Source organism: Vidua macroura, chromosome 2 (assembly GCF_024509145.1).
Source record: "Vidua macroura isolate BioBank_ID:100142 chromosome 2, ASM2450914v1, whole genome shotgun sequence".
NCBI lineage: Eukaryota > Metazoa > Chordata > Aves > Passeriformes > Viduidae > Vidua > Vidua macroura.
In genome coordinates, this window is record NC_071572.1 from 90,088,277 (window position 1) to 90,153,989 (window position 65,713).

General features: G+C 41.9%; 1 protein-coding gene across 4 annotated transcripts; it reads right to left on the reverse strand.

Annotated features, from left to right (window-relative positions):
* Nucleotides 1-259: 259 nt before the first annotated feature.
* On the reverse strand, nt 260-49,289 carry LATS2 (large tumor suppressor kinase 2). 4 transcript variants are annotated; one of them, XM_053970937.1, is made up of 9 exons: nt 48,964-49,289; nt 44,253-44,698; nt 12,247-12,379; nt 8,812-10,349; nt 5,508-6,090; nt 4,709-4,891; nt 3,416-3,522; nt 2,248-2,698; nt 260-2,135 (listed from the first exon to the last, which is right to left on the reverse strand). In XM_053970937.1, the coding sequence occupies exons 2-9, from the start codon at nt 44,589-44,591 to the stop codon at nt 2,050-2,052; spliced, it is 3,420 nt and encodes a 1,139-aa protein (XP_053826912.1). In that variant the 5' UTR covers nt 44,592-44,698; nt 48,964-49,289; the 3' UTR covers nt 260-2,049. The 4 variants fall into 4 exon arrangements, with proteins under 4 accessions (XP_053826912.1, XP_053826911.1, XP_053826914.1 ...); XM_053970936.1 differs by having other exon boundaries at nt 44,253-44,828; XM_053970939.1 differs by lacking the exon at nt 44,253-44,698.
* Between the last annotated feature and the right edge of the window lie 16,424 nt (nt 49,290-65,713).

The window sequence follows — 65,713 nt, forward strand, 5'->3', positions numbered from 1 at the left end:
TACAAAAAGAAACCCACTAAAACTTCTGCCTTAAAGGAGGATTCAATAACACATAACACATTGTAGATTTTGATTCAGATTTTTAATAAATTCTGCCAGTAGAAGCTTTCAAAGGCAATGATATATCAATAAATAACAGTTAAATTGAGTTCCTGAGAAAGAACCTACCACATGAAAGAATGTCAGATAGATGTAAATAACAAAAAAATGGCATTACTATATAAAAAAGCAGTAATACTGAATCTTACATGAACTGTCACAACACAAGCACTGCATACCTCAGAACATTCCTTTCATACAAATGTAAACAAATACACAATCATTTTTGTTTAGTTTAGGCTGATGAATTCATATGTTGTTGCTTAGATATCTAAACAATGGATAGGATAGGATATGCTAAAACATTAAGTAATAATATGTGGAATAATATATGGAAAAAATAATGAAGCTCCAGATTTAAAAATAAAATAAAGCAAAACACATTAAAGGAGTGTTTTCATCAAATGTTATTAGGTCAATCACTTTAAATAGGACTGTTACACTAATCTGAATTATGGATTCTTGTGTGTGTTTACTTATTTAGTTATATATAATATATATGCAAATATGTATGGCTTAATTATCTTTAGTATTCTGATATCATCTTGAATAATTCTCACTTATACATACAAGAAAAATGCATATTTTAACATAGTTAAAAACTGATATTTCAAAGTATGCCTATAATTTGACAGAAATGAAGGCCTATTGTGCTCCATCACAGCAACATTTTTACCTCTAGACAACGGGACAGAATGACCTACCAACAATGCCAACATTTTCCAACGTCAGTGCCTAAAACACTAGGATCCTAAATGGATACACATGTGGGGTCTGATGTCTGGAAAGCCATGTACCTCCAGGTTCCATAGGTGTCCGTGGAGCTGCAGGCACCCAGTCTCAGCCTCACGGCACCCAGGGCCTTGGCTCATTACAGGAGCCCCGCGCTGGGAGACGCTCTGGTCTGGATGCTGTGCTGCCTCTGCCAGCTGGAGCCACAGCCTCTGTGCTGCTCCCTGCCTGAGCCACAGCCTCTGTGCTGCTCCCTGCCTGAGCCAGCCCCATCCAGGCTCTCCCCACAAATCTGCTCCGTTGTAATGTTCTGGCTGCTGATCCTCGGTGGGGAAACGTGTGTGCCCGTGACATGTGCTTGCTAAAACCATCTATTGCATCAGACCTCAACATCACTACTCAGGTATAACCTTTGCAATCTGTTTTACAAAATTAATATTGGATACAATCATAAGAGGAAACCATCCACACAATACATTATCAACACACGGTTTAAAATGGTCTAATTTTAGACCCTTAGAAAAATGAATCCACAGGACCTGCCTGTGAATGGCAAGAAAAGGCCATTTCAAATAGAAAACCAATGCTCATGCAACATTCTTCACACACTAGACAATGAAATCACACCCAAGTTGCCACTTGCTCACACTTTCTATTACACTCCAATAAGCAGAAGGAAATAAAGCAGCTTTAAGGTTATGTCACAATTTTGAAATGTGGAAAATACATATAATAAACAAAAATCACGGTGTGAATACAATGGCATCAGTAAATTTAGAAAATTAGAGAGCAGTTTTCTTTTTTTCATTTTTCTTCTTTTTTTTCTTTCTTACATTATTGCACAGAGACCTTTCATCACATGTTCTTCAGCTTTATGCATCTTCCTAAATATGAAGTAAGTGCTATGGATAAAATAAAATGTAGAAAAGAAGAACAGCAGCATGATTTGTCAAAGTTAATCCCTATAATTTAGTAGGAAAAAAACCCCTGCTATAAACAAAATATAAGTGCTCTTTATTCATTTAAAAAACAACACTGACAGTTGCAGAAGTCTGTAAGTGTTAATCTGAGTAGGGGGGATGCTGACCTCAAATAAAAATAGGCCAGAAATGACAGACTGCTGGCCTTGCAGATTTTGGTGAAGACCAGGATTTCAAGTGTAATTATCATCAAAGTTATTTACAGTAGAACTGACCTGAACTTTCAAGAGTGCCATCTTTAGGATCTGGCCCTGCAAGCTTCTTTTACTCCCCAGGATGTCTCCAGCCTCAGCTGAAGGTACACAAGTGCTGCAGGATCAGCTCCTAAAGGATCAGTTAAAGGCCCTATTGGATTTGAGATTAGTCTTATCTGGAGTACTCTATACAATAATTTACACATATACAGGCTGACAAGCTCCAGTATGATCTACCACACCTTTGTCTTCTACATCAGACTTCTCAGACTGGCAAACTTCCATTCCAGAAGGTTTGGGATACCTGAACGGATACCCGTTGTCATCAAAGAATCTTCGGAAAGTAAACTCATAAAAAGCATGTTCTGTGTGTTTGCTGTTGGAAGAGGCTAGTGGATCCCAGGTCCTGGTGCTGTCACCACTAGCATCACTCCAAGGACTTTCTTCTTCAACTGGATCAAAATTTGAAGTGTCCATTGGATGGCTGATCTTTGGAACATAGGGAGCTGGCTGCCTACGGATATCGGCAGAGAAGTCCATAGAGTGAAAGAAAGAATGGGCTTTAATATCATCTGCTCCATTTCTTCCAAGCCTGTCCTCAGCAGCACAGCAGAGCTTTGTGATCAGATCAGTTGCCTCAGGGCTCAGCTTGATCTGTGAGGGAATGTGCAGTGTGCTTTCCCAATTTATCACCTGTAGGTAACAAAGGTATTAAGGAACTTCTGATCTGGAAACAGAACTCTCCCAATGGCCAACATGAACTGTACAGGAGTGCATACGTAACGAGTCATCTCACAGTCTGCACAGTTCACAGCTTCAAGAACCCAATTACCAGATTGCATTTCCTGTTAGTAATTACTCTAATGAACCAGAAAAACATTGTTGGCTAGCAGAAAAAAGGGACAATTCCATTTTTAAAAAAGGCAAATTCCTTCCCGAATGCTCCCATAATCAGATTTGAGAAGAGACTCAGTTTACACAAAGGAATTCCTTCTCTTTGTGTCCAAAATGTAAACTAGGAAAAGTGGTCACAAGACAGATCCTTCTAAAAAAGAACCATCATTGCTCAACTTTGAAACACTTATATTGCCAACCACAATTGTCACTGGCATATGAGGTACTAATAGGCACCCTAAGGAATTAAATGGATGAACTTGTGTTTGAGAAATCACAATTCTGGTGAGAAGACTCATAAAACGAATATCCATCTCTACAGCTGGAGAAGTCAGTTCTAGCCTGATATTCAACATCTTCATCTACTGGCAAAGGATCTGTGCTTGCACAGAACTATTTAAAATCAGGCCTTTTTAACCATTACTCCTTTCTTTAGCAAAAAAAAACCGGGAGTAGGTCGGGGAAGGGACGGGTTAAAATTTTGCTACCACAGACTGGAACTTTGCTTCAACTTACCTTCAGCTGGGTTTCTGTGGGTGTAGGAGCCAGGAAAGGAGGCTGTCCCACTAACATCTCAAAGAGGATCACACCAACACTCCACCAGTCACAGAGCTGAGTGTATCCTGAAAGCCAAGTCAAAAGGTTGACCTCCACTAGCCAAGGAGAATGTGTATAGAGCTACTTGCAATTAAGTATTAAAACATACAGCACAAACTTCTGCCTTTTCTCAGACAAAAGGTTTGTGATTTCTTCTTGCTGACCTACTTCTACTGCTGTTTACTTCTAGTAAAGATCTAATCCTATTGTCCTTGAACCTTCCTGAATAAATTCTCAACGAAAGTGAGTCATGAAACTATCATTAAGAAGAATGAAGAAGGGTTTTTTTTATGCCCAGTCCCACAGCTATGCAGCACAAACTGAACCTCAAGTAACAAAAATGTTTACCAACTGATGTCCACCTTAGGTTCAGTGGAGGTGACTCCACGACTTTGAAAAGCTGCTGAAAGACACAGCCTGGCTCTACAGACAGAAGAAAGCCACAGACGACTCTCTGAGCAAGTTACAAGCAAAGGAACAACTTTAATCACTTAATTGCTGTGACAAGACCAATAAGATGTATGTTTAAGATCTGAAATTTAAACACTGATTTCAATGGAATTTGTGTAATCAAATGATGTAGGATCCAATGTGAAATCTCTGTTAGAGAAGATCAGGCAAGAGTTATCTTGCAGACAACTCTCAACACCTAATCTCCTTGCTACAGTGACCATATCAGTTCTGCATGGATAGTCAACAAGTACTGTACAAATTCCCCAAGCTAACCTTTTGAATGTAGGGTGTCCAGAGCAAATTGTGAAAAGCTTTCTGTTGAGTTCCACAGGTTCTGGCTGGGAATATGGAGGACATATTTCCACAAGTTTACATCATCCATGCTGAAAGGGCCCATCTGAATCAGTGATCCAGAACTGTCAGCTGGCTACTCACTGATCTGTGTGAACTTGATAGAGGTCAGAGTTGTACTCCATAAGTCCAGATAATCTGCTTTATACTTGAAAAATATCACTCTTAAAATCATCCAACACATTTATTAGCAGCCTCACTCAAAGGCCTCAGAGTGTGGACATTACCCACACAAAGTATGGCCACCCTCAGTGTCAGTGAAGTGATGCTAAATACTGCAGCATGAGGAGTTCTCCTTAATCTGAGCTAAGTGTTTGTGGCCTTCAGAATGACAATCTTCCAAAGCAGCAAGCTTTTTCAAGGAAAAAGAAAAAAAGTGAAACAGGAGAAAAATACAGGTTTACCTACCTTTACGAAGCAGGACTTCAGGAGCAATGTAATTAGGGGTTCCAACTAACGAGTGGGCCAGACATCTCTGGTGCTGCTTCTTAGCTCTTTGTTCCAATGTCTTCAGCCGATCTCCACATCGACAGTTGGACACATCATCCCAAAGATCACTGGGCTCCATGCTGTCTTGTCTGATATGGCTCCCTTTCAAATGGGAGAGAAAGTTCACATTCATGGTCATAAAACTCGACACACAAAGAGAGAAGTATTTACTCAGGTCCAGAGCCATCTCCTACTCTCACTGAAGAACAGTGTTTTAACTTTAAACCCAAGGTATTTTTATGCCCTCCCATTCACAATAGGTTTTCCATACAAAATGTCCAACAAAATGTGTCTCAGCATAAGGAAGTATAGTTCCATATGGGGGACACGGAACTATGGAGTATACTTAAGTTAGCTACACCAAGTGTTTATGACCTCTTTGCCAACAGACACCAGAACTCAACAGCACATACATATGTATGTGGACTACTCCAAATCTGCGATTAAATCATTTCACCACCAAAAGAGACTCTCCAAACAAGTATAAACTGAAAAATTACTCCTGCTGCGGTGGACAGCCACATTACTGGCAGGGTTTTGAACAGTATTGGAAACAAAAGGACTGGAAACAAGCTAATTGAGTGAGTTAGAGACAGACACGTTATATTGCCATTGACTGTTTGTCCAGTCTCCTGATTTCATGTTTCTGCCAAAAAGTAGGTGCTTGTTTCAAAACAAATAACACAATGCCATCCTAGAAAAAGGGTGAAAATATTACCTTTCTGATAGTATTTTGAATTGTGAGTCCACCTGAATCCAGTACACAGTCCAAAGTCAGTTAGTTTGATATGCCCATCGAGGTCTATCAAAATGTTGTCAGGCTTGATGTCTCGATGAATAAATCCCATTTTGTGCACACTCTCTATGGCCAAAGTGAGCTCTGCAATATAAAATCTAGCCAGACGCTCTGGGAAGACCTCCATCCGAATCAGCAGGCTCATCATATCCCCACCAGGGATGTAGTCCATCACAAAGTACAAATTGTCTTTATCTTGGAAGGAGTAATAGAGTTTAACCACCCACTCATTGTCTGCTTCAGCAAGTATGTCCCTCTCTGCTTTGACGTGAGCCACCTGATTCCGGTTCAGCACATCTTTCTTTCGCAGAGTCTTCATGGCATACAGGGCATGGGTGTCCACTTTGCAGGCCAGGCATACTTCTCCAAATGCACCAATACCCAGAGTCTTGATTTTCACAAACATAGATTTGTCCATTTTGGCCCTTTTAAGTCTGTTGTAATTGGACTCCTTCTGGTAGAGAATTTTTCTCATTTGTTCTTGTTCTGCTTCACAGAGGCCTGCCTTTACAAAGGAAAGCAAACCACAAGAGCTAGTACCGTAATATTCATAGCAAGAGAAAAATAAATGAGCATTCCTAAAACACATTTCTCAGAAAAATTAACCAAGAACCAGAAAAGATATATTCATGAGGGATATACTCTCTTGTCTGTCTGTTGAGGTATTTCTGAAAAAAGGGCAAGCTCACTGTGCCCAAATTTCTCGTCTGAATTTGCAATACCTGAGATTGCTATGCCTGTCTCTTTTGGCTGAACAAGAAGACATGGGGCAATATTGTCAGAGAGAGAATACAACGTAACAAACCTGACCATGGGATTTGGTTTACACCTTTCAAATGTGCACTCTGCCACTGCACTCCACTACGTGTATGTGCACTTAAACCCAGCTTAATTTAAAATGAAACTTAAACCTATGTGCAGCAGTTCACTTTGTTCATGAATGGTTCCTCAGGGCAACTCAGATTAACAGCTCCTACCTTGGGTGCTGTTTGTTTGGTTTTATGTTGTAATTAAAAAGCTGGTTTTGACCTACACATTTCCAAGTGCCTGGGAACCTTCTTTAGAAATTGTGTTTCTTCCTCTGTCATAAACATCCTCCACTCTCAAGGTTTTTAGATCTCCTGAGCATCTGTTCTATAAACTTCTCTTTTTCCCCTCACAAAATATGTACATAAAATACTCAGGTCTGGTCTCCCCTCAGCCACTGCATCCCAGACCCTGGTGCTATTTCCCTCCTAAATGTATTCTTTTCCCTCTGCACCCAAGCTGTAGAACAGCTGGCTTGTCCACCTCCTGTCTCCAGAGAGCCTCCCAGTAACTGCAAGTAACATTTCACAGGGCTGTGGGGAGAAGCCTCCTGGAAAAGAGAGAAGCAGCAGGATGCAACCAGGACTTTCCCCATCTTCCAAGACAGAGCCTGCAGAGTACCATCTCTGCCAACCTCAGTGTCTGGCCCTCTGTTGAGAGCCACTGGTGGCCTCCAACAGCAGAAATCCCTAAGCTAACCCCCAGGCTTCTCTGATAACTCACTTCCTGCAGCATGCTCTTTTCTTTCTGCACATCCCAGTTCCAAAATCCTGAATTAATTGGCATCAACTGAACTACTTTTGATCAGTGCCTGGTGAGAAGGGGCCATTGGGAGGGTAGAGGGGGCTGAACCTGACTGATTAGCAGGCTAGAAACCCAAGGATACATCCACAGGGCTGCTGCTTAGGCTGATTTAATTTCACATCTGTCGTCTAGGTATCTAAAGATGAATGTGGGCAGCCAGACTATGCAATGAGATCCCCACAGTATAAAAATTAAATCTGTATGAATAAAGGATAGGGTAAGTCTACAGAAACTTGCAGAACAGGTAGGATGAAGTTTCAGACTGAAGGAAACAGCCAAATCAAAACAAGGTATGCTGTTTTTGAAATGAAAGATAACTACATCCATCCATAATAAAGGGAATATTTACTTTTTAGAGTAATATAATGAGTGTGGCTCTGTTCTTGCTAATTCTAGAATAATGCAATATTAAAATAGACAAAATCTGTATTTTCAGTCAGTGATAAGGTTTCTAGGGGAAGGAGTTGTTTTTGTTTATACTTTAACTATCTCTGAATGAGGTAAAGCCAAAGAGTCAGAAGAGAAGAACTAGCACAATTAGATGCTGTTATACCTCTCTAGAAATCATTCCCTATCTCAGTCTCAGGAAAATACTCACAAAACTCAAGCAACACAATACAACCTGTACTTGTAGTGAGGACAAACTATTAACTGTCAGTAAAATGCTAATGTTTCAAGAGATTTTCCAAGAATATTCTCTTAATTCTAACTTCAGTAAACAAATGCCTGAGTTTTCTGGTGCAATGTAAGCATCAAATCAATTGAGTCTGGAAACTGACTGTGCTAGGGAAGAATGGGTAGTTAATTATTACCCATTATGCATTAATAACAGCTTTCCTTAGAGCTCATCCTTTAATGCAAAAGTAAACTAGTCATATTCCAGTCATGCCTGGGAAGAAAAAAACATCCTCTTCCACAAACAAAAATTAAAAACGCAACTGCCAGACCAACCATCAGAGCTTGGCAGCTTTCTTTTAAGCACCACTATCGGCTTGGATTTGAGAGCTACAGTTAGGCATGAAGGAAGTTCTATCACTATGCTAAAATGCATCTCCCAGAGACCTGCCTCTAGCTAGAACAAGTTCTGGCAACAGTCCCAAAATCAGTTCAAGCTGGTCCAGTATGGTTACTTGCATGACATTATTACTCACATGTGTTCAACAGACAAACTTTCAGTCAAGTATTACATAGTCATCTGAAAATATGGCACAGTGACTGCCAAGCTGAACCACAGCTTTGGTGAATGGGCAGCAATCATGGGACAGCGAGGAGGAACTAGAGCAAAGACTTTTACAAGAGCTGACAAAGTATTGCCAGAATCATCTCAGCCTCAAGCCTGCATTCTAAGTTCTTATCTATAATATGGGGGGGGGGTGGTTTGCCTCATTTTACTTTTCTGGTATGAAGAAATATCATTTTACAACTCAGATTTTTCAAACAGCCTCCCAGGCCTGCATCCACACTTCTAAGGGGATACAGTCTGCTATAGGGAGGTGTCTGATACCTACTACTTCAGTGGATTCTGCCTTTACATTTTTTTTTTTTTTTTACAAATTAAAAATAGCAATAATCAATTTGACCCTATTAGATTTTATTATAACAAAACAAGAATTACTTTTGCCATTTCTTGCTCCAGTTGTAACCTTCTGTTAATTTTCTGCTGGTAGGTCTTTATGACGTTCTCTACATGTTGCTCCATGTAGAACTTGAAGGCAAAAGGTGAGTAGCTCTTTATTCGGGATTCTCGCTTTTCCTCATCTTTGCCATTTTTTCGCACAGGCACCGGAGACGTCTGAATCTGTTTTTTATCTTTGCTTGGTTTTTCAGCTTTAGTGTTCTTGCTGCTTTTATCATTTCGCTCACTGCTCTCTTCAGCCTTGTTGCTTGTTGAACTGGGGACCACACGCAGAGTCTGCTCCACGCCCTTGCACAAGCAGTTGATATCAAACTGCTCAGAGGTGCCAGGAAGTAACAAATGCTTGGGATAGGGTGGGGGTGGACACCTCAGTTCCTGGTTACCATAATCCACATCGAGCTGGTAGGCATTAGCTGCTCCAGGTGGTGGCACATGCTGCTCCATGATCTCCAAGCCATCCACAGCCGGTGCCTGTGCAGGCAACCATGCAGGGTGGGAAGGTCCCACTGCAGTCTGAGGCTCTGGTCTCATCACCCGCATGCTCTTCACTGGCTGGAGGATATGAGCAGATGTGACTGCCGTGATTGTGTTTGGAGACGTAATGGAAGGATCCGGTTTTACTGGAGGAACCTGTCTCATAGACACTGTTACTTGTGGCTGTTGCTGGTGGTTGTTGAAGGAGTTTGTTCTGCTTGGTACGGTGGCATCAGGTCTGAAGGATACATGTTGCCGTGGAGATGTTTCCATTCCTGGGTTTTGTACAGAATCTCTGCGTGATGGTGTTGCTGCCTGCCACTGCTGAACTTGAGGATTGTTCATGTCATAGAGGTCCATGTTTAGGCTATTTCTAGATGGAGTCAATAGATTTTGTGGTGGACTGTCTGAAAAATCATTAGCAAAGGCTGGACCTCTGGATATAACATGCATTTGATGAGAAGAAGGACTTGTCTGTTTGTGATGAGAATGTGAGATATACAGGCTTGCTGGTGCCTGCTGAAATGCATGACCAGTATTGTTCTGAACAACTGCCCCTTTATTTGGGAGATTGGCATATCCCCCCTCCTGCTGCATCTTGTTTTGGAAGGATGGACTCCGCTGAACACCATATCCCATAGGTTCCCCCTGCACCATCATGTGCTGCCTGCTGTAATGTTGGCTGTTGCAGCCATGGGACGCCTGCAGCTGCAAGGCCTGACTGCTGTGATTAGCCACTGGATAATTAATCACAGAAGACTCCATATTTGCAGGGTATGCTTTCTGCTGATGGCTTGTTGGTGTGCTGTGAGTGCCTACCCCAGAGGGTCGCTGTACAGGAGCAGTCATAGCTGAAGACTGAGAAGTAGAGATTAAATAGTCCATGTATGGCCTTGGAACCTCAGTAAGCATATTTGCACCTTCTGCTCCAAAGCCTGTCCCTTCATAGGCTGCATTACTGATCTGATGGTAGGACGGAAAAGATTCATTTGATCCTTCAAAGCTTGGCCTGCGGGTTACGTTATTTGGCACAATACCCTTTCCTTTATAAAAAGAATACAGAAGAACATTAGGGAACAATTCAGGTGAACCAATTACTTTGTATTACTCATGCATCTATACATACATACACACACACACACACATGCACACTGCTTAGGGAGTATGTGTTTTAAGAACACCTTTCAAAATCTAAATTAAACACTCTGAACATTTAAAGTTATAGGTGCCAAGTATTCCTACTGATAACGAGCTACTGGCTCACAATAATGTTCGTGCCAGGAATCATCCAGGAGTCCTATCAAATAATGAAAATAGAAGCACAAATTCCCTAACTATGAACTCATCAGACTACTTTACAGCCTGTTTCCTAAAGCTGGACCAGTATTAGCAGTTATTGCTCTCAGACAGGAGGAAGCTACAGAGCAGAGTGTTAAGTACAACGGAAGGAAAAAAGCTCCTGGAAGGACTTTCTATAAAACTTGCTATAAACTACTAGGCCATCACATAGTCCATCTTCTGCACGGTGAGCCACCTGCTCACACTTGTTTTCTGTTTACACCTCTCTCTTCCATCATTCTCAAAAATCCCTCTTTCCTTCTGCTTCATTTAAACAAAGGCATCATACAGTTTTTCCTGTATTCCTTCCAATGTGTTGGACACAGAGTACCCCCTCATATTACTCATCTTCCATCTGTTAGGGAGGAAAATCTTTCAGGGTCTCAACATATTAATCTTAGCTTGAAGAATGTGCAAAGACAAGAAAGCAGCATTCCTATAGTGGAAGTGTTAACGGCACTTTTCATCAGTTCTTTGATCTGAGGACAAATTGCAGGTGTATAAAGCACTGGCTGTGCTAAAAAGACAAGGGGAGACTCTGTGCTGTTGTTATGTTTTTGTTCCCCTTCTGCTCCTTTAGCTCTCACAAATCACAGGACTTGGCCCATTTATGCCAAAACCATTTCCTTTTAAAATCCTAACTTCACAAAGCCTGTAAGAATAGCCATACTGAACTAACAGGCTTGAACAGTGCGCTACAAGCTTTTTGCAGTACAGCATGCCCCAGCTGGGCCAGATGTAGCACACCTGAGCACAGCTGCTGACTCCTCACCTTGACACACAAGCCCTGCTGCCTTCGGACACACAGGGACATGCACGGTATTAAAACAGGTTTCTGCACACTGAGGGTGTGCACTACACTAAATGACACCCTCAAAAAGAATGCAATGTTTTGAAATGGAATCAGGTTGGAGAAATAATCAGAGATCTTTAAAGTGAAATCTGTAATTGGCAGCTCTTTCTCCTGTAATAGCACAAGGCCAGAATTACTGAGGCTGTTCTTAAAACACCCCTGACAGCTCATCTGCTGGGACACAGTGAGATGCACTGATGATGTTGTAGCAATCCAAAGCATCCTAAGTGGCTGCTCTGGTCTGGACACGGGAGGCAGCCATAAGACCCATTTGTCATCTCTGTCAGCAGGATTCATGCTGAGCCTTGGGTGCAAGCTGACTTTGCTTTCCCTTATCAGAGGCCAAAAGAAAGTAGCAGCAATAACTGTGTTTCTTTGGGACACATAATTCAGCTGTGCAAATAATCTTGATGTCAAGAGAGGTATGATGTCCGCCTCCTAGATTTATATACGTTCTGGTCCAATGGGGGAATATTTGGATTTGAACAAGAGATTTCTGTTTAAGAAGGTGGACTATGAATGTGTACACAGACAACTCTTTGGAAGCAGGTGGCCTTGCAAAGCCAGGATCACTTCACTGTCTCCTACAAGACTGCTGTGGAACACTGTTGTCCAACACTTCTCCCCAGCGATGACCCTACTTTAAAAACAAGCTTATTGCAAGAAAGAAGAACACAATTAAAAAAAAAAAAAAAAACAAAACCAAAAAAAACCAAACAAACAAAACCAGAAAACAAAAACATGCTCACCTGGTGAGGTTTGCTTAATTACACGTACTATCTGTTCATTTCTAGGATCCAAGTAGCTCATCTTACTGATGTACTCCAGCGCTGCCTCAATACTTCTGCTCCCTGTCTGCTTCAGTGCTCGGACAGCCATCTCCTGTACAAAACAAACCAGAATTGAATCACATTGTGACAAAACCCAAGCATTGGACTGCAAGCTGAAAAGCAGTACGTGTTCTTACATTAGTAGGAGCATTTCAAACACCAGATCACAGCTGCCTGATGCCAAATGGACTCGTATTTTGAAAGCATTTCCATGCCTCACACAAAAAATCATAAGAAAATAACAAAACACAACAATCTACCCAGATTCCAGCAATTAAACAAGTCTCAAATTAAAATGTGTACTTCAAGAGCCCTTAAAACAATCTTTGAATGAGGGATGGAAAAGCCAGCATAGTTTCACATTGGATGAAATGAAATGAAAATTTAGCTGTTAGTATTTGAGACCATGTCTCTTAATCACACCTGAACACAGTAAAAACTTTATCCTTTCACAAATACCACGAAGAAGCTAATTAGGCAGGAGTTGATGTCTGCTCACTAGAGTTCATAGTGAAGAAAAACTGCTCTTTTCAGTACAGCTGGGACATCATCCACTATTTGCTTGGAAAACAACTGGGCATCCCGAACTGAAAGCTACACAGTCAGTCTTTTTAACTGTATTTTATTAACAACCACGGTTAGCAACCCCTGCTCTACTCTACAACTCCTAGCAGTTTGTTTATACTTTTACTTATAGCTCAGGTATATTAAACACCTTTCAATGACTCAAGCACCGCATGGCTGGAAAGCAAAATTCACAAATCCTCATGAGGCTGCACGGTCTTTTCTGAAATGATGGAGAAACTGAAATCCAGAGTTTTAATGTTGAGTTTCATTCACAGAACTTCACCCATCAAAAAGTTGGATACCTACTCAAAAGTAGGTGCTGAGCACCTTTCTGTGATCACCTCCAAAAGGCAATTCATAAAACAGATATAAGAGGAGATAAACCTTGGTGACACGTGATTAGAGAACTAACTTGAACTAAACTCCCAGCTCTTAGATGGCTGAAGCTGAATTAAATGAATGCCCCCACCAAGGATTTGTCTGCAAATGTCAGTATCCTATTCTCTTGCCACTTTACCGCTATTTTTAGGGGAATTCTGTCATCACAACCTGCCCACTGAGCGCTGAATCAGAGGGAGGTCGTGCCTCCCTGGCTTGGCTGCCCGGTCGCAGATGTGGCAGCTGGGTTGGCACTGGTGAACGGCTCTCCCACGGGTCAGTTCTGGGCACTGGCTGGCAGTCGGGAACTCCAGTTGGAGCGAAGGTCAGCTTTGCTGCACTATACACGTCAAATGCCTGCTAATTGTTTACTTAGCAAGGGAGGCCTATCTCAGATGACACCAATTCACACTTAGCACAGAGCCACATGCTGGCACTTGGCATCTTGTTTTGCTTATCTCAGACCCCTCCTACTCTCCCCAAAATGGCAGCAGTTTCTTCATTACTCAGAGGTCCTGCTTGTGGAATAGCTATAGCAAGCTGAATATTCTTCATACAATTTATGACTCATAATTCATAGAAAGGCAATAGTTGGTTTCAAATTTCCTATAGCTGAAACACTTCACTGGCATCAACATATTACCAAGGTCAATTTTAAACCAACAGAAAAATATTATGTATGAAGGAAAGAATTTCCCACAATGTTTTTTCCTTTCTTTTTTTCTTCTTGTGGATACATTTCTAAAGTATTAGCAAATTCACATCCTAGTGCTCACCATTCTCATCATCCAGGGACTCTGGCCTTTACAGCCCTGCTCCACACGGCTGCTAACATACTCTGTCCCATTTACAGCAGCTGGATCTAGCCTTAGGTCACAAGTCTTAGTTTCCTAAATTAAATGTTCTCTATAAGCACATTTGAGCTGGTTTGGATGTTGGGTAACAATAGTATTAATAATTAATAAAACAGCCCACAAGGTCCATTTCTCCCTCTGATCTGTCCTGGCTGCATATAATTCCAAGGGGTTAAAATAGGAGAAATGTTATCACCAGCATATTGATATAATCTCTGAAAGCATACTGTAAATTTCTCCTCTTTTGCCATTGCCTGTGTCTGAAAAGCAAGAGTAAAAACAACACTCATCTTCCTGAAGCTGCATGTTCTACCTTCAGCACAGTTTAGGGGACTCATATTTAAACTGCAGTGGGAATAATATGAGGGAACAGGCACAATACATTCCACTGAGCACAGCTAGATAACCTAAGAGGCCAGCAAGAGCTTGGGACCAGCAGGTGTGGCAGTGGCAACCTCACCCTTGCAAGCCCCCAGTGCAACAGCAGCTCTGTGCTCCAGTTCCCCACTTCTCATCTTTCACTAGGTCAGCTCCCACCCTCCAAAGGGTTTTTCCTCATTACACACCCTGTTTGCTCAGCATTTACATTACTGTTGGAAAAAATGAAGTAAGCTTTTTTGTGGTTCAAAAGAACACCTGTGATTTTCCTGTACAGCATCCCATAGCTCGGGCCCTTTACCTTGTAACTCTCATGAGACACCAATATCCCGAGTTTCTGATACTTATGCAGAAAAATCTCACATCATCTACAAACAAACGGAGAGTAACCAAAACAAAACAAAACAAAACACCAAAAAAAACCCCCCAAAAAACCAAACCAAACCAAAACAAACAAACAAACAAACAAAAACCCACCAAAAACCCACATACAAAAGGAAAAAGATTTTCCTCAGAGGCAGATCACAGATAATCACAATTCTCCACCCAGGAGACAAATCCCTCTGGGGGCATGTGATACTCAAGGACAGTGAAGGGGCAGTGTTGCAGCTGGCATTTATCCTCCTCTGCATCATTCTTCCTATTGCCACTGTCCATACCCACAGCTCTCTTCTCTCTGGCAGTCACCTGAAAGAGCTCCATTACCTCCAGCACCTTTTCCTTAGGGACAGAAGATATGCTGATGTGTGGCTGAGGATCACAGAGAGTGTGCTCTGCCTGAGGTGGCTGCTGGCTCCTGAGGCACGGTGGCCTTCTCCTTTCTATGTGCAATACAGTGATGAGCTCTGCCGAGCAAGGGAGCATGGCTGGCATGAGGCACCAAAGGGCTGGTCTCCAGGAGCCTGCTGAAGGGGAAGTTGGCTCCCTGCAGGCAGCTGGGGCTGGGGCCTGGGCTGCATTTGCCAGAAATAAATATAAGGACTGTTTTGAAGTTGAGGAAGAAGGGCAGAAGATGGATTAAACAATTACACTCGTTGGAGAGCAAATGCTTAAATGAGATGGAGGGTGTTTGTGAGAAGCAGCAGAATGGCTCAAAAAGGAGGGAAATCGATGCCAAAATCTTGCAAATCAATACACAGACAGTAGAAGGGCTGAGGAAATGAGGACAGACACTGGGCAAGGATAAAAGTGCCCAGCTACAGTGACACGGATGGAGCTGTCTTGATTTTACACCACTCTTACCTTTGTAAGTAAGATTTTACACACACTCACCTTCGTAAGTACCCTTTAGAAAGAGAAGGGGAAAAAAAGGAACCAGAAATGAGCCTGAGGAAAAAAAGCCACTTGCAACTGCAGCCAACTCCAAAACACTCAAGTAGGCACAGGATCAAATCCATCTTCCACTGAGGTCAACAAAGATTTCCATTAACTGCAAGGTACACTGCACTGGGCCCTCTGCTTCAGATTGTTTCCTTTTCACGAGGCCAAGCGCTGTCAGCCGCAGTACGGGTTGAGAAACTTGGCTGCTGGCTGTGCTCTGCTGCCCCACAGCAGCTGCCAGGCCCACGGAGAAACACCAGCCACTGGCAGTGTGCACAGAAACCACAAGAGAACAGAGCGCTCCCAGCCCCAACTCATTCTCTGTATTCCCTTTGGAGGATTCAAACATCTCTCTGTGCAGGGCTTTTATGCACCTTTTTGCTTCCAGACATCACTAACTATTGATGAAAAAATCAACCAGAAAAAGTAAAGGCAAAGAGCTACAGGGGGAAAAATGCACATTTACAATTAACTCTAACAAAGCTGTAATTAATTTAACAGTTGCAATATTAAAATGAGATTTCAGTGGTCAGCTATGGTTGTGGACAGATCTAATGGAAAACCAAAGTCAGGCCATGAACCACAAAATGGACTAAGGAAACTGCAGTATCCCAAATTTGTGGACCCAAATAAAAAATCGGGAGGGTGGAGTTTCCCAGCTAATTCCTACAGTGGGCTACCTAAACCTGACTGTTGCGTGGTCCACATGCTCTGTTATTTCCCCAGTCTTGCACTGGTAGATGGCAGCCTTCCAACAGATTTCAAGATTTTGCTAGAAGGAAGGCCACCTATGAGCTCTGATGCTCAATAGGAGAAATCTTTGTTTGATGGTAAACAGATATTTGGATGTGTGCACATAAAGACTTCATCTTACTCTGTGCTCTGCAGACAGTGTGAAAGGCTTTCCCCATTTTACCCTCCTGCCTGGCTGCACTCCACCAGCATTGGCAGAGGTTTGCGTTCTTGCTGTACTACAGGGTTGTCCAGCAACATTTTTCATTCAGAAAGCTCCTCGTTGCCAAGATGTATTTATCATCCAAGTGAAGATTGCACAAGGTTACAATAAGTAAGACTTTTTCCCAAGAACATTGTGTCTGAAGGAGACAATAGGTCCTCCAAAATTTGGCAAGGGTAATTAATTGCTAACAACAACAAAATTAATTACTTGCTTTCCATTCACCAAGAAGGACGGGTGACAGATGCAGGAAACAGATACAGGTTCCCTGCAAAAAGGGAAAGAAATAAAGCTCATGCCAAAAGAGATGATCCAGCATTGATTACAAGCCTTTCTGCGATAGCCCCCCATTGTAGGATTTTTCATTCATGACTTTAAACATGCAAAACCCAAGCAGTTCAGGAAACAATGTGTAAAATGTACTCTACCAGAACTGCTGCAGCCCCACAGAACAGAGAAACCTATTTTGCAATATTCTCTCTCTGTAATTATTCTCTAGCTGGACACTTCATCCAATTTTGTACTCTACTTTTGTTTTGCCTGTTTTCAGGTTGCTAACATCAGGGGCTAAATTTTGCACATAAATTCCCATGCCTACCATAACCTTGATTAAAATATTCTAGCTACATAATTAAGATATTATCCTGAGTATCAGATATTATCCTGAGTATCATTAGTGCTTTTCAGTTTTAGTGCATCAGAAAAGCAGGAGGAAATCAGCAGAGGCAGAAACCTACTGAGTGCTGAAGCAACACTTAGTCCATTCTGAAACCATGTGACCCATTCAGAAACTAATGGACATCGACCCCGTGATTAGTTAAGGTTGTTTTCTGCCCCCACTGCTCCTGTTACAAACTCCTCCAAAGCCATCCGGCTTAGGCTGTAATAAACCTCCCTCCCAGCCTAAATTATTCAGGGTCAGTTTACTGCCTCTGATTTTAGTTTTGATTGTCTTTTGACAGCAGTTCAGCTGTTACGTACACAGCGAGCCCCCTTCATCCTAAGGGATTCTCACAGCTTGGCCTCCAGGGCTGAATTTGTTTTCTTCTGTTAAACAGGAATTTTGTTTCCTTTACTGGTGTAGTAGCCTGTGTCTGTATCAAGAAAGATCAGAGAGGGACATGATTTTGATAAGAGGTGCACACACCATTCTTGATGACGTGCCAACAGTGGTGGAAAAGTCGTCCTTGTGGTAAAGTCACTTGGGGCTTTAATCCTGGCTTTTAGCCCTTGCTTACAGCATTTCTACCTTTTGTGCTCCTGAATTATTTTTAATTCTGCTAGCACTCCAGCTCTGAAGGTCACTCATTCTTTTGGCTGGATGCTTTAGCTCTGCTTTGCACTGACTATGCATTCCCACCTCACGTTGTCAGAGTGCTTCCTTCCTTCTTTTTTTTCCCTCATACCAGGCTTACCAGGGGTTAAAGTATGCAGAGGAGACACACTGTAGTACATAAAACTGGGCAGACAGAAAAAGAATATAGACACATGACAAAATGTACAACTCAGTAAATTAAATCACATCAACATAGGAAAAAAATACATGACTGTAAATATGGAATAGGGAATTGGAGGTAAGGAACAACGAACAACTTTACCAGACAGTTTTTATATAAATTTTCAAGGGATATTTGCAGAACTAACACAGAGTATGTGCAAACGACAGACGGAGGATTTTGTAAATGATACAGTGCTCTGGTAAATGCCCTATCAGAAGAAAAACAAATAAAAATAAATCTAATGTGGCAGTCATTGCTATGCCACTGCTCATTCTGTTTGCCTTCCAACACTTTTAGTCTTTATTTAGCCAGTCACCTACAGAAGATCGGTATATTTACTACTCTGTTTGTACAGCATCCAGTACAATGGGGTCCTGTTATTGCTGTGTTTATGGTAGGAGGATAACTTACTATTAAAGTAAGGTAATTAAATCCAGGCCAAAATATGCAACTTTGAGTACTAGGCAAAAAGATGTTGGAGGGTTGAAGTGTCAATTCTACTGGGTCCCAGCACAGAAACCCTTGTATCACGACCATCACAAACCAACTCTGAAATAAATTACCTTAATCCTCAAAGCCACAGAATACGACACATTCCACAGAATCAATACAGCTGCAAAAGACCTCCAAGATCATTGAGTCCAACTTTTGACCGAACATCACCATGTCAACTAGACCCAGGGATGGTGACTCCACCACCTCCCTGGGCAGTCCACTCCAATGCTTAATCACCCTTTCTGCAAATAAATTCTTCCTGATGTCCAACTATATTCATTCCATGGCTCTATTTGCTATTGCTGTGGAAAGAATCAGACAAAATAAAACAAAAGTAACTAGATCATCTGGTTACTTTTTTTTCACTTACAAAACCCTTCTTTTGGTGATCAAGGATTAGGATTTAAAACAACTCTGGATGGTTAAAAATCAAACAAATAAACCAGAGAAGTGATACCAATATTTGAAATCTATCACTTTGGTTTTTGTATTTTATTTGCCTTAGAGTGAATACAAAGTTCTCTCACAAGTATCACAGAAAAGACTTTTCTACTTTTCAGTTTTTTTCCCAGCTGCTTCTCCTGAAGTTGATGAATAATCCAAGCTATTTAAATTCTTCCAAGACAAGAAAAAAGTGCTATATAGATTTAACAGCAGGGTACTTATAAAGAACAGCTACCATAACACCTTCATCGTCTTATAAAGGATATGAGTGAAAAAAAACAGAGTTGAGAACAGCAACTGGAAATATGACATAACTTCTTGTCAGATGTCTCAAAAGGTCCAGTTACATCAAAACACTTTTTAACAATATGCAACTTATACTACCTAGCAGCATAGAACGCCTTTTATTTTTCTTTACTGGTATTTGTTTGTTCTTTTAACTAAGCCTGTATACTCCACTCCCCCACCACAGCTCATTGAAAGACACACTGTGTTTGGCCATGGGCATTTCATGGGAGACACCTCCCCCCATTTTACACTATAGTCCTTGCGTTCCACAAGTTGTTCAAATATGGCTCTTCCCCTGAGAAGGAGAGATATGAACTTCAGGCTATAAGCCAATCCATGGTCCCAAAGTTAAGACATTTGGAAATAAACCAAGCACGGCTGCTCAACATATTTCCAAACAAATGCCTGTAAAATGAAGGAAGTATTTATAAAAAGGCATCTCCAGATAAAGACCACATATGTAAACACTTCAAGAAGCTCTGATGAACTATTCAAGAGATGCAATCTGTTTAAAGAGAAAACACACGTGCACTGCTATGTCCATTTTCAAATCCAATCAGAAAACTTCATCAAGCAACTCCTGTTGATGTCCCAGAGAGTGTGTGTATGTACTGACACACATACAGGTATTACATAATGTCTACACATCTGTGTAGATTATTTCCTTTAAAATTATCTAATTTCAAGTGAGCCCCCTAAAAGTAATATGTTAAAATAAAGAAGACTTTTATTTGTGTTACAAGTCAGATAAAACAAGTAATTTAATTATATTTGCATATACGTTTATTGTACTGTTTCTGGAAGCACATCAGGCACTCTGGAAAAGATGTGGAAAGGGGGAGGCTAAAGGAAGCTGGAAGAGGTCCTGCTCCAGGCAACAAAGCTGCACTCTGCACAAAGCTCAAGTGCCATGAAAGAACAAACAGGCAAGGAAAGACAGACCACAACATTAAGAACAGTAATAGAGTGAATGAAAATAACTAAGAGCCCCCACGAATACCACTCTTCTTCCTTTCTTTTAAGTAGTCTGGGAAGGAAAAACAGACTTGAGCTGCTCTCTTCCAGCCAGGACACAGGCATGAGAGGAAGGGGAGCAGGGTGTAGAGAGCTTTATCACAGAGGCAACGTAATAGACCTGAGGAACAGTGACAAATAACCTGTTCTCCTTGTCCACACCAGCCTTGGAAAAAGCACATTTGTGTCTGAAAAGCTGATGGCACAAGCCTTATTTCCCCAGATATTTGGTGAAGGGAGTGATACTGTAAACATCTAAGATGCGTGGTGATTTGCTGCCTACCTCAAAGGCTCTAATGCCCTTTTCTGAAGGCACCTGCTTGCTCCCCCAGCTTGTCAAAGAGCACACACTCCTGATTTAACAATCATACTTGGCCAACAGGAATAGGCAATAGTAGTAGTTCCCTGAGTACAGAAAATTCCCCTTCTGGAAAACACACTGCTTCAGATCCCACATCAGTAGAGAGTTGTAAGGACCGAGCATGCAGCATTCCATTTTGAACATATGTAGTACTTGAGAACTATCTATATTCCAAAATTCACAGGTGTCAGGTTTACATTAATGGTAGAATAAAGGAGAGGGAAAAATGTGTATTTGTACATCTGCAGTGCTCGAATTATCCCCTAAATGCACAAAATCCTTTCTACTGTGATGGCACCCCAATGCCTTCTGCACTGTGCTGAGCTCTGCACAGACACAAGAGAAGAATCCTATTTTGAAATGGATTTTTAATTTAAAACAGAACAAACAATTGTATATACAGCCGTAACTGTTCCTCATTACTCTTTAAGTATGCTCATTGGAGAGCTATTTAAACAATTTAGAGTTCAAGTCTAACCAAATGACCCATGTCGGGTCCATCAACAAACAGAAAGTTGGACAAATCTCTCCTAACCCTTCCTTAGCACTGGAGCAGGAGCACTACAATGTGCTAATTTAGAAACCTTATAGTGAGGCAAATTATGTTATAAGCAGCATTTACAAATTACTGCACTGGCAGGTTTACATTACAGAGCAGCATGGAGGAGGTTTGATTATTTCATGCCTGAGTGAATGCACATGCACACATGTGCAACTGTGTATATAACCCCTTTCCAAAGATCCTATTTTACTTCCCTGAAATCCTCTCACTTTGGTTACAGAAACTGGGAACGTCCCACCCTCGGGATACAGTCTGTGTTTCAGCCTGGGCTCCAGTTGACTTCTGTCTGGCAGCCACTGTAGGGACCTGTAATCCATCACACAGTGCTTCAGCCACATGCCTGGCATTAACTAGTGTGGCTTAAGAGCTTCTCCTGATCCCACAAGGCAAGGCACAGCACTACTCCTCCACACCTTTAGTATTGAAAAGATAAAGTAACATCCTACAACAGCTTTTGAACATTGAGGAAAAGGAAACAGAGGACAATTAGTAAACAAATTCAAGTACAAGCTCATGAGTTGTCTCAAACCAAGCACCACTATAATCTGTAATGTTCACTGAAAACCCCTTCCAGGATCCTGTTCACGTTTTTTAATAACTACGGGTGTGATTGCACTCATCATCCCCTTTTCATACCAAGCCAAACACTGGGCAAACTCTGAGGCTTGCAACTCTAACTCAAAGAACAAGAGTCATTTATCTGGTATTCCAAAGCAAATCCTTTCTACACAGCACAGAAGTCCAAGTCAGTGGAGAGTACTTCACTAAGCCTCTGGCTTTTAATTTGTGTTACTGAAGTGTTGAATGCCACACCTCCCATCTCCCTGTTTTCTACTTTCTTTATCCAACAGTAAAGCAGTTAAGTTGATGTAAAGAGAAGTAAACAACCCTTTCAACAGCAGCACTGAGCAGCAGAGTTTGCCAAAAGCTAATAGCAGACAATATCAGGTGTAACAGCCCTTATAACTAGGAGGAAAGTATGCACAAGGCAAGAATCTTCAAATTCTTGGTTCAAAAACCCAGTCGCCATTTGGTTTGAAACTTTCCTCTGGATTGGCATGATTTACATCCAGAAAGCAACAATGAATCCAGAAACTCAATTTGAAGACAGAATTCAGCTTGAAAAGACAAGACCACTAACACACACAGAAGTATTTTATTATCACTTCTTCATAAAGCACATTGATGTAATTAGCAGAGCAGGAAAGGTGCTGTGCATGTCACCAATGCAATCAGAAAGTTTTCCCACCCAAGAGAATGGGTAGACTTCAGCCAGACTAATTCCTCCACTTTTGCCCTTGTCTGACTCAGACTAATGAAATCCGCAAATTCAGCCAACAGTGCTGATATTAATACCAATGTAAGTATTAATTTGAGGATATTAATCACACTGCAGCAAAGAACCTATACAAGTTCCTGGGGAAAAAAATCATAGCAAGCTGCCTTCAGGAGTTTATTGATTCCACTGGAACCTCACAAACTCTCAACACACATAGAACATAGCAAAGAGCCTTGCTCAGAAGGCATCTTCAACGTTGAGGTAGAATTGAGCCTAGCCTCGAAGGAAAGGTGCAACACACAGCAGAACAACACTGTTGTTTCCAGAGAGGTGCTCCAGGACACTGCCAGGTGTTTGCCAGGATCCTCATGTATGAAATCCAGCCATGAATAAGAAATGAACCTCCAACTCTGCACCCTGGGAGTCCAAATGAGGGCCCCTACACTCAAGGTGTGCAATCTTAAAACATAAAAACCAAAACCCCACCTATTCCTGATGCAATGCATCTTAAATCGCTAAATACATTAAGATAGTGAATTCCTGTAAAAGCAGCACCTTGCTGTGCAAAAGCCAGGTGTCATTCAAATCCACTCTTGGAATTGGGTCTCTCATGGTCTTTCAGGTGGGATATTTTGTGGTACTACAATTTACACTTATTAGCAACCAGGGTATATTTGCTGCAAGATCAGCAGGCCATTCATGCCCTCCTATAGACCTTCTTTTCACATCCTGAGCTGTGAGAATGATAGCATGACCCCTTCCTGCTAGCACACATATCTCCCCTCTTTTCTTTTTTCTTCTCTTTTCTTTTTGTTTGAGACAGCAGTTTCTTACTCTATCAGGGCAAGTAAATCAAGCTGGATAGAATAGCAGTTCAATGAAGGTTTCATGATGAGCTTATTCCTCTTCATTAGCAGCAAGTGATGTGTTTGCTAATTTTGTTGCTCACGCATTAGCAAAAATGCATTTGGCTGGCATTACATTTACAATAATGCTATTTCATGTATCAAAGCATTTCTTTTCAGTGGCCACAGACACCAATATGAGGGCTTCCTACTGCTCTTCCTTCTACTAAAAAGATACATATATATTAAGTTATGTAGAAAACAGAATTTTCACAGATATTCACAGACTTTACAAATTACTTCTTAGACAAACTGGATATGAGGAACTTATAAACAGGATATTTAGACTTAGCAAGATGAGTTATGGAGTTTGCTGTCCAGGAATAAAGCCCCAAAGCATAGAAAAGAATTGTGTCAAAGACTGGAAGAGTTTTTTTTTGTGCTGCCAGAGACAGCTGTTACCCACAAAGTTACATGGTGCTGCAAATTTGCAGTGCATTAGTACTGATTATTGCATTTCTCCATATTCAACTCTACACACTGAATTTTGCACCTATTCTTGTTAACAGTGCCTCTGTCATTTTTTCGGAATGCTACCTACTTAAGGCATTACAAATTTTCTTTTACTTCAAAAGATTTTAACATTTAAAGAGTGATATTCCTCTACCTGCTTTTTCTTGTAACATTATATGGTGGTTTTTTTCAGTTTTAAACCATTAGAACTTTGAAGCATTGTTTTAAAGCCTCCAAGACATGGAAAATTCAAGTGAAGACAGCAAAATTAAGTTGTCCATTCATATTCAAGGTCAAGTACAAACAATTTTTCAAACAAGGTTCCAGAGTATTCCTCATATGGCCTTTAGAAGTTTATGACAGTTTGGCTCCCCTAATTTTTCTTTGGGGAATACTTTAAAAGAACTTATAAAATCTCCAGGATATCTGATTGGAATGCATTACCAGTGAACTGCTCTCTCCTTTGAGGATTTGTACCACAATGGGACCCCAACAGACATCAAGCAGTAATGCAGAGTCTAAAACAAAGAATATATCTGAGAAATACAGCTCTACTGTGAGACAAATGACGGTTACTTTCTCTCTCAGCCTCCCAGTGCAACACAGCACGCCTCACGTGACTGAAGAAACATCTGGGTTTTATCTTGAGATAGGATTCCTGATATTTTTCTGTAGAGACACTTATGCACAGAACACAAGTGCTACGCAAGGCAACTTGCCATATTTATTGTTCAGACTAGGAAGAGACGAAACTTTTATATAAAATACTATTAAAAAAAAAATTCTTGGCATTTTGAATTTTATGTGTTAATTGTAATGCTATCTTTTTTCCCCCCCGCCAAATTCTCATTCAAAAATATAAAAAGGCATTCGTTCAGCTTCTAATATTTTAAAATCAATATGCTCAATTTTGTAATGCAATATACACTGCAGCACTAGGGATCTCATTAGACATTTTCCAGAAGTCTCCATGCAGCTCTTGACTTAGTTGCATTAACTCTGTAAAATACATGCATGTAACTACAGCTCCAAAAGTAAGAACTGCTAAACAGCACTGACTGGCATTTAATGATTTTCAAGGCTACAAAAATATCTCTTTGTACTAAATGCTTTATATGACTCAAAGTTACCATAGCTTTCTGCAGCTGCAAGACGAAACTCTCAAATCTACCAATGCTAGAGGCAAAAAAAAAGAAAAAGAGAAAGAAAAAAAAACCCTCCGCCAGATAAAATATCTTAAGGTCCGGCTTTTTACATGTAAAGCAGCCGCAGCAAAATTATTCACATTCTTAGCACATAGCTGACCAGTACAAGATTCCACAGAGAGGTAAACAATTCCCCAAGAGAGCAGCTGCATCTTCTTCAGACTGGGAGCTACTGGGGCAGTTGAGGGGTGGGGGGAAGGGAGAAATGCCCATTGAGGTCCCCAAAACTGATGAGAAGTATGAAGAAAAGACTACTTCTGCTCCGTGATAATGCTTCACTCCACTGCTCCTTTACTGTGCTCCATGAGAATAGAGAAGTGTAGAAAGAAGTAAACAAATAAATAAATAAATGAAAAAGAAATTTAAGCCAGTTAGTAACACATGCTTTCATTAGTGTCCTAGAGGAACACTGCAAGCAGGAATCCACATCCAGTTCAACACAGAAGAAGAGAGGATAAATATTACATAGTGTTGAACAGAACTGAAAGGAACTGAAACAACTAAGTCATACAGCTTTGCTTTTATTGTGCAATTATTATCAAAAGTATAGATGAAAGTATAAAACTATTTCTTTCTAGGTTTTCACATTATCTCTGAAATTGTCCTTTTTAAAATTGTTTCTTTTTCCTTAACAGTATCTTTACTCAGTTCACCTCAGCGTTACTTCTGATGGCTGCCAGCCAAGTGGCACACTTTAATAGTCAAGACACACAGTCCTGAAGAAGCATCTTTCTCTCTCCACTCCATTTACATGCAAAAGCTGTGACATGTATTTTAGGTTGTTGTAAAAAAATACATCTTCTGGAAAGATTCTCCTCAATGCCATCCCCTTTCTCAGAAACCTGCCACGAGCCATTAATGAAATCAGCACAGCAATGTAGAAAATTACCACATCACTACTTTTAGCATTCATAACTTACTATTCACATACCTGTTCCAGCTGCAAGTGTGTTGGCAGAAAACTATTTCTGTCTTGTCCCTGGCTGCCTGTCACTTCTCCCTGTGCCGGAGGTATCGTCTGCTTCCCTCTTGCCTGACCACACTTGCCACCAGAGCCAGTTGGGTTAGCACAGACCTGTGATTCAGCTGTTGAAGCATTTTGCCCCAAAACAGCTAGGGTTAACTCCAGCAGCAGCTCAGCTGGGGCAGTAAGACCTTGGGGAGAGGAGGAGTAAGATAACACAGCATTGAGCAGATGGCCCTCGCTGGAGCACAGCTGGAAGGAGGAGAGCATGTGAGTGCAAGGTGGAGCTTTCTCTCGGCATTTCCTCTGGTGGTGGTTGATGGCCAAGGCAGCTGCCACCACTCTCAACTTCTCTGCTACTTTCTTTGCCTTCCTGCATCGTACCCCTCAATGCTCATGTCCCTTCCATCATCCCCAAAAGTTATTTTTAACCTGGATCACTTCTCCAATCAGTCACTGTTCAGCTCCACAAACAGCCCTGTCCTGGCACAGCTTGCAAGAACAAACTGAGGAGAAAGAAGAGGGAAAACGGGCAGCTCTGGAAGCAACAGACAAGCTGCTCTCTTGGAGCTCCAGCCCAGGAGTCTCCTCTACTTCCTTCACACCAGCCTACAAACTTCCTAGGTGAAACGAATATGCTTGTGATATCTCAAATCATAAGGTTTTTCTTTTTTTTTTTTTTTTTTTTCCTGGCCTCTGTGCTGCATTAAGAAAGATTTTAAGTGCCGTATTTTGTATGTTGGTATCATACTAAGTTTAACAAGCTAATCTCTCCCTTACTTGTGCAGTTATCACCTAATATTTCAAGGCAAAACTAGGACATTTTTCAAAAATACATTTGATCATTTAAAAAGATATAGCCAAGGGGAAACAGTCTTACATGACAGGCTATAAATCAACATGTTAGACAAGTAATTTTAAACCACAGAAGAAGGGAAAAAATCTCACTGTATCAAGCCAATAAAAACCCTCTAACACTCTAGAATATATTGGACCTATTCCACAACAACTATATTTCTTATGAAAATACAGTATTTTGAACTCTAGAGAAGTCTGAACCCAATTAAACTGAAACAAAGGAGAGGGAGGAAAGCAGAGCAGAGGACATGATTCTACTCAACCTTCCTTCACAACTGAAATCTGAGGAGGGAGTCTGAGAAGGTTCAAACAGATACACTCTCTTGAATAAGTCACTTTATGTTGACACATTTGCTTAGTAGTTCCCAGTAATGCTGGCAGGGCCTCAGTATTCCTCACCTCTCTCCTTCAAGCCTTTACTCAAACTTCTAGGAGACTCTTATTTTCCAATGCTTTTAACCTATATAATTTGATAGGAGAACTGCCAATTGTTTTTCATGCTTCATTATTACTATTAAGTTCAATACCTGGCCAGTATAATTTTGATAAATGTTTACTGATGACACAAAGCTGGAAGGAGTGGCCAATACCCCAGAGGTCTGTGCAGCCCTTCAGATGGGCCTCAACAGGTTGGAGAGACGGGCAGAGAGGAACTGTCTGGAATTCAACAAAGGAAACTCAGAGTTCCACACCTAGGGAGGCATAACCCCAGGCACCAGCACAGGCTGGGGGTGACCTGCTGGAAAGCAGCTCTGCAGATTAGGATGTGGGGGGGTCCTGGTGGACAACAAGGTGTCCGTGAGTCAGCAGTGCCCTCGTGGCTGAGAAGGCCAAGGGGATCCTGGGATGCATTTGGAAGAGCAGTGCAGGTCGAGGGAGGAGAGTCTGCTCCTCTACTCTGCCCTGGTAAGGCACATCTGGAGTGCTGTGTCCAGTTCTGGACTCCTTGGTACAAGAAAGACACAGAGCTCCCAGAGGGGGTCCAGCAGAGGGTTACGAAGATGATTAAGGTACTGAAGCATCTCTCCCAAGTAGAGACTAAGGGAGCTGGGCTGTTTGGCCTTGAGAAGAGAAAACAGAGGGGACCTCAACAGTGTATACAAATGTATAAAGGGAGGGTGTCAAGAGGATGGATCCAGGCTCTTCTCAGTGGTGCCAAGCAATAGGACAACAGGAAACAGGCAGAAACAGAAATTCCACTTGAACATAAGTAGGAACTACTTTACTGTGCAGTAACCAAGCACTGGAACAGAATGCCCAGAGAAGTTGTGGAGCCTCCCTCACTGGAGATATTCAAAGACCGTCTGGACACAATCCTGTGCCACATGCTCTAGGATGGCCCTGCTTGAGCAGGGAGGTTGAACCAGATGACCCACTGTGGTCCCATCCAACCTGAACCATTCTGTGGTTCTGTAATTCTTATCATCATCATTATTATTATTACAGCCCATGCTCAGTTGCATGAATAGTATTTAAAGACAGCAGTGTTTCTTCTAAAATCTTTAAGGGTGCAAAACATTAAGAAACAAAAAGAGACAAGTGATCACTTTTCTTCCTTGAGGAAACATATTCTTAAAATTGAGGTCTACAGCAAAACCACACTGAGCAATATTCTTCTTGAGTATTTCAGCAGCAGAATGAAAACCGGCCCATGCTTTAATGGGGTAACACTAGCAGTAACAAGCACAATACTACATGGCATGGGAGGGAGGATTCATAAGACAGAGTTCCAGAAACTAAGACTCCACAATGTGCAGCAATGCACAGGTGAATGTCTTGATTTCTGCATGAAGTGAAAAGAATTCAGTTTCTTCGCACCTGTTCGAGCGAGCTGCCAAAGGTAAGGACGTATGCCTGGTTAGGCAATCAAGTTTCTACTTCCTAAACTTGCCCTAAGAGAACTGGGTGGAGACAGTCCTCCCACTGATTGCTATCTGCAAGTGTGTTGCCAAGTCCTGTTAAATATGTCCCTGCATCAGACCACACTGCAGGTTCATGGGAAGATCTGTATTTGTATTCTTCAAGCATGCCAAGCACAAACCAAAGCTAAGCCTCCATGGCAATGATACATAGAGATGGTCCCCTGTAGTTTGATGATCAGGGTCACTCTACACTGCGAGGTAATCTTGGGGTAGTTTCTACAGCTCCAGAGAAATGGTCTTTCCTCACTTCCACTTACTTGGCTTCCAGTTGTATGCACACTGCCTTGGACAGTGCTGTGAGATGCAGAATCACAGATGCAGTGACTCCTGAACAGCAGTGTTCAAGCAGTGCTTCCAAGGCCAACATCTGCTTCCTTTAACAGGCATTGTAACTGTTTATTCCTCTTCTCCAAGGCATTCATCAGCATTTTAAATTGTTGGCATTATGGTTAATTACTTTTAATCAAGCTCTCCAGTGTCTACCACCACCTTCAGAGACTAACCAGAGGCCAGTGGCAGGCAGGCTTAGAAGTATGTGCATATATATATATATATATATATATATATATACACACACACAAAACTATGTATGAAAACCTGAATTCAGGAATGTTTTTCCACAAATGAAGTATGTAGGATTTATGTTTCAGAACATGCAATAGCTGAGGTTGTTGGAACTATCCAAAGTACTGCCTTGCAAATGAAAACAGTAATACAGCCACAGTAGTTCCATATGTAGCCCATTACTTGAGTGACTATAATGATTCTTGTATATCAATTTTAATAGTTGGTTTTCAACTTGCAGCTTCTCTCTGCAAAAGTTTAGAGCCAGGAAACTAGAGTAGATGTACCCTAAACTGTAATAATCTGACAGTCAAAATTTTAAATAGGATCTATGTGCTAAAAGCCAAATGAGCTTTCAGTGAGTATTACAATGCTCCCATTTAAGAAATCTCTCCACCAAGTGACTTTGCATTCTTTCCAACCTGAAGTGTATGGACTGGGCCATCCCACCACTGACTACTCATTTACTCCTGTCTGAACATTAAACCATTTTTTCAGTACAACTTCAAGGTGTCCTCTTGTAGAACGTTAAATAAGTAGACAGTAAGAACAACAGAGATCTCTATGCAAGCAATAAAACCTCTGAACATCATTATTCTCTCATCTTTTCTGCATTGCAGTCTTCTCACATCTCTACCCTAGAAAAATCAGTCCAGCTTGTAATGTCTTCTGGGTAGAGACCTCATTTTTTACAACAATGTTGCACCACACAGCTTTACGCCAATGTCAGGGTGAAATGGAGGCTTTTTATTTGATTGTCACTGCAATGCAAATGTGAAATCCAAAGTGAGTAGTAAAACTCTTGTTAGCCATTTACACTGGTAATACCATCCATATCACACTGAGGTTTTATCAGTTTCTAGCATGCAGGTCATAAACAAAAGATGTCGTTCTGCTAGGAAAGGTATGATCTTTTTTTCTTATAATATCATTAGAGATGTTTGGAAAATTCTGTGAACACTGACAGCATAATTTAGAGATGAAAGAGGGAATATACCACGTATGCTACAAGTTACAGGAATATCTTGGCTGGTTATTATAACTGGTTATTCAGTTGTCCATGTAATCTGAAATCCAAGCTACCAATATTAAAGAGATTTGACCATCATTTAAGGCCAAAATCTGTGCCAAACCCTAAGTCTAAGTAAATGGACTTAGCATGTGTGTGCACTGGTCAAACAGGAGGACTCTTATTGCTCAAAATAGGCAGCAAAACTCTGGACCGATGAAATCACTAGGAATTTTATAGCTGATTCCAGTGAGGGCAGAAATTCAGCTCAAGAATCTTTGTATTTTAACATGGTGGGGCTGGGGATACGATCCCAGACTACACACATAGTGGATCTGAAATCCCAAACACACTGCTCTTCTTTCACACTACTTTCACAAAATTTTCTCATCTCACTGCATTCTGCACAGTGGTGCTCAGACAACAGATGGGTTCTGAGCAGATTGTGCAGGCAAAAAGTTCACTTTTTGTCTTCTGACCCAAGCAACCAAGATGGACCCCCTGTTGTTGCAGGTGGGATCTGAGGAAGGAGGACACTGTTACCCAGTAGTAGATGAAATTAAAAGGCCTTCCCATCCCCCTGCAGCACTTCCTGCAATGCTCCATACACTAAAAGTCATATAACACTACAAGCTGGATCACAGCTCAGTGCATTCCACTGCACTTTGTCACGCTTCCCTGACCAATACTATGCCAAAAATTACTAGCTTTAACAGTTCTCTGGTGAATAAAAGAGCTTTTGCAATTCTGAAACAGAGCTGAGTTTTTAATTCATGTTAAATCTGCTTTTCTGTTCTGAAGGAACATTTTTAACGCTGCTTGTAATTCCCCCTCTGTGCTTTTTTTACTTCTGTAGTGACTCTTGTGAAGCTAAAGGAAAAAACCAAGCTGACTAATTTTAAAAGCCTTAAAGAGATCTCTAAAACACGCCTGAAGGAAGTAAAAATATGACCTACCAAAATACAAAGATGAAAAAGACACACATCACATTCATATAAATCTCAAAATACATGGCAATAAGATTCACAAGAAGGTTACCATAGACAACAAAATCCAAAGTACAATTGCCAAATGAGCACAATTTTGGAACAATACAAGACTGCTCCTACAAACTCAGATACTCTTGCAGTATAGAACTACACCCTAAGAAATTTTCCTCTGTAATTTTTTATGCAAAACTCATGCCTACAATTACCAAAAGAACCTGATTATGAGAAAACTGTAAAACAAACACAAGCACTTAACAGACTAAAATGCTCATTATAGCAATGCTTGACTCCTCTCCGTAGCAGAAGAATACCAGCATGATGCATGTGCACCCAAAAAAGGGATCCTGCCTCCCTCTAAGCCAGTTAGCTTTGCTCAGCAGATCAAGAACTGTTGCCGGCTCCAGCCCATTTTTGGAACAGTGGGTTTCACTATCCAACCCCATCTCCAGACTGACCTGGAAACATGCCTGCCCTGATTTCTCCTTGCATATGGAAATAATAAAGCTATTTTTACCTGAAAAGCAAATCCTTTATTTTCTTAAAAACAAGCACAACCATTGCAACAAGCACAGAAGGCAGGCACTTCAAACAGAGGAGGGTGTTACCTGAAAGTACAAAAAGCAATTAAACCTTGTGAACAGGGAATGTGGGCAGAATGAGGGGTTAAGCATGACTTTAGACAGCAAGCAAACAAAAAACTGAAAAGAGGGTGGGAGGGAGGAATGCAAGGTAACCTGGAGCTCTTAAATTCAGTAAACTGAGGTGGTGGGGAAAGCACCTCTGCAGTGACACCAGCTAGAGCCAGGAGCAGGCACACACTGGGGGAATCTGGTGGGAACCCCACACTGCTCTCCCTAGTGTGCAGGGAGCAGCTCAGGCTCGGGCTGCTGCTTCTTCCACCCTGCAGAGTGGAAGAAAAGGGCTTTCCCAACATCCTGAGCATCATCTCTTCAAGCCAGATACACCAGTTAAAACAACCAGTTTCCTATTAATGGTCGAGTTCAGCACTACCACCTTCGATACCCAACTGCCCTTCCCCCTCAAGTAAGTGCCAAATATCAGCCTCTCTGCTCACACACCCAGTTCCTGCTTTTTAGCAGGAGCTTCATCCTTGTTACACTTCCCATTGGCCATCATTGTCAGATATCACTCTCCTGTCAGAGTTTAAACCTCAACAGCGACACTTCCTCTATCCATTAGCTGCTCTAATCTGAGAGTCAAAAAGAAAAAAAAAAAATAAAAAAAAAGAAAAAAAAGAAAATAAAAAAAGAAAGAAAAAAAAGAGCCTCTTCTTAGACTGGAAAACCACAAAACTACTATGTGAATGTGGCAAAACAAACTAGCTCTCTGTTTAGTGGCAGGAGTTTCCCCAAATTCATGGCCTCAATAGTTTGTTTGTGAGGAGGGCTCCACTAGTTTGACACAGAGCTTTTTCTAAAGCTAGGCAATGGTCCTGCTTGCCTAAGTTAATGGGAGAGAGGAAGAGAAGGAAGTTACATGCATGACAGAAACCAAGATAACTGGCCTGCCCTAGATGTAGATGTTGTGCTGATGCTGCAGCTGTTGCTGTTTGGCCCGTGTAGGGCAGGGTGAAGACTGAGTTCATACTCCACTACACAATGGTGAACTTGGGAGCACAAACCCTCCTGCTCAAAGCAAGAAATGGTTCTTTGCAAAAAAACCAAAAAATCCTGCTAAGCATGTAGCACTGCTATTTGCTCAAAATAGTGCTCCTGAAAGTGCTGAACGCATACCAGGACATTCTGACCTTCCCAGGAATCTGGGAGCTCTGCCTCCAAAGCAGAGCTGTGTCCCAGACTCTCCCTCCTGAACAGTGGTGTTCCAGGCAACAGATTCTCCCCGGCAGGAAATCTGAATGCCCATTTCTGCCTGAGGAGAAGGAAGAAGGGCCTACAACAGCAAATTCTCAACCTCCACCAGTTTCTAATGCTTACAAATTACAGAGAAGTTCCTGGAAAAATCTGTTGCTAATGCTTTTACAGCACAAAAGTAATAATGAAAAAATACTTTTTCTAGTTACTTTCATGTGGTTAAGAGCCCTGAAGGTTCTCTTCTCAGCAAACAGAGAGATGAGGGACGGGGGGGAGGCACACAAACGCAAATGAAAATTCTTGTGGTTTGCTTTCGAATTTGCTGGCACTTCCCATTGAGGTCCTCTTGTAGTATGGGGAGCTGGCTCATCACATGTCCTAGCTGACACTGATGACTTTTGCCCACTTGTAGGCTCCTAGGCTCTAGGTCTTCAATTTGCACTGCTGAACACTGCATCAGTAACTTCTCTCCACTACTTGCACGACCACAACACCACACATTTTACAGGCTCGTCATTAAACACCTTCCAGAAAGCACTCAATGGACATAGTGCTTGCATTAATGAACATAATAAAAAGATTTTCTAAACAGGAGGGATGGCCAACGTGAAAGAAATGATCCCAGGAAGAAGATGGAAGTGAGTTGCCAGCATAGTAACTGCTGAAGCACCTGGAAGATAAAGAAAAATTCCACCCTGCTCCAGCACACAGCCAGCAGGTTGCTACCATGTCTGGGCAGCACAGATCACATGGGCAATCAGGGAATCATCTAAACTACAGGGATCCTCTGAAATAGAATAAAACAGTGCTGGACAACCAGAAAAAACAGGCTCCACCGAGGTGTAATGCATATCATTTGGAGCACTCATTTGGAGACAGGACAAAACCAGCCCAATATGGAATGAATTTATCTTGATTCAAAGGTCTCTGTCTTTTGACCACAACTTTTAATATTTTTAATTGGTACAACCAGATTTTTTTTGTATCCTTGTAAACAAGGACATCCCACACAAATTAGTATTTCAATTACGTTGATTGAATTGGATTTTATGCATCTTTATCAGGCTGACATCTGGCAGGATGGTGGAATGAATACAGCAACTGTGGCAATGCTGGAAGAAAAGCATGAATAGGACAGGTGGCTGGTTTAAGCACAGCCTATGAAGCCCTGACACTGAATAGAAGAAAAGATGCAGAAATGAAAACATAAAGGGTGTGCTGGGAAAGTTACATTACAGTTGCATCTATAATTCTTTAACATGTCACACCAAATTTTTCATATGAAAGGCTGAAGTCTATAAAGGAGTTATTCCTTAGTAGTTTGCAATTATAAAAAAAAATAACTCATTTAGGGTATTCAGAGGCACATAGAGAAAGGCCTGTAGGAAGTGTTGAATATTAGTCATTCAAACCAATGGAGCAGAAAAAGCAATGCAATAGGACAACAGGTAAAGAAAGGAAGGTATAGACTTGAAGAGGCTGGAAAATAAGAACTGATACAGTGGGAGAACAAAACGAAACAAACAGGGAGGGAATGAAGCTGCAGATCAGCAACAGTGATCTCTAAGCCTCAGCTGACATTTCCTTTTGTTTTGAAATAAACCCCATCCAACAGATTCAAATAGTGGATAAAATCCAAACGTAGCCATATAAAAACTTTTACAGGAGTAATTTTACACTGCTAGTTCTCCATCTAAAGTCAGTCTCTTTAAAGGGCAGAAACTTAACCATATTATCACCCAGTAGCAGCAGCCTTCTTTCTAGCATTTTATGCATGTGAAGTGCACTACCCTACATCTTTACATGCTTTGGATTAAATGAGTAATTTACAAACATTGCATTAGAGTAATGAAGGATATAGAAAAGGAGGATAATGAAGGGTATAGAAAACAGTTGCAAAATGCTTGGTCATTCAAGCCGTATACATTTAAATCCCACCATTTTCCCAGTTCCCACTGTATTTGTATTTCTCTAAGTGCATAAATAACTGTGTGTGTCACAGTAAGTTTCACACATGCACACATACACTGATAATAATTAAAGACAAAGCAGCAGGACAGGACAGAGTTATTTTCACAGACTGTCCTTGCCATGGCCATTACCTGATTCACAAAGTTACAGGTACCCAGTGTTCTTTGACTTCAGCTTTCTGAAAATTAACTGACCTAGAAATAATTTTTTGAAAGTATTTTCATATCCTCTCTTGCTCTTTTCATCCTTCACCTCCCTAAGGAAATATTTTTAATTACTTGGATTCACTCAAAATGAAGAGCACAAATTTCTCATCAGGAAAAAATCCATCTCTTACACTGCAGGGAAGCAGAACATAGCCTCAAACATTAGAATATTGTTTCCTTAGACTGAAAAAGAAATCCTCAATACAGTACCAAATCCTGTGGATTGAGATCATCACAAACAGCTGGCACGGTGCAGACACTGCAGTCATCCCAATACATACATGCACACATGCATTGCTTGTATGAAACCAAATTTCTATGTGTCAATTTATAACCCAGAAGTTTCTTGTGAACTGCCAGTGACTGCCCAGATGGCAGGACAAGTCCATTAGGAACAAACCAGTTTTGCTGTGCCGCAGCCATAATGGGAGACCCCATCAAGATCAGAGCTGACAGAATCACCTCAACAGAAGCGGCCCAGTAACATAAAGCCAAAAATATTTCTACCAGCAACAGTATTTTGGGTGATGTGCAGCAGATGTGTAGAGCAGGCAGACAGCAAGAGTTTGACTAGCTGACTTTCATCAGGCTTTCATTAAAGTATCTTCTGGAGATGGGAAACTGGGATCCCTCTCAAGCCTGGACAATATGAGACTACTACTGCTAGGATAAGACCACAACCACAATTCCACAGCAACTTCAGCCTCTAATCTGGTAATCAGAGGCATTGTTAAATTAATTTTTTTCCAAAAAGCTAGGGAATCATAAAAATTTAGAAATAAGGGCCAGCATTTCCCACTCTATGCCTCAGCTCCAAGCAACATAAAAATGTCAGATCCAATCTACACTTACAATTAGGTTATGAACATAAGCAGAAGGAGTGAAAGAAGTTAGATGTATTGCACATGCTATACACATAACCTACATAAGTTTAAAGCCCAAGTTAACACAAATATTTGTAGCTTTAAGCAAACAATGATCATATGTCTGTCCCTGCTTGATTTTACTGGTGCAAATTGCATTTGTTCCAGCAGTACTTTATTGTGGAACATCTACTCAATAGCTAAAGTAGCTATAGCCACAGGCAGCTTGTAATCCACTCAGAACTCTTTCTGAGGTCAAAGAAAGGAAAACCTTGGTCTAACCAGCTGTTTCTTAAGAGTGATTCAAAGCAATGGTGGGGAATTAATGGACATATCCACTACATGAGAAAAACAGCAGCTGGCATCACCAAGTAGAAAGATACGAAGGGCTCTTTCACATCTCTCTTCACCTACTTCAGACAGCACTGCATACAAGCATTTGCAAGTCAGAGACAGGCAGCACCCAAGAAGCAAAGAGTGCAAGTACTGGAGCCTGATTTACAGAAGATTAGGGGGACACATGGACAACACACATGGCACATGGACATTCTATAGGAGTTGACACCACAAGCAGCTGCTGAGCAGAATTTGAATGCTGAGCCCATGGGAGCACCAACAAGCTGTGGTCTGCTTGAGATGGGGGTACAGCAAGAAAAAACTGAAGAAAAACAAATGTAATTGTATGTTATTTTATGTATATTTGCCCATGCTTTAGGAAAAAGAAAATAATTTTTTTTTAAAAATCACTCCTCAGAAGTATGGCACATACCTGCATATCACATGAGTAGCAAGGAATTTTTATTTTCATTGTACCAATATTTAATTAGCAGCTTTAACATAAGCTTTTAATTAGTTTAGTAACTACTAAAAAACATTCCTAGGTTGAATTGAGTTCTAAATGCACAACTTGACCTACCCCTAAAGACTGTAGCATGCAAAAGTCTTGTATCAATTCCTTCCACTGAAATCTCTCTAAGTTTAAAAGTGTTATTCAATTTCTTTAAGAAAGAAGAGAACCCCCACAGATAAGCAAAAAACACCCCATATCCCCCTTCCAATGCAGAGATGCTATTTTTCCAGTCTCAGTACAAAACATAAAAATCACATTGATCCCTCTCAGATACTGAAGCTAAAAGAACAGTAGAGATTTAGTCTGAGAACAACCTAAAAAATGCAAAAGGAACTGTTACACCCTACTACTATTGTGATATCAGCTTCCTGTTAGAATAATAATGGCAATCTTCACTTTTGGTCACAAGGGCTTTTTATTCAGAGACTGAAGTAAATGCTTATGCAGATTTTTCAGTGACTGTGAAGAAGTAATTTCCTTTCTCACAAAAAAAAAAAGAAAGAAATCCATAGCTCAAAATTCTACTCACAATTAGATTTTAATAAACACATTTTAAGTATCCAGTGCAAGTTAATCCTGTACCCTGTTATAGCAATATACAATTTTATATTTTTACATTGATTCCCAAGCTTCTAGAATGTTTATCTGATATGAGGAATAGGAAAGTTTAAGATAACTCAAGATTCACACTTATCTACAGTTGAAGTCTAGCATCTGATTCCTGTCCTGTCATTTCAAACACAATCCTACTATCAAGATGTAATTCATTCTATAGTTTGATAAAGATAACAGGAATTAAGGGCAGAGTTTAAAATATTCTTGTTCAGTGCAATATTACTGCCCAGCTGCCAAATCTTGTCATGCGAAGGAGAACACACAATCATTTACAACTGTTAATAAATATTTCCACCACCACAAAAACTCAAGGGAAAATACTTTTATGTCTTCTGCAGGACAAGCATATTCCAAGCCATGCTCACACAGAACAATACCAAGAGCACCTTCTCAAATACATTGTGAGAGTTGCATCATGACACAGACAATCTAAGTATGCTCACTAAGCCAGTATCATCAAGAAGTGACAGAAACATAGGAAGACTGATGACAAGAGAAAGGGCTTAGGAGAGAAAGGTGTCAGAAACTTTCAGCTGAAAAGCAATCTCCACCTCTTATTTTCAGCCCCTGGAAAGCTATGACTCACTTTTTTTCTGAAGAACTGAAATGACTTAAGTTGCTAACCTCAGGCATATTAGTGGGAAAACACAATCCGTTACATGCTTTGATGGAAGAACACTGCATTATACTGGAAATCTCTCAGAAAGACTGAAACCAAAAATGGAGGTTAGAAAGAAGAAAGTGTAGGAAAAGGTTATGAAACAAGTCCTCAATACATCTAGTAAAGAGAAGGCAGAGTGAACAACTTACCTTCAAATGATGGATGCAAATGAGACACCCAAGAGACTGTTGGCCTGAATTATCAGATCTATTTCAGTTGCTAAAATAAAACCTTTCTCCTGCATTCAGCAGCGAGTGCCCTCATTTGAACATCCCTTTTTTCCTCCTTGTAACCCAAAATACTTCTACAAGCAGCACAGCTTGTAATGACTTGCACCACATTAACCCAGCTGGTCAGAGCATGGTGCTAACAACACCAAGGGCACAGGTTAGATCCCTGTATGGGCTATTCACTTAAGGGCTGGACTTGATGACCCTTGCAGATTCCTTTCAATTCAAAATATTCTGTGATCCTAACCTTTAAAGTATGTCCCACAGAATAACCCAGGCAATCTTGTAACAGCTCATTCTTCAGTCATTTTTCATTAATCAAAAAATCTGGACTGAAAACATCCTGAAGATGACTAAGATGTTCATCCTGGAGGTTTTGGTAAATAGCTGGGCAGGCAAAACTCCTAACACAGGTAAAGTTTACTCAAGCAAACACAAAATTTTATTACAGGACAGGCCAATGTTATGAAATTAATTCTCTTGTTTGCTATTACAATTTTTGCTGTCCTTCACCTTGAAGGCAAGCTGTCTCTTTAGACTTGTCCTCTTAACAAATACATCACTACAGATATTTTACTGCAGCAAAGCTTCAGCAAGTCTGTTATCAAAACAAAACTCTACACTGTATCTGTTTCCTGTCACCACTCCAGCATTATGGTGAAAAGTCCTACTGCTCAGTAACACACTGCTTGATGGCACATGGATCATAGGTGGACAAGCATGACCTATACAGAACAGGAAGAACAGAATACTAGTTCTACATGCTAAATGCAAAAAAAGGACTTTTTACTCAAGCTCTATTTGGCAGAACAGAATTTCCCTCACTTAAAGGACTGCAAATATTTGTTCAAATTGAGAGAAATACTTTATTCTCCATTCTCAAAATCTGAAACCAATCAGCATTCCCAAACCAGGGTAGAATCTTTGCCAAATGGGTTCAATAAAAAGAAGGTAAGCCATGATGAAGAGACTGAAAGAATCCTGGAATGCAATGAGGAATTAAAAAAAAAAACAAACACAAAAACAAAACCCCCACCCCACTTCTACAAACTGAATTTCATTAATTCAGCATAGTACTGATAACAAGGTAGTCAACTTGACACTCTTACACACATTATCACATCATTCCACAGGCACCATTCAATTTCCTTGAAAGGCTCTACAATTAGTAACCAATGGACAGTTCTTCCCCTTCAAAATATCCTGATATTGGCACAGGGGGTACATGTTTTACTCCAGATATTTATAAAAACCTCTGCAGAAAATGAAGCATAAGAACTTCCCCACTTCACATATTCATAGTTGAACAGCAGATAGTATGTTACTGGCAGTATGTAGCCTGTAAAAAATCCTAAAACATGATTTTTTCTTAAAAATAGCTGCCCAAACAAACCATGTCTAGAAATCTTCACCCAGAAAAAGCACCCTTAGCTCAAAGGAAAGTTTGCTTGAGGGAAAGAAAAAAAAAACCAACAAAAGTGACAAGTGTGTAACATTCCACAGTTCATCTAGAACTGCTGCAGCCCACTCTAAATTACAATGTCAGTGGCTGTTTATGCTCTAAGGAAGTACAGTAAGTACAGTACAGCCCATTCAGGTTGTTGGAATGCTACTGATCATACACTCAATTGCATCTATTCATTAGAAACATTCAGTCCACAACAGCAGCTGCTTTTACCACCACACCCCAAATGCTGCCCAGTTGCCCCAGGTGATTCCAGTGGTTTACCAGCCCACAGGGACAGATGCCCCACACTCTTGTCCCCCTACACTCTTGTCCTTCCAAGCCCAAGGACTTTTATTTACTAAAGAATAGCATATTAGGTGTGCTTTTGGCTTCAAGCTTTTACAAAGAAAAAGCTCTGGTCTTTTGCAGTCATGCTCTGCGAGTTTCAAAACTATTGAGGCTGCACTAATTATTTCTGATTGAAACTCCCTAAATAATTACTGTTGAAAAGATGACTTAAGCAAACAACAGACAAGTTGCGCCATTTGTTTCAGAAAAACAAAGACTAGTTATGTGTGTTATTTTGTTTTTTATCTCTTAAAAACAAGAAAATATGTCATTGTGGCTTCTTTCAGGTGAACAGCGAAGTCCCCATTAGGTTTAGGGGATCAGATTTCACTCTAAAACCAAAAACTACACAATGGCTGAAAAATAAATTTTTCTGGAAGAAAACAGGTCATTTAAAAGAATACTGGCAATTTTCTAACCAATTAAAAAAAAAAGTCTGTTTTCATATATAACACCTACAATGACTGCAACTGAAAGACATGAGAATTTGATATTTACTTAATAAATTACAATGCATTTCATATCCTTGTTAAGTCTACCAATTGGTTTATAATGCACCTCCTCGCTGTGTGGGACTTTCATAGAGCAAGAGTAAAGTAACAAAATGTTATGTTTCCTTTTTATTTAATAAAACCAAATTCAACTTCATCTTAAAACTTAAGAGTCACTTTAGGTAGAACAGGAAGATACAAACCCCAATAAGCAACATCACCTGTAGGATGCAAAATGGTTGTTAAAATCTATCCATGCTACAGATATGTGGAGCTAGTTAGAGTAATTTAAGTATCCTTTCCCTAACCTCTAAAATACTTTTCCTTTTCAATTGTCACTACTTTCTTTCACCCTTCCAAAAGCCCTTATTGTGGCTTAATAAACAGACTGAAGAAGAATCCTAATCCTTGCATGGTGTCCACCACAACATTTTCCACAAGGTGTTACTTTTCAGTGTTCCATCCAGGACACCAAAAGTCATCAGCCCAAATCCAGCTGGAAAATGGAGTTCCCATAAGACAAAACTTTCAGTGTTATAGCCCTCTACTCCTTCTTCACAGCTTCCTAGAATGCTCCTGAATAGAGCTTCATATGACAAACTGCCAGATGCTTCACAATACTTGCAGCACCTGAAGAGCTGATTTGTGTACCATGAAGCAGGATCAGGAGGGGTAAGATTTTGTTTTCTGCAGGCTTGCTCTAGTGGAAGGATCAAGTACAACATTAACTGTTCATGGACTGAAATCCTTAACCTCAAAACAGCTTCTCATAGCTTTTGAAAGGGGAAAGTTGGGTGTAGGCTTCAATGCCCATTTACCAACCTCACACATGCATTGGGTTCAGAGGTAAATAAAAACACCCCCAAAGAAACTGAAGCTGCCTTCACTTCTCTGTTAAATCAGAGGTATTTTGCTGCCCACAGGACTACAGAAGATGTCCACGTGGTAGGCATTTAAAGGCTTTGATTCACAAGCAGGGAAAGGATAGCTTGGGATCACTGATTTAAAAAACATCATGATACAAAACAGTTCAGCATCTGATTCAAATCAGCTCAGGCACCAGGGGGAAAAGAAGAATCTATAGGTAGCAATCACGTCTGTCACCCTACACTATGCCATCTGCAAGGTCAGATACCATCCACATCATCTCAAGAAGCTCTACTCATTCACAACCCTCCAGGACAGTGAATCTTTATGTGGTCTGGACTCACCCTAGGAAGCTCAGCATTTTTATTCACAGGATTCCAGTCTTGAAACCTCTATTTGGACTCTAGCCAAATGTGACCCTGGTTAAGCCTAGACCTCAGTGCCAAACGCACCTAAAGAATAGGCCCAATAATGCCATTGCCAGGCAACAAGTCACAGCAAGGGAGAAACAACAAATGGGAGGATGGAAGGATCATGATCAATGAGGAGGGGCAAAAAAAAAGCCCAACCAAAAATGTGAGCAAAATTTAAGGAGCAAAAATCTCCACATCAGAGTCAGAACTAGGTTCAATGCTCTAGAAGCAGCAATACCACTGTATGAACATTGAAGTCAAAATAGCTGAATATACTAAAAAAAAATTACACATATACTTCATTATACTGCTTTGAATACCAAGACCTTTTAACAGGTGTTCAGGTATTTCTGTTTTATATATTGGCTGTGCTGTAGTGTGCTCAAAGTACTTTCCAAGATTTCAGTCCAACAAGCCAAGTTCTATGTGTGAATGATTTGTCCCTGTAACCTACCAAATGTGCATTTCCAATCCAGAATCCAGCTGTGCTCATTTAACCTTGGCTCATATGCACAGGGAGTGTTCCCATCCTAAACAGCTAGGGAAATTTAGAGGCTAGAGTTCTAAAAAACACTGTTTTCATGGCGTACTAGAGATCAGAGAAAATCTTTAATTCCTCCAGTTAAATAATTCAGTACTGCATCTTGGTTCATTGGACTAGGAAGTGTTTAGTTGTTCTGCAACACTTATTAGATATGCAATCTGCTCTAGCTCTGATTAGCTTGTGTAGCATAAACTCTTTGGCATAGAAACAGCACTAATTAATATTTATATAGCTCCAGGGAAATGCATATTGTTATACTGTTTGTAATAATGTTTGATGTTAGTTTTGTTATACAGAATCAGAATATAGTCTAGGAGAGTGAAAAGACTCACATTCTGCCATGAGTGAATGGGGGCTAAGTTTTGAAATCAAGGAGATGCCACTGAAAGCAATTTGGTTTTAAATCTCTCCAATTTGTATCAAGGGCTAAAAATGGAAATGTTTCAGCTTGTCAACAACTGCTATTCAATCACACGGGAAAAAAAAGTGTTCCTACAACACTCAGAATCTGAACCTAAACCAGCATTTTTTCTCTAAAAAGCAAAATTTTGAACTACTTCTGGACAGAGGTGAAAGTTGACACCAACACTGGAAGCACAAGCAAGATGAATGCAGCTCAACACAAAAAGACTGTGTTATGCACCATGTAAAAGGTCTCTGAATTAGGAATATATTCTAGCATCAATCCCAGGATGACATAAATAAAAAGCATCTCTACATCAAGTCTCTGATCTGAGCAGTGCTACCACCTCTACACAGAAGCAGAGAAAGCGAAGAAGAAAAGGTGTGGACAGAATCACTGCAGTCAGCTGAACATCCATCCAAGCCCTCCTGCTTCTGGCCAACAGCAAGTGAGATTCTTCATACCAGATACTGTGTCTATCATTTCTTACAGTTTTTTCTGACAGTGAGCTGGGCTTAGATGTGCTAGACAAAATTCCACCCTACTACTCACTACTAAGGCTTGTTACTAAGCATTGCAGGGAAAATGAAGAAACAAAAAAAGAAAAAAGAAGAAAAGAAAGCTAAACAAAAAAAGACAAGCTACCCTGTTCAGTCTCATATATCAACTAAGGAAACCATCGAAGAATCATAGAAGAATCCTAGAAGTGACCATGACTGTCTTTAACATAAATGAACCCAACACAAGTCACATCTGTCCCCAGTAAGTCCATCTATTCTGCTGCTCATACAGCAATATGACTGCCAGAAGAATCAGTGCATTTCCATGATTTTGACAGCCACCATCAAAATCCTTTCTTCAGCCCAGAGTATAAATTTGTTTTGACAGCAGTGCCAATCCCCCCTCCCAACTCATACATACCTGATCACAACCTGCATTCACCAGTTCCTGGAGCATCTGCCTGTTGACTTCCACAGCTGCTGTGGTACTTGACTCATTAGCAAAGGGCAGCAGAGAATATCTGATTTCTCGAAGAGCTTTCTGATATGGTCCAAACTTGGGCGTTTGTCTCATCTGCTGCTGCCTTGCAGCATCCTTCCCTATTAAAATCTTAGGGTCCAGAGAGGTTTCACTACCTGCTCCAATTGGCAGTCCCTGACCTGAAGATTTGGACGGCTGCTTTAAACCTTCTCGAATCTCTTGCAGCCTTTGTCTGCTGTTTCCAGAATACGTCGTAGCAGGAAAAGTCTTTGGCCTCATTGTTGATCCAGTTTTCTCTAAACATAAATACAGCTTTATTCTTTGTTTCTTTCAAATTATTTCCAAAAAGTGTCACTTGATGGTATCAATTTCTTGTAAACATAATCCTTGAAAGAGAAGAAGAAAAGGCAAAATTCTCAAGAGATTTCTGCCAACGCTTTACTTCAGCTCACAATCTTCACATTTCCTACGGAAAATGAAAATCTGTGGAATCATCATTTTGCAGACTGACAGTGACTGAAACAAAAGAAAATAGAAAGTATGTTCAATTAAGTAGATATTGTAAATGCCTCTGAAGGGAAAGCATGACAATTAATCAAGTGAAAATGAATCAGTTTAACCTCTTAAGCTGTCACAGTTGGATATCCATTAATGACTTTCACTTTATCTGTTTTCAGCAGGATTCTAGAATGTTCTCTCAACGTAACAAATAAATAACTCATTTTTCTTGTAAGCTTTATCTTCAAAATAAATTAAAATAAAACTCCTAAAAATCAAGGTTTAAAAAAACTAGTTTAAGAATTTTACAGTACCTAATTGTGGCAAGTTTCCTACCCAATTGCATAACTGAATTCTGGACAAGCCTATCCTATTTCATAAATAGGGAAGAGTACACTCATGAAATGTTTTTCCCCCACTTAAGATTTTGTTTGTTTTACACTAGCTGAGCACAGTTTCAGAAGTTTATGAAAAAGATTTATAATGGAAATATTGATGACTCTAACCATAGCAACTTCTAGTATTTCAACAACAAAGTGAATAACAGAAAGACAAGATATTTTGCCTTTCCACGTGATTAACTTAGCAAAGTCCAAAGGTAACAGTTCTCACCAGAACTGGAAGGAAGAGAGGAGGAAAAAAAAGAAGAGAGGAAAGGGTATATGATATTTCATTAGCTGTGCCTTATAGGGAAGAAAGGGAAAAGACAGGTAAATGGAGCTACACAGTAAGAGCAGAAGATGAAGAACCAGATCATACAGCATCCCAACAGAAAAAGAAGACTTTGAGACAGCTTTATGTTCTCTGCTGCATGTCAGCTCTTCTGAACACCTATGCAGTACAGCTGAGCTACTGTACAACTTGTGATCTCCATGCAGCAGAGGTTACAAGAATCCTACCTTAACTAAATCTTCATGCATCACGATAATACAACCATGAAATAATGGTGTGTTTGGAACAGGATCAAGACAGCCTAATCAGAAATATAACCTTGCTATTGATGCTGGTTATGCAAGTTGGCTTCTTCTGCTGCCATTTGCACTTGCAAAGTGACTTCTGAATGGTGCTCCAGCCACCTTGCTGGTAAGGGAAGAATTCCATTCAGTTGTTTCCAAATTGCAAATAGAGAGGATGGTAACACACTGTATGTTTCTCACCAGTACTCAGAAGTCGATTGGATTTTTTTTTAAAGGTGCTTCCCTTTGGATCATAGGACAATTATCACTGGAAAGGGCTTCTCTGGGAAGTACTGCTCTTTATTTTCTCATGCTCATACTAAAACCTCTTTTTGTTGTGATAGCTGTAGCATTTCCCAAAAAAACAACCATTTCTATGCATTTACCATCACTTCTCACTGCCAAGCAAACAGCTTACTGCTGTGAAGCCCAACAGAATCAGAACACATTAACCTCTGAAGCCCACCACCACTTCTTCATCAGGACAGAGTCTACTTCAAGCTTTCCTCTACCAAGGTCTAAAATGCAACAGTGCAGTCAGACCCCAGACTCTTCTATGATGTTTTAGCAGTCTGAAATGCAGAAGCACAGATTAATCACTTGAGATTAACCCAAGTCAACCTTTTTTGTTAGGATTTAAATGCTCCATTAACTAAAAACCACCTATAAGGTGTTTGAGGTCTTGAGCTCCTCCATTCAGTGCTCTCCATGAATACCCTGCAACGCTAACTCACAGAGAAGTGACAGCAACATTTGCCAATTGTTTTAAGGGAAGTGCTAAAGCTGTTCATCCAGATTTTGATGTTTCCACAAACCAGCTATTGGTCAGTAACAGATCAAACTTTCATTGTCCCAAGCGAAACAAAAGCAACTGCAGGATGTCAAAAAGAGATTTTTTTCCTACTTGGACAGAATATAGCAAAAGATAATACACAGGCTTAGTAAAAAATAAAACACAATAGCATTGCAGCCTTCTGTGGATTACATCATAACTAGCTAGTGCTTAGAAGATACAGAGCAATTAACTGGTCAATAATTTTCTTTCTTTTCCTGCCAGCAGCAGGCACCATATGGCTTGGTTTAGACATCTAGGTTGTTCTTCCTTTTCAGTCCCTGTGCCAATCCTCAGGCCTGGGATGCACTGGGAAAGCTTGCAAGCCCCCCACCTTTTTGCAGCAAAAGACTGCTTTCCCACTTACACACATGCTTCACATAAAGAACTTCTGTGACCTTTAGCCTCAGCTCGAGTCTAATAATGCTGGGTCAAGCCAGCTGGCAACTTCCTCAGCTTACATTTACAATACTGCTTAAACCAGAAAGAAATGTTGCTCGTTCAGAAAGTATGGATGAGAGAAGCAACAGCAGTATTGGAGCTAACTGCAAACCTGTTTCATATTTTGCAGGTTTTTGTTTTAACTAAAAATGTAAGATAAGCAAAACAAAAAAAAAAGGGAACTAATTATTACAGATGATTTACAAGGAAAGACAAGCTGTTGGCTTTTTTATATCTTCCTGTGATTTGCATTTTTCAGAAAAAAACAACATAAAATGGTTGTATGCTTTAAAAGATATGTAGTGTGTCTCATTCTGTCTAAGCATTTCTAACTGTACATCAGGATTTGGATAATTTCAAATCCTTCTAATTTGCACCCTGCCTGCAGCATGGATGTAACAACAGCCTTCCTGCCATCAGAATAAATTATTTTTGAGTTGTTAGCCATTCTGACTAAACAGTCCTAAGGTCTTTTCCAAAATGTTACATGTTCTGTACTAATTAGAAACTTCTCCATTATCCTGAAGGATAATGGACACTTCAAGCAGGTGCAGCATTACTTTAATTACATCAAGTTAAACAATTTTTGAGTAACTGATTATTTTGTTTCATTTGAGAAATACCAATAGCTGCTGTGTCAGCAACCAAACAACCAATCAATGACACACTGAAATTATATGTTGATGTCTGTTTTCCCAGCAGCACTATCTATTCACTCTCCTGTTTCTTCATTCACCAACAGGCTGCATGTGCTAGCGGCTCCGTGGAGCTGGGACACAGGCAAGAAACTAAAGCTCACCCAAGCTGGTGAGCTGTTTCCCTGTAACTGTGCAGGCACTGGAGTGGGCTGAACTTGAAATCACTGCGGTATAGGAAGGAGTAAAGTTTTAAGAAACTGCTACAACTTCCTTCCATCTCTCAATTTACAGGTATTGCTTTGTGGGCTTTTTTAGAACACCAATTCAAGAAAGCAGGGGCTGTTCACTTTGTGTTGGAGGTCTACAATGGGGCAGGAAGCATTTCAGGAATTTCATTATTTTACAAATCGTGCTCCTCTTTTATAAGTGGGCACACTGTGGAAGCGAAGAAAAGTGGAAAGGGGATTTCCCCTAAAACGATTCCGCCTCTCCTGCTAACAGAACTGTCCAAAACTGACTCTGTGCCCGTGTCCCACTGCCAGCCACAAGCACTGGCCCAGCTGAGGGCTGTGGGAAATAGCTCACCTTCCCCCTCCACAGCAGCCCGGCAGTGACCGACCGCAAAGTCCGGACACTCCAAACGAGCCCTTTTTGCGTCATTTGCGCGAGTGCCTTTCCCGGGGAAAGGGGTATTTCAACACGCACACCGCTCACGAGGCAGCGGAGAGGGTGGCGAGCTGCTGGCTTTTGGCAGTGACCTTCAGCTGACTGGGAACAGCGGGGCCCCCGCCGCAGCCAGACGGGACCCCGCGGGCTCTGCATGCCCCCGGCCAGCTCCCCGGGGCCCTCGCTCCCTGCGACACCGGCCCCGCAGGGTCTGCCCCGCCGGGTCGCCTCCCACCCCCGCAGCCCCTTCTCCCCCAACTCCTTTCGCGGGCAGAAACCTCCCAAAATAAACTCCGGCCATTTATTAGCAGCTCCGGTCAGCTGGGGCAGAGGCCTCGGACAGGCGGACCCCCACCCCGCTCCGCCGGAGCAGTGCTGCGCTGTCACACGAGTGTCCGGAAAATGTCGGAGGGTGCGGGCAGGGCGCCCAGGCTGCCCCCACGAGGGGACGCACACACGGGACGCCCGCTCCCGCTTCGAGGACCGACCCAGCTCCGCTCGCCCGCACCCCCCGCTTCCCCACAGGACTCTCCCTTCCGCGCAGAGCAGTTTTGGGGGATGGGGAGCGCTCCCACCGGAGCTGAGGGGGAGCCCGCGCCGCCCGCACCCGCTCCGCTCACCTCCCCGGGGCGCCCGGCGCCGCCGCTCGCCCTCCGGGGGTCGGCACGGCGCGGCACGGCTCAGCAGCGGCGGCGGCGGCGCGGGCCGCTCTCCATCTTCCCCCTTGGCCGTCCCGGGCGCCGAGTGCGGGGAGCAGTCGGGACATTCGCTACATTGTTGGCATTCCATTCGCGCCACGTGACCCCGCGGCGCCCGCGTCATTCCACTCCCCTCCCGGCGCATTCCAGCGGGGGGAGGGGCTTCCAGGGCGGGAAGGGCCGGGAAGGGCTGGCGCGCCCTCCGGGACCGAAGTAGGGGCCTGCCCTCCGCCCGCCGGCCCCCTCGGGCGCCCGTCCGTAGGTTTTCGAGCAGTAAGAAGCGACACTTTCTCCCCTCACAAAACCCGCTCCGCGTCACAGCAGCTCCTCGCTGGGTTCTGGCGGGAGAGGGGTGGCACTGCCTCCACTTGTTGAGGCAAAATGGGCCGGGGTAGAATCATGGAATAGCTTGGGTTGGAAGGGACCTTAAAAGGCCATCTAGTTTCAACACCCTGCCCCATGGAGGGCACCTTCCACTAAACCAGGTTGCTTACAGCCCCATCCAACCTGGCCTCGGACACTCCCAGGGATGCGGCATCCACAGATTCTCTGGAAAACATAGGTGGCTTGGAAATGCTCTTCCACTCACCCCATGATCCAAACTCATTTAAATTGAAAGGTCTCTGCTGATAACCATTATTTCTACCAGTGTCCATTCCATGCTGGACTAACCAGGCACATAAAGTGACAGCACTATCAATGCCTGCTTGGGGTTTCCTTTTGGTTTCTGGTTTGCTTTGTTTTTGTTTTTGATTTTGTTTTGTTTTGGTGTTTTTTTTTTTTTTCTGAGGAGCAGTTACTTGTTTTTCATGTTGTTTCATAATGGTGAGGAGACAAGGGAGCTATGAGGTATCAGAGGACTGGCAGGGAATTCACATCTGGAACAAAAATGCAGAATGAAGCTGCAAAGGATATTTGGATGCAAAGTTCATATTTGATCTTGCCTTGAAGGAGGTACCTGGAACCAGATTCATAGACTCACTAAGACTGGAAAAGACCTCTGACATCATCAAGTCCAACCATTAACCCAACACTGATGTGTTCACCACTAAATCACATCCCCAAATGCCACATCCATGTACCTTTCGAACACTTCCAGGAGTCGTGACCTCCCCACTTCCCTGGACAGCCTGTTCCAATGCCCCAACCACCCTTTCAAAGAAGATCTTTTTCCTAAGATGCAATCTAAACCTCCCCTGGCACTACTTAAGGCCATTTCCTCTTGTCCTGCTGCTTGTTACCTGGGAGAAGAAACAGACTCCTACCTCACTAAACCCCCTTTCATGTAGTTTCAGAGAGTGATGATGTCCCCCTATGAACCTGTTTTTCATGAAAGCAGGAATAATATAATTTTAGATATCTCTCTGGTCTTTAAAAGACAATTCACAATGAGAAATAATCCCCACGCTCCCAAATACAGTAGTGTTTGGATCTGGGAGGCTGGCTTTGACCCCCCAGCATGACAGATACGCATGCTAGTCATAACCGGGGGTATTCATATAGAGTAAAAACCATAAGAAAATAAACTTTCTTATATATAGGCATATATCTTTAGATCATTAATATGGAAGAAGCCTGCAGTCCTGAAATTCTTCAAAATTCTTAAAATCCTGTTGCACAGCTGAGAGGTGCTCATTGTAGGGTTGCTCTGTTTGGCAGGGAAAATGTCAGTCTTGCAAACTGTTAAGACGTGTTTAATCATGCAATGAGCCCCAGCGTCTTCCACTGGACTGCAAGCATGTATAAAGAGAAGCCTGTGCATAACTGTCTTTCCAGGATGGGAGCTATATTTACAGCCTTTTCCAAGCCAGGGAGACTATTTTTGTAAGTAATATACTTACGGACAGTCCTATCTCAGGATATTTCTCTGAGCTTGTTTATTGTAATTTTTTTTTAATGTCTTCCATGCAAAACTGTCAATAGTGCCTATATGAATGAATAATGCTTATAAAAAAATAGTGCTTATAAAAGTGCTGGTTTGGGAGAAGAATAGAGTGCTGCATTTCATGAGAAAAATGCAGCCTGGTGCATAGAAATTGTTTAGCATCTCATCTGAAGGCAGTCAGTTACTGTATATAAATTGCTGTCAGAATTTCAATAGTGTCATTGACTGGAATATATTGCAGGGCAGGGTCAGGGTGGGGAAAGAGGAAGCCTCTCACTCTGGAAAGCTAAAGATAAGGAAATCCATTCGGTTCAGACCAGATTCCAGTGCTGGCAATATATTGCAGGAAAATGTGGGTCATTTTGCAATCTTCAAATACCTGCAAAACTGAAGTAAATTTTAAATGATATGACAGATGCAGCATGGCTTCATTTTCTGAATTACTGCTGTGCTTATCCGATGAAGCATAGCAACATGATTGCCCAAACTAGACATTGCTCAATGGCTTGAGACCTTTTCCCAACAAAGTTCAGGCTGGTTTAAAGGAACAGCATCAAAATTGCTTACTCTGTTCTATAATACTCTTTTGTAAGATCTGCTTATTAACCACTTTCTTAAATCTAAATAAAACAGATCTTTTAATTTACTTTTCCCCTTTGGAATTGTTTGTTATCCTATTGCATTCTGATCCATCTGGGAATGAGACTCAGCTGCACTATTTTGCTTCCTGTTTCCAGCCAGCTGCACTTTCTGAATTTAATGCATTTGCACAGAGTTGGGTATAGAATTCCCACCAGCAGAGCAGCAAGTACAGGTGAGTTGGGTTGCATCCATCCTCTAGAAGGTGCCCATATTCAGCAGGTGCACCACAGATGTAAATACTCTGTAGACTGTTTCTGTTTTTACCCTTTTAGAAACCCAAACTAGTGGAAATCACGTTCCTCAGAAATACTAGGGAAATTGAAGTCTAGGTTGATACAACAACTTGGTTAAAACATGATTTGATCTTTGTAAGGTTTTTGGAGATTACCGTGAAAGTAATCTCTTTGGAAATTACTGTCAAGTCTTTCTTCCCAGCTATCTTCTCCCCAGCAAGGCACCTCCAGAAGGAACGACACTCCATAAAAAGAACAATACAATTTGGGCTGTGCGGAGCAGCAAGTCTGTTCCCAGACTAGACTATGAGATAATAATCGACCATGAGTAAGGGTCATTGTGTTTATTCATGGCTTTGCTTCAAGGAGTGATGCTGCTGCTGGGTCTGTGGTGATTGCAGCACTCACCTGATGACTTGCCTGAGCAGCTGTCTTGCCGTGTGGGCAAGTGGGAAGAACCACAGATCCACTATTTCACATTCTTTCTCCTTCCACCCACCTGCAACAATGAGGGTGGTGGGAGCTCTACGCAGCTCCATCCTGACATCTGATGTGTGTTGCCTCATCTCCTCCTTGTACTCTTGTTTCACTGTTTGCTGGGCCACAGTGTCTCTTTCTAAACTATTGTATTTGGAACCAATTACCAAATCGTGCTGCTAAAAATACTCCTAGCAACCAAGTAATTATGATGTGGGTGGATGAACTTTTTCTTTACACAGTACTAATCGCCAACAAAAGCTTGAACCCGTTCAGAAAACTTGAAAAAGTAAAGCAGGAATATTATCAGCAATGCCTAGTTCTCTGCTAGTATTTTTCAAAAAGAGGAACACACACATGTGAAATAATAGTGAACATGTGAACATATGTGAGCATACATACACAAGGAATTTGCTGACAGTGACATCCTGTTTAGAATAACAGTGACATATTTAGAACAAACCAGTGTGACATAACATGAATGATGTGCAAGGAAAAAAGACTTTACAATGTCACTGAAATGTTCCTGTTTCAACACATTGATTTTCTTTGCAGAGTGATACTGGGGAATTGCTCTTCCCAAGTCACCAACACAAAACCAGTTTGAAACAGCAGTTCTGAATTCTCCAGCACAGTACAGACAATACAACCTATATGTGAATATAATATACATGTTTAACCCTGATGCAAAATTGCATTTCTGATGGTCAAAGTTAGGCTCAGTGCTTCAATAATTGAATAGGTGAAAAAAATAAACTGTAACCAAATTCTAAGTATGGTTTAGGTATGCTTTTTTTTTCCCCCCTTAAGAGTATGCTTATGGGATCTATCACAGCACTCTTTTGGAGTGGCAAAGATGCAGTGAACGTGAGACCTGGTATTTCAGAAATTCATTTTATTTCAGCACAAAGTAGTGAAATAGGACAAATCTAACCGAGAAACTGTCTCAGCTTGCACACAGACTGGTTAACTGGGTAAGGCATTCTGGATGCTTAGACTGCCTTTACAGCACTCATAGGTTCAAAAGGTTCAAAACTCTGAATTTCACAAGCACCCACGTTCCTATGTACTCTGCTCCCAGACCCAGACTTTGTATCAATTATTGACTGCAGCTGGAGCCCAGCAGAGCCCAAGAGGACTGTAGGAATGTCGGGACTTTGTGTGGAATTTCACCAGTGTGAGCCAGTTGTGCTCTCCATTTGGAACTGAATTGCTGAGCCAGTTGCGCCCTCCATTTGGAAATGAATTGCTGAAGTGTTCAAGTCCCTGCAATCAGCTTGACAGCATCACTTTGTTCAGATGCAACACAGATGGCTTTTGAGCAACACTGCCACCCAATCTGGAAATTTTAGAAGTTTTAGGCTGTGCCCTTCTGATCCTGGAGAAAGGGTAATGCAGGACATGTGAAGTCCTGGTGACAGGTCTGGGCATCCAGCAACCATCAATCTAGCCTGCAATTTTCTTTTCATTGAAGGCCTGGCACAGCAGCATCTCCCAGCATAACAATACCCCCACCACAGCTTTGTCCTTCCTGCCACATGCTCTGAATGATTCACACTCCGGACAGAAGGAAAAGGTGTGGGAGGAACACATGCGTATTCAAAGCCCTTGGCTTGCTGCAGAAAATGAGGGACTGGTGAGGACAAGGGTAGTTTCCCAAAATGTCTGTGTGGAGGAAAAAATAATGAAGGAGTTGTGAGGAACCCCTATCCTGAGGGAACAAATGAGGCACTTTTGAATTCCCAGAGCAACTGGTACGAAGGTAAGGGTTTGGGACTAGGATGCTTCTAAAGGAGCACAGCATGCAAAGGCAGCACCAGAGCACATGGGGAGGAATGAGCCACATGTGTAGCCTGTGGAGTGCCCCACGCACACACACACACCCACACACACCCCAATTAAAGGGCGTTTTGCAACCGTAAGGGACCATCCAAAGCTTCAGAAGGCTGATACACCACCAAAATGTTTCATGGTGATCTGGGGGGGGGGGGGGGGGGGAGGGGGGTGGTAGCCAGGTCTGTGAGCCAAAGATAACATAGATCAGTATTGCTGGCTGGGGGTCTATTTTAAAGATTCTAATTTTAAAGATTCCCACAATCAGCTTTTTTCCACTTCTTGTCCCTTTTGGGACTGACAGCAAGCTGTTTCACTTTTCCACCTGAACTTCCCTGCCTGTAAGGAGAGAGCAGTAATTCCCATGTTTTGGAAAGGCTAAGAAATCTCTGGATAAATAGCTCTTTCTGTGACCTATCATTATATTAAATTGACATCTCAAAGCCCAGTGTCAGAATTCAGCATTAATGTAAAGGAAAGCTGTGTTCATTTCTCTGATCATTTACTGTATCTGTTTAGAAGGTCTCATACTAAAGCCCTGTGCAGCTCTATCCATGAGTAACTCATACACAGGGAAAGATCCAAGTCTTGTTTAAAGATCTGATCCCATTAGATAAGACCCTGGAATTAGCTAGAAATTATTCATGTGACAGAGTGCAATTTACTCATATGAAGCCAAAAATAGCATTTAACAAAACTTTACTGAAAATTAGTATTTTCAGTTAATTACTTGCTTGCAATTAATGCCTGATCACTAAAGCTAAGTGTCACATTCCCCAAAAGCACCTTCTAGGAAGGCACCTTCTCAACACCTCACCAGAGAAATCTGATGGATAATTGTCAAGTGGGAGACGAAATGTAGTAGTCACAGCAGGGAATGCACACGGCTCACATTCTCAGAGTAAGTTAGGAACCCAATGTCCATTTGCTTGCAAACCAGACTGAGTCACAGGCATTTTGCCACAATTACTCGTAATCCTTCCCAGAGCAAAAAACCAAAACCATCTCAGGAAGCCTTAAGGTGTACAATTCTTAGAAACTTATCAGGATCCTTCTTGTCCTAAGGAAGGACAAATGGCTAGAGAGAATAAATACGTTAACAAAGGAGTTCAGCAGTGAGGGCTGGCAGTCCATGCCCTTGGAAGATGACACTAGATGGATTATAACCATCTCACCTTAGAAACATAGAAATGGTTCTCCCAGCTAAAGGCTTGAATGGAGTCACAAGTTAGCACATTTAATAGGCTGCCTTATCAAAAGCTTTACAAGGAAAAGTAGTACTTCAGAAAAGGACAAGGAAGTGCCAGATTAGATATCAATCAAACACCTTTTGGGTTCCCAGCATAATGTCTGGTTTGGACTACATGTGGGTCTCAGAGGAAACCATTCCTCTTCTGAGATGTTGCTGGATCTGACAGAGTCAGAGGAAAAGGAGGGAAATATAACTGGAAGATTATAAAAAAAAATAGTGACCATGGTAATGAGCCTTGGATCAGATGTTTGAACAAGACTTGGATCTTTCCCTGTAAGCCTTGTTATTATGACTAAGCCAGCTCTAAAGGGAAAAAAATAACAGCAATGAATTTCAACTGATTAAATGCTGAGAGAAACTGGACATGGAACAGGGTAAAGGAAGGAATGGAATAGAAAAAGCGGCAGTGGCATATGTTAAGAAGCACTATTAATGTGCATTCAAAGACAATTAAAATAATAGTACAGATGGGTAAGGAAGTACATGGGTAAGCAAGACACACTGCAGAAGAAGAGAACTAGACAGATTGCAGACTGATATCAGTAATGCACAAGGAAAAAGGAGTGAGTCGATATAAAACATGGAAGTCGAATTGTAAGAGATTGAACTATGTGCACTCAAATACTCCAGAAACACTGAATAAGACTTCAGTGGAAACAGAGGTAGAGGTAGATGTCAGCTATAGAAGTAGAAAACACTTATTTCTACCTCTATTTTTAAAAAGTCTGCTTTTGCATCAAAGAGTGAGAGAAGTAACCATAAATTTGAAAAGAAACAGAAAGAAGACTATGCTGTGCAAGGCAATCATGTGTGGAACAGCTACTTAATGAGAACATTCCAGAGAGGCATAGGGAAAATATCAGTTAGTCTTGCTATATGTGATGGTGCACCAGAAGACTGCAATTGCTACCAAAAACCCCAAACCCATAATAAGGGACCACCTCTTCAGAGCAGAGATTACATCTCTGCAGATAAGATGGACAGAGGAGTTGAAGAGAGAAGCAAGGCTAGTCTGCATGAACATTCACAAGGAACACAGCAATTCAGTGGCAAAGCCAGGACCAGAATCCTCATCTACCAAACAACGATCAACAACTACATCATACTGTCACTAAAAAAGAAATAAAATTACAAAAGGATGCAGAATACAAAGAGTCAGAGGGGATGTCCAATTTCTCAGTTCCTTTGTATTGCCCAGATACAAAGCTCTAAGGCAAACCTGTAAGACTTAGGTCTTGCCCTAGTCACTCTGCAGAAATTCAGATCCTCACTGCTTAGCCTCTCTTTGACACAGTAATTTTCCAGTGGTGCTGTAAGCCTGTTGCTTCATCTCATTTTCCTAAGTAAACTGGCTTTTCACAGTGACTGTGCCAATGGAGCTGGCCTTACATTCGCATACCTGCCACATCTGCATGACAGCGTGGAGCTGCCCAGGGCCTGCCGCTGGCTCACGACATCTCCTGGGCTCGGCACAGCAGGGTTGCAGAACTCTCCTGTTCAGGGTCTGCCCTCAGCAGGCACTGAGCCACCACGTTTCTTGTGCTGTAAGAGAGGGCCTGAGAGCTGAGCAGTTGTGTGATGCAGTTGTGAGGGGCAGGGCTCCTGTGGAAGCCTCCACTGTTTGGATTGCCTGCAGGAAGGAAGTGGGATAGCATACAATTTGGCAAGGCACCTCAAAGCAGCATGAGAAGCTCCAGTCAACAAACCTCGCATATTTTCTTGGGGGAGAAAGAATGATACTAAGTAGAGGAAAAACTACAGTCACACCTCTGTGTACTCTGGGAGTCAAAATCCTGTGTGCTTTGCACTTGTTTACACAGCTTTATCAGCAAAGAAGGATACCAGAAAACTGAGAGAAGTATTTGCTATTGTTTGTGAGGTGAGCGACTTGCACAAATAAAATAACTTGGCCTGACCCATTGGAAAGATGGGGATTAAGTATCACATGGCCTTGGCAATAGAAACATAAAATTGTACATTGGGACTTGTCATCCATATGTGCTATACGTGCATATAAAGGAGAAAGTTTTATTGAAATTGGGTTCAGGATTACAGTCCCTAAAAAGTTGTTGGGGAAATTTCTGAGCGGACGCCTGTGGAGGTCTATTGGATTTGCATGGCAAGGCTTTGGTAGTAGGGGATTACAGGGGTGGCTTCTCTGAGAAGCTTCTAGAAGCTGCCCCCATGTTGACAGAGCCAATGCCAGATGGACCCGCCCACTGCTGGCTAAGGCTGAGCCCATCAGGGTTATCGGTAATGCCTCTGGCATAACAGACTTAAAACGGGGTGGAAAAAAGCTGCACAGCAGCAGCCAGAAAGAGTGAGAAAACATGAGAGCAACAACACTGCAGGCACGCAGTTCAGTGAAGGAGGGGCAGGAGGTGCTCCAGGCGCTGGAGCTGACATTCCCCTGCAGCCTCTGGTGCAGACCCTGGGGAGGCAGCTGTGCCCCTGGAGATTCAGAGAGGAGCAGAGATCCACCTGCAGCCATGGAAGAGCCCAGACTAGAACAGAAGGAATGCATGAAGAAGGCTGTGACCCCATGGGAAGCCCATGCTGGAGCAGGCTTCTGGCAGGACAGATGAATCTGTGGAGAGAGGAGCTCATGCTGGAGTAGGTTTGCTGACAGGACTTGTGACACCGTGAGGGACCCATGTTGGAGAACTCAGTGCTAAGAACTGCAGCCTGTGGGAAGGACTGACATTGAAGAAGTTCATGGAGAATTGTCTCCTGTGGGAGGGACCCCACACTGGAGCAGGGGAGCAGTGTGACAAGCTTCCTCCTGAGGAGGAAGAAGCAGCAGAGACACATGTGATCAACTAACTGACTGCAGCCCCCATTCCCTGTCCTCCTGCACCGCTGTGGCGGAGGAGGTAGAGAATTCAGGTGTGAATTCAGGAAGGGAGGGGTGGGAGAAAGGTATTTTAAGAATTAGTTTTTATTTCTTATTATACTACTCTGATTTGATTGATAATAAATCAATTTTCCCCAAGCTGAGTCTGTTTTGCCCATGACTGTAATTGGTGAGTCCTTTGTTTCCTTGTCATTAACTCAACCTGTGAGCTTTTTGTTTTATTTTCTTTCCCCTGTCCAGCCAAGAAGGGCAGCAATAAAAGTGGCTTTGGTGGGCACCAGGCATCCAATCAGGGTCAATCCACCATAGTAGGACACTGAAAAGTCCTCAGCTCTCCATAATGCTTTACTAGAGTATCATCACAGAATAATAAACATGAAAACAGCACAGAAATTGAGTTTCCCCTCCAAAAATGCTTCACCACGTGTTCCTGTTTGATGACTATCATTATCACCGCGTGTCTCCTAGTCTTCCGCACAACCCACACCTATTTTGAATTAACTTCCCACACCAGTCGCTGCTTTTAGCTCACTTCAGGAATACAAAGTTCTGCGTTTAAAAAGCATCACAGCAATCCTAAACATGCTTTCAACTTTCTAGCTATTTTCTTTCAGTCTCTTCTCTATGTTACATTTACATACTCTGCTAGAGCTCATAAAAACTCCCGGATTAAAGAAGAAAGGCTCTGAATGTTAGGGGGTAGCTTTTATTCATCACCAGTAAGTAAACTGTAGGTTGGATAATAAGTGATTTGCAAATAATTAAAATACAGATTTTGATTATAATGAATCTGTAACTTAAATGAGTAAAATTTTATTTAAGTCTTGGAATGTGATAAACACATGAATAGGAATATTGTTATACTGTAAATCAAAGTGAATAGAGACACAGAAGTCACAACCAATTGTTTAAAGCAGCATCTCATGACAGAATGTAAAACAACTTGAGCGGCCCATGCTTTTCTCTCCCCACGATTACAAATCATAGAATCATAGAATGGTCTGGGTTGCAAGGGATCTTAAAGATCATCTAGTTCCAACCCCCTGCCATTGAGATAGGGACACCTTCCACTAGACCATGTTGCTCCAAGCCTCATCCAACCTGGCCTTTAACACTTCCAGGGATGGAGCATCCACAGCTTCTCTGAGCAACCTGTGGCAGTGCCTCACCACTATCACAGGGAAGAATTTCTTCCTTATATCTAAGCTAAACTTGCCCTCTGTCAGTTGAAAGCTACTCCCCATTATCCTGTCACTACATGCCTTCATAAAAAGTCTCTCCAGCTCTCATGTGGCCCCCTTCAGGTACTGGAAGCCTGCTCTAAGGTCTCTCCAGAGCCTTCTCTTCTCCAGGCTGAACAATTCCAACTTTCACAAGCTGTCTTAATAGGAGAGGTGCTACAGCACTCTGATCATCTTCATGGTCCTCCAATGGATCCACTCCATTGTTACACTGGGAACCCCAGTGCTGGATGCAGCACTGCAGGTGGGGTCTCACAACAGCAGAACAGAGGGGCAGAATCCCGTCCCTCCCACTGCTGCCCACACTGCTTTGGATGCAGCCCAGGATGCAGTTGGCTTTCTGGGATATGAGAGCACACTGCCAAAACACACCCAAGGGTGCTGCTTGTCAACTGGCACCCCTAACTCCTGCTCAGTGCTGCTCTTAATCCATCCTGCATTCAGCCTGTATTTGGGCCTGGGATTGCTCTGACACAGGTGCAGGGCAAGTGCAGCTACACTTGGCCTTTTTGAACTTCATGCGGCTCACATGGGCCCACCTCTCAAGCCTGTCAAGGTTTCCCCGGGTAACATCCCTTCCCTCCAGCATGTCACTCGCACTGCACAACTTGATGTCACTGGCAAACTTGCTGAAGGTGCACTCTATACCACATCACTGACAAAGCTGTTAAACAGCACCAGTCAACAATCCCTGAGGAATGCCACTTGTCATTTGTCTCCTCTTGGACATTAAGCTGTTGACCACAACTCTTTGAGTGTGACCATCCAGCCAATTCCCAATCTATTAAGTGGTCCACCCATCAAATCCATGTCTCTCCATTTTAGAAATGAGGATGTCGTATGGGACAATGTCAAATGTCTTGCACAAATCCAGGTAGATTATGTCTGTTGCTTTTACTTTATCCACTACTGTTGTAAACCCTCTTATAGAAGGCCACCAAATTTGTCAGGTATGATTTGCCCTTAGTGAAACCACGTTAGCTGCCATCAGTCACCTCATTTTCCATGTGCTTTAGCATAGTTCCCAGGAGGATCTGCTCTGTGATCTTGCTGGGCATAGAGATGAGACTGACATACATGTAGTTCCCTGGGTCTTCCTTTTTTCCCTTTTTAAAAGTCTTCTCTGTGCTCTGGCCATTTTTTGCTTCAAGTACTGCAATTACTGCACAGTTTTTCACCATGCTCCCTTTAGCCTAACAAGAGCAGTCTAATTGCTCTTCTGTTTATTTCCCACTTCTCAAAGATTCACATATAAGTCCAGATACTCAAATGCCTCTCTGCAATGCCAAGCCCTTGGTGCATATGGAGCAAGAGGGCAGGGTCTGGCTATGACAAGAATTTCAATGCACACCAGGTCTATTTAGCCTTCTCTGCGTACACAGTGATATGGGTGTGTAAATTTGGAGATTACTTTTTAAGCCTTGTGCAATGTTGTGAAATGCAAGCAAAGACTGTGTTCGTACACAACAAGTGTTTTCTTGGCCACTTGAAATTTCAGTTACTGCTGCTCCTCATGACCATTTGAAACATCAGGCTGAATCCTCATCTTGACAAATGAGGGGAGGTGTGTGCCCAGAGTGGGTGACATAAAATGTGTAGGTGGAGATTGTTGTCTCGTGGCCCCTGAAACATGGCACTGCTGATTGTTCCATGCTCCTCTCCTGATTGCACCTGATTATTTCTGCCTGCACCTTTCTAGAGGGTAAATGAATTTCTATTCTGTTCATGACTATCCAGTTGTAGATCCCTGTGGCTTTTAAAATTTCTTCTCCTGAAGCTCTTGCTACTATTACATATTCATTCTTCTAATTGTTTTTGCTTGATACAAAAGTATCAGTTCTCTCAAATCTGATTTCTGTAATTCCTCTATTTTTTTCTGGGTTCAGACAGTTTTTTTTTTTAACTTCATTCCTTCTACATCACATTATTGGTCTCTCATGAAAGGCCTAATCTGAAGCATTTCATTTCTGTCTCAGTACTTCTTCTTGAAGTGGTCCTTGCTTTGCTATCACCATGACTACAGTTCTTCTCTATGCTCTGGCCATTACCTGTTTTAGCTACTGTAATTCACTGAGAGTTTCTCTTTCAGGTTTTTGTACTCCCTTGAGCCTAACCAAAAATTTGTTAATCTACCTTCTCCTCCCCTACACTTGAAGGATCCCATCTCATTTCTTATTCTTGCCATTGGGTCCCTTCCTCCTCACTCTTCAAAGGTTTTCCTTTGCCCCGGTTCCCTCTCTTGCTTCCTGCATGCCTTCTGATATTATCCTCCCTCAGTACCTCTTGTCTTCTCCCAGTCTCTGTTTCGTAGCCTGTCTTTATTTTGGAAACTGAGTGAGTTGAAGTAATGCCAGTTTTACAGGGAAAACTCATGCACAGAACCCTTGACTCCTGAAGGTCACCTATGAGATCCATGGCAGATTAGGAAAGAAACCACTCAGTGTTTGTTTCTGAGTGACATCCAGTCATTCCACTCAGGAGTTCCCTTTTCCATTCAGACCTGCTGCCCTGGTGATTCTTCATCTCTGCAGGAACCATTTTTCCCTGGAGACAATTGCCTTCTGTTTTTTCTTGATCACATTCAGAGTTTGACTCTGAATTCTTTGGGAAGGACTTTAATGTTTTTGTACTTGCAAAGCAGTTCACCTTTATAGTGCCACATAAATGTTTTCCCCATCCTAATTATAGTAGCCAGTGGCTCAGACATGCTGTACTGTAATTGGGGAAGGAAGCAGAGAGATTTCTGTGCATTGCACAGAGGAAATTGACAGACTGTGTTTGCTTGCTAATTGAATGAAACATTTCACTGACTTCAGCTTGAGCAATATAAAACTGTGTTGAATAGCCTAAATGTGCCTCTGTTAAATTTCAGATAAGATCTCCTGCCAGAACTGTGATGCTGCCTTGGTAACAGTGATGGTCAGGGTAAAGTGTTGGCTCCAAAGCATGGGAACATAAAGCATGACCCTATCTGTTCCCTCATCTTCTGGAATTTAAGGGACAAATATTCTCAGAAAAATCTTTGTCTTTTAAAGGATGAAAAATCTTCATTGTTTTTCTGGATTTATTGTAACAGGTTCAGAGACCCTTGGTCCTCCTTCCACTATATTAGCACAGCACTGACTGGAGGAATGGCTGCTCCTGTCTTGAACTGGGAGAGTTCCCATGGGACCACAGTGTGTTAATCCCATGTAGTACCCAACTGTCTCTTTGACTGTCTTTTTCCCAGAAATATGCAACTGGGTTAAGTATGGATCAGCCTCGGTCCACATAATTTTACACCCAGTCTCAGGAGAACCAGAGTCAATGAGTGAATATCAAGTAAATTTATTCAGGTTGTACTTTAATAATTTACCATAATGGTGAAAAGTGTCAAAATGATCCATACTGACATCAGGTCTTTGGTCATTACCTGTCTGTTCAGCTGTCCAAAAATTCTGCAAAGCCTCCATAAGTGGAGATTTGTAAAATCTGACTGGACATGGTCCTGAGAAACCTGCTCTAGGTGATGCTGCTTGAGTAGAGGTTTGCACTAGATCACATCAACAGCCCCAGGTATTCTGTTACTCAGGTTTGTATCATCAACAATCCATATGTTCCTTCCAGGCAGCAAAGAGAACTCCTGCACAGGATGCAAAGTCCTTTGTCTGAAATCAGACAAAGGGTGGGGGAGGAGGACCCCTGTTCATCCTGTAAAGAAAGTTTAGCTGGAGAATTGCTCTTTTCCTAACCTTATTCTCCTTATTCACATATTTTATGAGGAACACTTGGGAACCCAGAGTACAACAGGCTGAATTTATTCATAGTCTGAGCATTATGAAAGCACCCTCTGAGGCAGTTTCCTCTCATGCTGCCACACCATTGAAGGCAGCCCTGACCTTTGGGGACCACCCTCTTCAGGAATGGAGGGTTATTCAGCCTGCATCCTGTTTAAGAACCACACGCCCCTCCTGAGTACCGACTCACTGCTGAAGCACAGGCCTCGCCATCTGTTTCAGTGTTCCCACCGTGAAGCAGCATTCCTTCAGGTGACCAGCTGTGAGAGTGTGACCCACTCTTCCTGGTGCTGGGTCAGAACTGAGCTCCCTCAGTGTGCACAGCTAAAGCAAGACTGAGCCCACAAACCTGCAGGTAGAGGTGTCAGCAACTTGGATGGCATCAGCAGGAAAGCACACCCTTGGGATATAGCCTTGCATATCATTTAACCTCAGCTGAATACATGTAGGAAACAGTGATCTGGTTCCCTCAATTCTTATTCAAGATAAGCCCTTTGAAGTCCTTGTATTCTGCAGGCAGGGCCAGCTTGACATTTTTGCCAAGTCAGTGAAACATTTTGACATCAACTGCTTTCCTCTTCCCCAAAACAACAACTGACTCTTGTTCTGCTTATTTTAATCCTGAAAAAAACTTCATTGCATTTCCATCTTGCTCTGCATTACTATGAAGGAACACCATTGCTGCCACAGTTTCTCTCATGCATGAATACACAGACTCATTGCATACAAATCTCCCTTTTCTCAGTGTCCAGCCCCAAGTTTCTGTACTGGGTTTCACACTGATTCCAGCAAGAGGCTGGAGAAGGAGAGAGCAGGTTGCAGAGCAGAGAACAGACTGTGCCTGCCATTCTTCATGCTGCAGAGAGTCAAACTAGTAGTTTTTTACAGGAAATAAGGCAGTGAGGGATCTAGTTTAGGCTGACTTCACTATGGCAGATACTTGTCTAGTCTTAAAAACTCCAGTGCAAAGATTCCTCATATTTCTCTTTGGAAGCTTGGTCCAGTGTTTCATGATGTGTTGGAGGCTCTGACTTGGGGCTATCCTCTGTCTAGATAGGCTAGATATTTTCTTTTTCTGCCCAGAAAATTCGCCTGCACAGATGTTTGAGGATTGTCTGTACTGCAGCTTGGATAGGAAGGCTACACATGTGGAAAACCTGAACATATCCCCAGGACCTATGCTGACCTATTGTACAATCTGTGTACAGGAAACCAGACCAGGAAGCACTGACCTTATTCTATGAATGGGATGTGGTTGCTTGGTGAATACACAGTACATTCAATGTCCCAAAATTGTGGGATTTACTACATATAAGCAATGTATCTGTTTACAGAATCAGAGAGCAGTACTGGATTCACTGCATCCGCGCTGCAGAGCATGACAGAAACATACTGAAATGGGGATCCTGAAGACACACAACAACAATTGTGTGATGCTGAGGTTATTAGACACCAACACTTCTGCAGTATCTTGGTTCCTGCTTTGAGTTGCAGTTATCCTTTGTGGCGTGGCCCAGCCCTCCTAGGCCTCTGCCTTCTCATTCTTACCCAATTATTATTTTCCCCCCATATTAGGTTCAGTAAGTACCAAGTCTGTTTTGGGAGGACACCCTGAACAGAAGCACAGCAGTCCTGTGCTGGTTGCAAGACATGACATAGTCACACTTAATCATCTGGAGGTGCTGCAGCCCTGGCGTGCACTGCAGGTGGGGGGTGGCAAAGCACTGGGGTGAAGAGCAGGGGGAAATCAAAAGGTACTGGGTAGCAGTGCTTCCCTTCTTGTCTTCCACCACTCCTCACTGTCCTGCTTTTATACTGACACAGCTGTTTGCATGACCACAGGATGATCTAGAAAAAGGGAAATTCCACACTAAATAATGTTTTGGGTTTTGCTTGGGCTGTTTTTACTTCAGCCAACAAGCAATTGTGCTGGTCTCATTGAAGCTGCCATTTGACTGTCTCTGAGCAGAAGAGTGCAGCAGGGCCAAAAGTCCCTTAGACCAGTGCTGTGTAGAAGATCACAAATTAGGTGGTACATAGCAGTGCCTGTCCAGCTTCTTCATTCCCCCTCTGCCATGTCCCCTTACTCTTGTCATCTCCTCCACTGACACTTGGGTATACTGTGCAGTGCCATGGGTGGCTGCTTGGCAAACCAGCCCAGGCAACCAATCCAGCTGCAAAAGAATCCATTAGAATAAAACTAAAAGGGACCATTTTCAGTGCCACCCCTTCCTCAGTGGGGTCCACTGCACAGGTGGAGAGGAGCAACAAGGGCATGGCTTGGTTCATCCTGTGCTCCTGCCTAAGAAGTCCCCCCATGACCGTCAGCCTTTGCTGTGTGAAACAACAGCCTGAACATAGGCACTTTCCTCACACCTAAACTAACTGTATTCTCATATTTTGTCTCCCAGCACAATCTTCCATTCTGAAGGGAGGGTGGTAATTTTTCATGAAAATTCACATTGTTTTGTTAGCAAAT

What these genes read in the sequence shown, in the direction of transcription:
- LATS2 (XM_053970937.1), bottom strand. Translation starts at nt 44,591, where the DNA reads ATGAGGCCAAAGACTTTTCCTGCTACGACGTATTCTGGAAACAGCAGA. An exon ending in TTCAAAATACTATCAGAAAG is followed by an intron (nt 4,892 to 5,507) that starts GTAATATTTTCA and finishes CCCATTTGAAAG; the next exon opens with GGAGCCATATCAGACAAGAC. An exon ending in GTCTGATGTAGAAGACAAAG is followed by an intron (nt 2,136 to 2,247) that starts GTGTGGTAGATC and finishes CTGATCCTTTAG; the next exon opens with GAGCTGATCCTGCAGCACTT.